The sequence below is a fragment of the Pecten maximus genome, chromosome 6 (genome assembly GCF_902652985.1).
Source record: "Pecten maximus chromosome 6, xPecMax1.1, whole genome shotgun sequence".
NCBI classification, from domain to species: domain Eukaryota; kingdom Metazoa; phylum Mollusca; class Bivalvia; order Pectinida; family Pectinidae; genus Pecten; species Pecten maximus.
This window is the reverse complement of record NC_047020.1, coordinates 37741574-37811060: the sequence shown is the minus strand read 5'-3', so window position 1 is coordinate 37811060 and position 69487 is coordinate 37741574. Positions and strand designations below refer to the sequence as shown.

General features: G+C 34.6%; 2 protein-coding genes across 2 annotated transcripts in view; one reads left to right on the top strand and one right to left on the bottom strand.

Moving 5' to 3' along the window:
• Positions 1-16633: 16633 nt before the first annotated feature.
• On the bottom strand, positions 16634-41547 carry LOC117329695 (putative polypeptide N-acetylgalactosaminyltransferase 10). The gene is made up of 13 exons (XM_033887771.1): positions 41455-41547; positions 39966-40179; positions 30978-31056; positions 29556-29700; positions 28960-29126; positions 27967-28155; positions 27095-27272; positions 26442-26559; positions 26053-26163; positions 23248-23469; positions 22240-22347; positions 21493-21636; positions 16634-20589 (listed from the first exon to the last, which is right to left on the bottom strand). Exons 2-13 carry the CDS (start codon positions 40143-40145, stop codon positions 20425-20427), a joined length of 1806 nt encoding a protein of 601 aa, XP_033743662.1. The 5' UTR covers positions 40146-40179; positions 41455-41547; the 3' UTR covers positions 16634-20424.
• Positions 41548-67469: 25922 nt separating this feature from the next.
• LOC117329694 overlaps positions 67470-69487 on the top strand; it is a 4666-nt gene continuing 2648 nt past the window's right edge. Inside the window, 2 exon segments of the mRNA XM_033887770.1 lie at positions 67470-67586; positions 69301-69487. The exon segment at positions 69301-69487 is cut by the window's right edge and continues 843 nt beyond it. The gene's annotated coding sequence lies outside the window, so the exon portion shown is untranslated.

The window sequence follows — 69487 nt, the reverse complement described above, 5'->3', positions numbered from 1 at the left end:
GTTTTTTCCCTGATAAAATGTATTTTTCAGAAATATTGACGAATAGCAAATACGATTTGAACAATCAACCTGTGAATATTTGATATCAGAGAATGAAATAATACAAATTCCAGGTACAGCAAATATAATGTTTATATTCTTAATCGGTATGGCATATGATATGATATAACGTACATGCTCACTAAATAAAACAGGTACTGAAACATAATTTGTATGTTAGACACTGTTCACAATATAGATACTGAAACATAATCTGTATGTTAGACTCTCTACACAATACAGATACTGAAACATAATTTGTATGTTAAACACTGTACACAATATAGATACTGAAACATAATCTGTATGTTAGACTCTCTACACAATACAGATACTGAAACATAATTTGTATGTTAAACACTGTACACAATATAGATACTGAAACATAATCTGTATGTTGACTCTCTACACAATACAGATACTGAAACATAATCTGTATGTTAGACTCTCTACACAATACAGATACTGAAACATAATCTGTATGCTAGACCCTCGACACAATACAGATACTAAAATATAATCTGTATGTTAGACTCTCTACACAATATAGATACTGAAACACAATCTGTATGTTAGACTCTCTACACAATATCGATACTGAAACATAATCTGTATGTTAGACTCTCTAAATAATACAGTTACTGAAACATAATCTGTATGTTAGACTCTCTACACAATACAGATACTGAAACATAATCTGTATGTTAGACCCTCTACACAATATAGTTACTGAAACATAATCTGTATGTTAGACTCTCTACACAATACAGACACTGAAACATAATCTGTATGTTAGACTCTCTACACAATATAGATACTGAAACATAATCTGTATGTTAGACACTCTACACAATATAGATACTAAAACATAATATGTATGTTAGACTCTCTAAATAATACACTTACTGAAACATAATCTGTATGCTAGACTCTCTACACAATACAGATACTGAAACATAATCTGTATGTTAGACCCTCTACACAATACACATACTGAAACATAATCTGTACGTTAGACTCTCTACACAATACAGATACTGAAACATAATCTGTATGTTAGACTCTCTACACAATACAGATACTGAAACATAATCTGTATGTTAGTCTCTCTACACAATATAGACACTGAAACATAATCTGTATGTTAGACTCTCTACACAATACAGATACTGAAACATAATCTGTATGTTAGACTCTCAACAATACAGATACTGAAACATAATCTGTATGTTAGACTCTCTACACAATATAGATACTGAAACATAATCTGTATGTTAGACTCTCTGCACAATATACATGTAGTTACTGAAACATAATCTGTATGTTAGACTCTCTACACAATACAGATACTGAAACATAATCTGTATGTTAGACACTGTACACAATATAGATACTGAAACATAATCTGTATGTTAGACTCTCTACACAATAAAGATACTGAAACATAATCTGTATGTTAGACTATCTACACAATATCGATACTGAAACATAATCTGTATGTTAGACTCTCTACACAATACAGACACTGAAACATAATCTGTATGTTAGACTCTCAACAATACAGATACTGAAACATAATCTGTATGTTAGACTCTCTACACAATATAGATACTGAAACATAATCTGTATGTTAGACTCTCTACACAATATAGATACTGAAATATAATCTGTATGTTAGACTCTCTACACAATACAGACACTGAAACATAATCTGTTTGTTAGACCCTCTACACAATACACATACTGAAACATAATCTGTTTGTTAGACTCTCTACACAATACACATACTGAAACATAATACATGTATGTATGTTAGACTCTCTACACAATATAGATACTGAAACATAATCTGTATGTTAGACTCTCTACACAATATAGATACTGAAACATAATCTGTATGTTAGACTCTCTACACAATACAGATACTGAAACATAATCTGTATGTTAGACACTCTACACAATATAGATACTGAAACATAATCTGTATGTTAGACTCTACACAATACAGATACTGAAACATAATCTGTATGTTAGACTCTACACAATACAGACACTGAAACATAATCTGTATGTTAGACTCTCTACACAATATAGATACTGAAACATAATTTGTATGTTAGACTCTCTACACAATACAGATACTGAAACATAATCTGTATGTTAGACTCTCTATACAATAAAGATACTGAAACATAATCTGTATGTTAGACTCTCTACACAATACAGATACTGAAACATAATCTGTATGTTAGACTCTCTACACAATACAGATACTGAAACATAATCTGTATGTTAGACTCTCTACACAATACAGATACTGAAACATAATCTGTATGTTAGACTCTCTACACAATATAGACACTGAAACATAATCTGTATGTTAGACTCTCTACACAATATAGATACTGAAACATAATCTGTATGTTAGACCCTCTACACAATACAGACACTGAAACATAATCTGTATGTTAGACTCTCTACACAATATAGACACTGAAACATAATCTATATGTTAGACTCTCTACACAATACAGACACTGAAACATAATCTGTATGTTAGACTCTCTACACAATATAGACACTGAAACATAATTTGTATGTTAGACTCTCTACACAATACAGATACTGAAACATTATCTGTATGTTAGAAACCCTACACAATACAGATACTGAAACATAATCTGTATGTTAGACTCTCTACACAATACAGATACTGAAACATAATCTGTATGTTAGACTCTCTATACAATATAGATACTGAAACATAATCTGTATGTTAGACTCTCTACACAATACAGATACTGAAACATAATCTGTATGTTAGACTCTCTACACAATACAGACACCGAAACATAATTTGTATGTTAGACTCTCTACACAATATAGATACTGAAACATAATCTGTATGTTAGACTCTCTACACAATATAGATACTGAAACATAATCTGTATGTTAGACACTACACAATACAGACACTGAAACATAATCTGTATGTTAGACCCTCTACACAATATAGATACTGAAACATAATCTGTATGTTAGACTCTCTACACAATATAGATACTGAAACATAATATGTATGTTAGACTCTCTACACAATACAGATACTGAAACATAATCTGTATGTTAGACCCTCTACACAACATAGATACTGAAACATAATCTGTACGTTAGACTCTCTAAACAATATGGATACTGAAACATAATCTGTATGTTAGACTCTCTACACAATATCGATACTGAAACATAATCTGTATGTTAGACTCTACACAATACAGATACTGAAACATAATCTGTATGTTAGACTATCTACACAATACAGACACTGAAACATAACCTGTATGTTAGACTCTCTACACAATACAGTTACTGAAACATAATCTGTATGTTAGACTCTCTACACAATACAGATACTGAAACATAATCTGTATGTTAGACCCTCTACACAATATAGATACTGAAACATAATCTGTATGTTAGACTCTCTACACAATACAGACACTGAAACATAATCTGTATGTTAGACTCTCTACACAATACAGACACTGAAACATAATCTGTATGTTAGACCCTCTACACAATATAGATACTGAAACATAATCTGTATGTTAGACCCTCTACACAATATAGATACTGAAACATAATCTGTATGTTAGTCTCTCTACACAATACAGATACTGAAACATAACCTGTCTGTGAAACTCCCTAAGCAATACCGATACTGAAACTTCTGTGCATAAACAAAAGCAATTCTCATTCAACTTGATTCTTTTTGTACTACTGATTTGTCCTTTTATGAAATAAACCCACATTTTGATTATTCAGTTACATTTTGCATTTGCTTAATTATTGCATCCGAAACCATGTATATATTGGGTTAAGATAAATTATCAGTATACAGTTTGAATCAATGATATAAATGAACACTGAATGTTTAAAGTGTCATTCAGCGGGTTTAGCCCAATACAACAGAACGCATTTGTCTCAGTACATGTGTTGTGCCCAACTCTTCATAACAAACTGGTGTTTGTCATGAAAAATTGCTCTGTCAGATACGGTCGATTTAATTGCAAAGAACTTATGTAAGGACGATTTAATGTAGTGAAATACGTGTATTTCAGAAATCAACACCTGTAATCTACTTCGTGCTCGCTGACATCCGGAAATTCGGTCGTGTTGGGTCAAAACCCCTTGTATCAATACGCAATGTAAGTCGTGACCCTAGAATCCCGAGACAATTTATAACTCTGTCATACTGAAAGTGTAGTATTAGTTCCTTACGTACATACATACGTATATAATGTAAGTTGTTTCAGGTACAATGCATGATATTAGGACTGAACCCGATTTGCCCGTGTTACGGCACCAGTTAGCAACTGGGTGGTCTGACAGCTCCTACGTGGCTATCACTTGAAAGCAAAGGTTAATATAACCGTGCATTACATTGATATGTTAGTATCCCTATAAGAATCAATTATCGTGATTTATAAGGACAAATCAGATAGATAAAAATATCACTACGCGTGGAGGAAAATATGTCTTACAAAAAACCTCAACGATAAAGTAGTTCCTTTCAACACTTGGGTTAATTTAAGTATACGAAGTATTTGACAGGTTTAACTTTGAAATAAAATGTTTCTTGTTTTATAAATGTTGCCGTTAAATGTTTTACCTAACGGCTGATAGGGTAGGGATAAGGATACTTCAGAGTTATTGAGTTGTCTGTAGACGTATCGGGTTTCAAAACTTTGAAAAATTGATTACAAAAATTGACACTTGAATTGAGAAAAATATGCCATTCGAATCCTTTTCATTATAAAAGCATATCCATGGGTCTTAATCCTAGCGATACCATCGTCTAGTCAGACAGTTGTATATATCTACTATAGCCTGTTTGGAAATGTACAATTATCACTGGTTGAGGCCAGGGAGTATTGCTGTATAACATTCAATATTTCCTTTACAACGTGACAAAATACACTCCTGGGGGCATGTGCATTGCATTTATTAGTAGACATGTAACGCACGTGCATATATATATATATATATATATACTGAATATACGTATTTTAATTTTAGTTTGATATACCAGAAAGACTTTTAAATATCTTGTAATTGAAACTAAATTAAAATGCATGAGAAGAGAGACATGCACAACTGATTTCTTCAATTTCAATTTATATGTGTTAGCCTATGTGTAAAGTGTTCACCAGAAACACTGTCTATCTTGTTGTATATTATGTAAAAGACGTGGGAAGGGTTTCAAGTATCAATATCACCTAATGATGAAATGATATTACAACTAGTTTTAAAAACTCATTAAACTTCATTATCTAAAGGACGTGATATTATTTTTTTTAAACTTCTTGAATAAAATAAGACATCATTTCTGGCGGTGAACTACATCTACATAATACCAAATGATGGTGTGATATATAGCCTAGACCACTTCATATGATGGATCGAGTATTAATTGTTTCGATATGAGTATGCATCGTGAAACATAAGACAAATCGCTTTTACTTCAATTTACAAATAATACAAACATGTAGGATTGTAATTGGAATTTGATTTAGCGTTAAACTAATGACTTTTTGACTTTGCTATGTAATTTTGACATATCTGTTTTTAAGTCTAACATCGCAGTCGTTTTCCAACTTTGCGCAGGAACTCATAACCGTCTGGTGCGTCTCTGCTGTCTCTGTCTGTCTCTATTTGTCTTTGTCTGTCTCTCTGTTTTTCTCTGTTTGTGTGTCTATCTCTGTCTTATCTGTCCGTCCGTCCGTCTGATTCTCTGTCTCTCTGTAGGTATCTCTGTCGGTCTCTCTGTCTCTCTGGCTGTCTCTCTGTCGGTCTCTCTGTCTCTGTCTGTCTCTCTGTCTGTCCGTCCGTCTGACTCTGTCTATCTGTCTGTCTCTCTGTCTCTTTGTCTGACTCTCTGTCGGTCTCTCTGTCCATCCGTCTGACTCTCTGTCTCTCTGTCTGACTCTCTGTGTCTCTATCGATCTTTCTATCTGTCCGTCCGTCTGACTCTTTGTCGGTATTTCTGTCTCTCTGTCTGTCTCTCTATCTCTATGTCTGTATTCCATAAATGAATAAAGAAAAGAAAGAAAAACAGTCAATATACATATACACGAGGGCAGAGAAAATGTGTAAAATACTACCAGGTTATCATATTAACCTGAATACAGGAAAGATAGAAAAACGGGTCAATATACATATACACGAGGGCAGAGAAAATGTGTAAAATACTACCAGGTTATCATATTAACCTGAATACAGGAAAGATAGAAAAACGGGTCAATATACATATACACGAGGGCAGAGAAAATGTGTAAAATACTACCAGGTTATCATATTAACCTGAATACAGGAAAGATAGAAAAACGGGTCAATATACATATACACGAGGACAGAGAAAATGTGTAAAATACTACCAGGTTATCATATTAACCTGAATACAGGAAAGATAGAAAAACGGGTCAATATACTTATACACGAGGACAGAGAAAATGTGTAAAGTACCACGGTATCATATTAAGATGAATACAGGAAAGATAGAAAAACGGGTTAATATTTCAAAGACATTTACTTAATCCATATATTAATCGAATAAACGGAATTATGGTAAGTATTTCAATCAAACTACAGGAAACAGAGAAAGAAAGAGAAAAACAGAAACCATGCGGTATTTTAATTGGACAATTACATATTATATAAATATGAAAAAAATAAAAAGGTGTCCATACCTCAAAGTCATCAACGCATTTTGAATACCTGCTGTTTGAAACAAAATAAACGATGAAAATATTAGGTATAACGACTTCAATATAAATAAAAATATAATATAAATATTCTATGTACAAGAGGAAAAAAAGAAAATGTGTACTTCAAGCATCATAAGTGAGAAATGAAATCAAAGCAACGTAAAAAAGTATATCAATCTAGATACTACAGAAAATTGTTAATATTTGAAAGTCGTATAAGAATCAGTCTAACAAAAATGACGGACATATATATGTCATTGATGATAAATTGGTTGCCGACGTTTGTTATGTTGGAAGTGGTGGCTTGCGGTAAGGAACCTGACCACACATTGGGTGTGTGTTCAAATGGAGTGGCTCTAATAGACCTCATTCGGAAATACAAGTCAAACATCTATGTGATAAGAAACTCAATATCAATCTATACATCTCACTGGTCCTGAGTTTCCCATTTATCACTACATAAGTAAACAGTACAAATCTATCCCATCTGTTCACACTCACGCATCTATCCCCTGCTCCCACCGTCAATCTTTTGAAACTTAAAACTATTTATTAAAAATTACAAACATTAAAAAACACATTTTTCTTCCATGATTTTATTTCAAACTCTCATTAATTTTTTTTAGGTCGTGCAGTGTCCGGACCCACTGGTATCTACCGTACAATCTTAATGTTCTTATTAATGTTCCAAGTAGCGAGTAAAATGAAAACCAGGGGAATAAATGTGATGCTTATGACTCCTAATACGGCAGCACAAAAAGGTACATGTGAGGTGTCAGTTAACTTGTAGGCGAAGCTGGAATCATTAACGATCCCATCCATGAATAAAACATGTAAAAACACCTTCTCGCTACTACTTACAAGTGTTGTAGCGACGTATCGGGGAAGAAAACACGCCATCCTTCCATCTAGGGGTCAATGGAGGTCACTAAATACTCCCCTCCGATTTTTTTATTTTTTTTTTAGTTATATAGGATACAAATTTATTTGAATAGATTTGATAAGAGAAAGAGATATTATTCCCTTTTCAGGTTTGTAACTTATTAAAAAACAATTATAAAAAGAAAGAAAAATAGATTTTCAAACTTAAAAAAAAAACATTATTAGGTTACTCAATAAGGAGGTCATTTTTTGCAGTAATAAAACTTAAAGAAAAAGTTATTTTGAAATCGTGAAAGGCTTTATGAATATACTGTATATAAGTATACTGAATAGTGAATTAAGCATCGACACACAATGACAAATCTGTCTCAACAGTCAACAGGAACATGTAAAACACCAAAACAAAGAACAGTAAATACACCTAATCTATAGAAAAAAAACCAGCAACAAAAACATAGGATAGACCAAAATAAAAGGAAGAAACCTCGTATGTAATGCAAATAAGTATAAACTTCTATTTGTAACAGTACCATTTCTTGCATATTGTGTAGCATATATATGTATAAATAAGTAGTGTTTTTTTTCAATTAGTAAGAAATGGTCAAAAATAAAATATTCAGTTGGAACTTGTGATCAATAACGTTTTACCAGATATACCATAATAATTTTATCTATTTGTAAAAGTGTTTAAGAAGTACAAAAAATGAATGTACAGTAATACTTATCATTGGTTTGGCTTAACAATTCATTGGTTCACAGCGTTTAGTACTTACAGCGTAGCAGTAATGTTGTTTACACTTATCTGTATAAGTTCTAAAAAAAATGTAGGGGAAGGGAGTTAACTCCGGATTTTAACCAATTACAATTAGTAAGTGTACAAAATACTTAATAAATAAATAGATAAATGAATAAATAAATAAGTGAATAAATAGATGAATAAAAATATAAAAAGAAATAATTGAGGAAAGATGGAAATGATTCCGTGATCATGTAAAAAAAATAATGAACATAATATGTAGTCATTGGTAAATTACTCCACTAAAACGTTTTGCATTTTACCTTTTTTTTTTATACTTTACCAAGAGACCTATATATACTAGTATATAGGTCTCTGCTTTACCTTACCTTTACTTTTACCTTAAAGTGAAATTGAATAATGAATACATGAATTTCCATGTATATTTCTTTATAGAGGAACGCTTCAAATATCAAGATGTCAGTTTATTATAAAGCCATATGATCATGTACAATTCTTTACATTAACCTTCAGTCGGCTTCTTACTCTTTGTGCATAGCTGTAAAATATGGTAATAGAAATATATTTTTTTTATATGTCGTCACAATTCTGGACATTTAAAAACAAATCCTTATAGTTTTCTTCATATTACACTCTTCATGAAAAATTAAGTAGGACATTGGTGCAGAGCCAAAACCATAATGAATTGTAATCATGTCACTTTCAGGAAAATGCTGCTTTTAAAAGCCATCTATAATCTGTTGAAAATGAGAAAAAAGATAGTCATGTAATATACCAAAATGTTTGTCTGGGCATGCACTTTTCGTATGTTTTGTCGAAAAAACATCTTTTAAAACAAGTCAACAGCAATGGCTTGTTACATACTTACAATTGACCGAGATACTTCTATTAAGTTGTACCATAGTAGTGATCTTTATAGGTGTGTAAAATATTACTGGATTTGCCATTTAGATCGTCATTAAGTTTCCACCTATGGTCGTAAATTATTACATATTTATACCTATACTGGCATGTGTCCGAAGAAAACAATAGCTGAACAGACACATTATCACAATATGTATTTAGTATCAGTTTCGACATACAACCAGACGTGCATGATATACTAAGACAATGATGGGAAATTCCTCGATGATGCACTTATCCAAGTGTTAGGAGTATTGTAAGGTGTTTTAGTGGACTAGAGTAACATTCGGTAAAAAGCTAGGTATTTAAGCAGTATACCAAATATCTTGTCCATGTATGCACTCCTCTTTTCCAGCTTCATTCATAGTATATTTACCATAAAAATGACAATTTATCACATAACTATTATAACCTCATCAAATGATAACGAAATAGTCTTAATGCTGTTACAGCTCTTAAATCAATAACGTTGATGGATATTTTGGTCTTTACATTTCCCTGGGTTGACCTGGTCTTTACATTTCCCTGGGTTGACCTGGTCTTTACATTTCCCTGGGTTGACCTGGTCTTTACATTTCCCTGGGTTGAAGGGAGATATAATTGGGACAAAAAAATTGCCGTTCTTATGACCTCCAGTTTTGTAGAGATCTGAGATATCAACATTGATATGGTCTCTGATCAGTTTCTATTTGACGCTACGTTAAGTTCTAACTTGATCCAATGTTGGATCAGCGTCAAGTTTTCTTTATTAAAGTCAAAACTGAGGTTCGTGAGTTGGTAGTTTGTTTGATATTTTCTTTATTGAAGTCAAAAGTGACGTTCGTGAGTTGGTTGTTTGTTTGATATTTTCTTTATTAAAGTGAAAACCGAGATTCGTGAGTTGGTTGTTTGTTCGATATTTTCTTTATTAAAGTCAAGTTGGTTGTTTGTTCGATATTTTCTGTATTAAAGGCAAAACTGAGGTTCGTCAGTTGGTTGTTTATTCGATATTTTCTTTCTTGAAGTCAAAACCGAGATTAGTGAGTTGGTTGTTTGTTCGATATTTTCTTTATTAAAGTCAAATTGTTCGATATTTTCTTTATTTAAGTCAATACAGAGATTTGTGAGTTGGTTGTTTGTTCGATATTTTCTTTATTAAAGTCAAATTGTTCGATATTTTCTTTATTTAAGTCAATACAGAGATTTGTGAGTTGGTCGTTTGTTTGATAATTTCTGCATTAAAGGCAAAAGCGAGATTCGTGAGTTTGTCTTTTTGTTGTCTTTTCTCTCCTTTTACCGATACGTATCCCCACTACAGTTGATTAAACCAAACCTAGATTTCGCATTGGACTCGTATCCTTACTCGACTGTCTGTTGTTACTAATGTCAAACTACTAGTATCCTCATGAAATCATCACATCCTGTCTCATTTGATAAATCACCCCTCCAATAGTTTGCATCTGTTTAGCCCCATATGGATTTTCTCGATTTCTAATTTTTGGAAACTTTTTACGAGTGAAAAATATCAAAATTTTAGCCACACGTGTGAAATATCCCCAATGCATTTCAGTCTCATCGTACTGAAGACACTGTTAAATATCATCTATTCATTAGGCTGCCTTTTGTGTAATTCTTGACAAGGTAATGATCAGTTGAATTGGATATTCGTTTTTTCTGCTATTGCCACCTTGGGTATTATAATATTCGTCTGTCATTTGGCCGTGTACAAATTACATACTTAATCACCCTCACGGCTTGCTATACTCAAAAGGTTACGAAATCAGAATTTAAAATGTAACAACTATGTAATGTTTTTATACTGTAAATCACTAAAATTTCGCGAACTTACCTCTTCAGAAATTTTTGCGAATTCATGATTGAGAACGCTGATATAGAAATAAGTTAATTCGCGAATGATGAGCTATTAGAGCGATAGACTCTACAAGGTTCCTTTATCGGGAACCAATAGCTTGGTCGCAATCCCAAGGTGGTATTTTCGTACAATAATCGCGGTTAACTCTCCGCGCGTATAACGCCAAAATAAATCCTACGCGAAATATAAGTGGTTAAAGTATTACAAAATCATAACAAATATTACAATTTACTTGTGGCAGTCATGTGTACAGGCGTATTTACGTACGTACGTACGGATACAGATCAGCTTGGGACAAATGACACAAGAGACGAATTGTGTAAAAAGAGACATCTTTATTTAAATTTCCCCTGTTCCCCTGTCTTTTGTATGCTCTATATCTCTTATATGTAGACTAAAACTAAACATAACAAACTCACATACCCACCATTCTCAGCTTCAAACGAATGTTAAATTTTCACTTAACTTTCAACATAATGCTCAACATGATTTGAACTTCACAAACATGTTTTGTGTCGTCGATACAAAATTAATTGAGACACATGTAAAAATTGGACCATAATGAGCCATAATGTTAAATTCATTAAAAAATTTCTTAGTTAATTAAATAAATTGCTACTGACAGTGTTTCCTGTTAAAAATCAACAACAAAATGTGAAAACATAACAAATTAATGAGATAAATTAAGAAACACGTTCTTGTAAGTAATAATTTTCAATATTAGTCTACCCAAGCGGTAGTAACTGTGAAATACTTGTCATGGAAACTCAAATTTGATGAAATAACACGATAGAAGTTTAGAGTATGTATACGAAGTCAGCCTGTTCTTAACCAAGTTTTTTTCTTCGTAATGATATATATTATGTTTCAGATGCCTTTAATTACATTGTATATACAATTACTGAAATTAATTATTACTTTAATTTGCTTAATTACATAACTAAGACGTTTTTTTGCTTACATTTGTGGTTCCGGTACCTTTATCACAACAATCTACTATAGTATATACATTTCTGTATACTTTCACTACTGTTTTAGATCTACCCAAATCCACAGGTTTAAATGTATAATATCTTTTCGATAGCTCAGATGTCTTTATAAATTTCCTTGTACATTTATTTCTATATATTTCCCTACCATTTCAGAACTTTAACTGTACCCTAAAATCATGTACCCTAATCCACAGAATCTTCAGAACTTTTAACTGTACCCTACAATCCTGTACCCTAATCCAAAGAATCTGCTCACAATTTTGTGACGTTAAGATATAAAATTTATAACAATTTAACTATGTAAAATAACTGTACTTATAGCTTCTTATGGTATCAAAAATTCAAATCACGAACTCTTTATTTGATCACTGCCAAACAAAGCAGCAACCCATGTCAAGTTGTTATTTAGAAACAAATTTCAATAAACATTTTTTTAGACATTTATTACACAAATGATATACATAAATTTGTTTTAGTATGTACCTGAATGGAAACGTACAAGGGTTTTCAGTTTAATTTATTAATCTCTACAAGCAGTAATGTGAATTTATAGCCATCCTCGATTACTTAATATTCTGATGAAATACCCAATAAATATGTAAAATAGGGTGATTATGAAGACAAGCATGTAAATAAAATTATCAAGTAAGATTCACTTTTAATATGTTTGCTGGCGTTTAGATTTATGTTTAAATAAAAAAAAATGAAAGGCATAAGCATAAAATACCTGTTGAAAAGAAAGTAAATGTTATTTGAAACTGATTCGTTGTAAATGTGTTGTTCAGTATAGAGTTGTTGTCCCAGTACATTTGTACTGTTACTCCGCCGTATTCTTCATCCTTCAAACAATACCAATGACACCACATTCATGCGACGTCCATTTATATGTTTTCTACATCAGATATCACAAATATATCATGAAAATTTTGAAATACCTTAAAAATACACCCTCTGGAATGTAAATATCACATACATTGCGTATATACATAATTAAGTAGCAATTCAAGTCAACACACATACACCAAAACATACCTCACTCATAAATCCTTAAACAGGCACAAACTCTATTTTTGTGAGATTAAATCGCTTTCACATATTACATCTAACTGTGGACTGGTGATGATATGTCTACCCATGCTTCCTCTTGTGATTCAGTAGCTGATGTCAGTATTGAAAGCAATACTGTTGTATTGGTAGTTACAACTATACTCCAGTGATATTTACACACATAAATAGAGTACACATACTGGAAATGATTAACTACACCACTGAACGTGACACCAATACTAGTACTGGTGGATGTCACCTTCTCCAGTAAAAATGACACCAAAACTGATTGTTAACAACTTCACCAGTGAAAGTGACATCAATACTCGTGGTTTTCTCCAGTGAAAGTGACACCAATACCGGTGGTTATTACCTTCTTCAGTGAAAATGACACCAATACTGGTTGTTAACAAAATCACCAGTGAAAGTGACATCAATACACGTGGTTATTGACTTCACCAGTGAAAGTGACGCCAATATTCGTGGTAATTACCTTCACTAGTGAAAGTCACACCAATACACGTGGTTATTGACTTCACCAGTGAAAGTGACATCAATACTGGTTCTTAACAAATTAACCAGTGTAAGTGACACCAATACACGTGGTTATTGACTTCCACCAGTGAAAGTGACATCAATACTGGTTCTTAACAAATTAACCAGTGAAAGTAATACCAATACACGTGGTTACTGACTTCACCAGTGAAAGTGACACCAATACATGTTGCTATCGCCCTTTCCAGTGAAAGTGACATGAAAACTTGTGGTTATTACCTTCTTCAGTGAAAGTGACACGAAAACTTGTGGTTATTACCTTCTTCAGTGAAAGTGACACGAAAACTTGTGGTTATTACCTTCTTCAGTGAAAGTGACACCTTAATACACGTGGTTATTGACTTCCCTAGTGAAAGTGATGCCAATATTCGTGTTAATTACCTTCACTAGTGAAAGTGACACCAATACTCGTGGTTTTCTTCAGTGAAAATGACACCAATACTGGTTGTTAACAAATTCAACAGTGAAAGTGACACCAATACACATGGTTATTGACTTCACCAGTGAAAGTGACATCAATACTGGTTCTTAACAAATTAACCAGTGAAAGTAATACCAATACACGTGGTTACTGACTTCACCAGTGAAAGTGACACCAATACATGTTGCTATCGCCCTTTCCAGTGAAAGTGACACAAAAACTTGTGGTTATTACCTTCTTCAGTGAAAGTGACACCTTAATACACGTGGTTATTGACTTCACCAGTGAAAGTAACGCCAATATTCGTGGAAATTACCTTCACTAGTGAAAGTGACACCAATACTCGTGGTTTTCTCCAGTGAAAATGACACCAATACTGTTAGTTATCAATTCTGCCTACATAAAATCATTCATATATTCTTTAATTTCACCAGCATACAATTTCACCAGAAGATGTGAAGTTAACAACTTCATCAGAGGCAATGTTACCAATGAAAATGACACAAATATCCTACAAGTGAAAATGACACATATATTAGTTGTCGTTAATTAGAGGTCGTCTTTTTTATGTACAAATCTTTTAATATTTCTTTTCTCAGAACTTACAAAACAATTAAAATTATATATAAATATAAGATAAATATATTATTTTATGAGCAAAGCATGTCTATTTAATTACTGTCAGGCTTGGGTTTTAGAATGATAAATTCTATAAGCCATGGTTATATTTCAAAACACTAATAATTATACATTCAAGATAACTAAAATATGTATACAAACACACATTTTGAACACCTTATTAATAATCTAAAGAAATTCTACTTTATCAAATAAGAAATTTCTTCATGAATGTCAAGTGATCATGAATGATATTCATAACAATGAATTATAAGTGACTAATGGAAATGCAGTCATAACAGTTAATAATTTAATTGAAATGAAACCTCATACCACACAAAAATTAGTTTGCTAATTAAACTAAAATCACTTTAAGCGAGGTTTGATTACAATACAGGGAATTATAGACTAGATCAAACACATGTCCATGAAAATTTTCAATGTCTCTCATTCAATCATTCCACATTTTTTCTATTTTTGTTTTCAATATATAGTAAAAATAATATATATGTTGCATAGAATAATGTTTTGGAAGAATATTTAAAAGCAGATAATTAAGAAAACTGAAATAAACTTTTTTCATCATGAATTTTACAGCTAGTATTATGATTTCATTTCATCATTTTCTTTTACAGAATACACGTTTGTTCATATAAATATAAGTCCCCTGTACACAGTACATTTCAGTAGTTTACAGTAGTTTCTAAAATGAAATAATTTGAAATGAGTACCGGGCAGTGTATTCTCTAAAATGTAATATCAGCCTGAATGTCCCTTGAGTACACCTCCGGCAGATTTTGGATATATAATTGTAGTTGTAGGCCAGATCATTATGTCCAAAATGCCTGTCTGTCTGCTCAAACGGCCCAAGTTATCTGGGCTAAGCAATATCAACTCCATCTTAAATCTTCAAAAATTACATTTCAAAATTTTCAGTTCAAATTTTGGATTTCTAAGAGATTCATTTTACAATATGCAATGTACAAATCAAGCCTCTAATATTACAAGGTTTTACACTGTCTAACACATTTCATAGGAGTATATATAAACCTAAATATATGTTACAAGCACATACCCATTGAAACAGATATATAAAGCAACTTACTTTTTTGTGTGATGAATATTTAAAAAAAAAAATGAAAAAAAAAAAAAAATTAATATGTATCAAATGAAATATTGTGAATAATGAGTTCTTTAAAACATACACATTAATTTTCAGCGGTACTTTTATTTTAGCGGTTTTAGCTAAATCATGATTGTGCTTACTGCCAATTCTTTATACTGTTTCAACATCACTTAAATTTGAGTCCGACAAAATAAGAATACTTACAGTAATACCTTAACTGGTAGAAATAATACTAGCATCTGTAAAACTATCAATTGTACCATAATGTGTTCCAAATACACTGATTGAATACTGGAGTCTCACCTAAATTGTGTCTTATTTCAACACAATACAATGTACCTTCACAGCAAAAGAAACCTAGACATTTTAACGAGTTGTAATTAAACAGGACATTGTTTTTTAAAATAGTGAATTCACATGATCAATTTCCTAACTAGGTTTCCTGCACCGATCTGATTCGACAATGACAATATAAACACTCACTAAACGAGAAGGAGGTAAGTTGTATTAAAATGAACACACTGTTGAATAAGTTTTCTATAATGTGTTATCATAGGCTTGGCACAAATTCCTTATCTAGTCCCATGATATAGGCCGAGGATGGGGAATTTATTTCATATCCCTGTGTATTTGATATAGCCAGAGGGTAGGGAATTATTTTATATCCCTGTGAATGTGATTTACAGATTATTTTATGTACATTTTTTTGTATTCAAATTCTTCACCACACAGCTATATCTACAGATAGAACATGATTTGTACATTATGTTAGGGCTATTCCGTTAAAATATCTACCTGACCCCTGGACTCCACAAAAAATCACTTCTATCCATGGTGGGATTGCCTTCCTATTATTTCTATGCAATTTATTAAATAAATTCTATAGGTGGTACCCCTTAACCAAACCTGGAGTCCTGGGGTGGGGTAGACATTTTACTGGAAAAGTCCTATGTACATATACAGGATTTGTTATCAAATCAAATCTGTAATTCTATTAGTTTTATGGTGTGTTTACCTGCTTCATTTTTAAATTAAGGTGTACGATGTATGAGGTAGGTATAACAAATATGTTTAAAGACTGATGTTAATTTGAAAAAGAACTATGAGGCTTAAAGCTGCACCCAAAGAGATCTAGTACATTTTTGAGTCTGAAACACAACGGAGTTATCTCCCTTGTAATCAATGTCACCCGCAGTAACCTGTTGTGTGTTGAAATCGGAAATTGCTTACAAAGTACACACATTGACATTCATCAAAGCTGATAAGCAAACAATGAAATGAATGAACATATGCATAAGTAGGAATACTGTTACAGTATTTTTATAAACCAGGGTCATATTTATGATTTTTTTTTAATGGGTTTTTGTGTTAGGTGGTTTAATATGTTTCAAGATGTTTTAGTTTCTGAATAAGACATTTACTTTAACTTAATATGAATTTCATAGACTGAGATACAGAGTAAATACACTTACATTAAATTGAAAATGTAATTCCAAATCAAGTATTAATACATTGCATTTCATATATATATTGTATAAAGGATTAGAATGCCATATTACCCTAAATAACCTAATAATAATCAAACCAACTGAATTATCGCAATTTCAAATATATTATAAAGATTGACATAAAACCTTAATTATAACATAATCATCAAACTGTCTAGTGTACCTCCAAAGTATGTACAACTATCTGCATGTAAAGTATGTGTTAAAGTCATGCAGCTATATATTGTATACACAAAGAATTATGTATCCTAAATCCATTATGTACATGCTAATGTATTTCATGTACATTGTATATTATACATTGTATACATGTCTTAAAGGTATTTCATGTATAATATACATTATATACATATCACAAAGGTATTGAATGTATAATATCCATTGTATACATGTTATAAAGGTGTTTCATGTATAATTTACATTGTAAACATGGTAAGGTTATTTCATGTATAATACACATTGTTGTAATAGGATTTTACTTTGTTATCCATTCATGTAGACGATACAGGAAATGCCATTACAAACTAAACAAAAGTTGTGTTAACAAACAGTGCACTGTGTTTTATGGAAAGATCAAATATTCAATAATGTACTTGTAGACAAATTTTTCTATCACTAATCGGCACCAACCTACAGTATATTAACAACTATGGAGTCTGTTGAATCAGCTTTATTTTTAGTTTGATCAAAAGAAATTTAATCTAAATAAGAGTTTCTTTTTTTTTTAGTTTTTAAATTTGAAATATTTTGCCAAATTATTTATGTCCAATCACAGACTAAAATTATCAAACTTGAATGATTACTTAATCTTTAATTTCCAAAGCATTTAGTTTAAACATATTGTAAAAAAATAATCACCACCATATGATGGTCAATTCTCCTATATGAGTATTCATCATATATGGCGCGGTGGTAATATGCTTGTCTTTCATCTAGGCGACTCCAGGGGTTTGATTCCCCAATCGGATGTGAAGAGGTATGAGGTCACCTGCCAGGTTTTACCCAGGTTCTCTGGTTTCCTCCCAAACTAAGACCCCTCGCAGGCTTCCATCTCCGCCAACAAGTGTGATTAGTATAAGTTGTATTGACTTTTTATGCAGTTGTTGTAAAATGAATAATTAAGTTTACATAATTTTATACATCTTACAAGAATAAGAGCTGATAATATACAATGAACTATCATTATTGGCAATGAAATAGCTGTAGGTGTTTTCTAATACAATAGCATAAAGAATATGGAAATTTAAACACACTTGATTTTGAGACTTTAGTTAATGTCTTTATGCAGATCTTCATTTTCTCTGAAATGCTAAATTTTAAGTTACTGTCCCCTCTTTTTGTGTGTGTAGGTTCAATTTTGAGGATTAAAAGCATTTCAAGAATTACTATTGATGAAAAATGGGAAATTAATGAGATACTTTGATTAAGTGATTCCATCAGCTAAGGTCCTTTTACTCTATGTATCAAGTGTATCATTCACTAAATGCAACTTACACACTATGAAAAATTCATGAAACAACCACTAACACTCGAGAAAGTCAATCATTAGAGATAGGCTAAATCAATTCGTCTAAATTAATTACCCTATATTTAAATAAACAGAGCAGACAGAAAAAAAATGTATTTCAACAACAAATGGGACTTTCAGATAAAACTTACGACAAAGAAAAAAAAAAAGAATTTAGTTAACACTTGACATACCTTAACTTGTAATAAATAAACAACAATTTGGCTTTTTGTTGAAAAGCATAAAATTATGTACAGCAAGAGGTTTCAATTACATACAATTCGTGAATTAAATACCACAAAGGTTGATAATATACACATTTACATTAAGTCATTAAGTACGTCAATATCAACCTTAAACACGATAGAAGTGCACAAAAATAAATATTTGGTATATGTTAATATGTACTATAATATATATGTGTACTGTACCACAGAGACAACAGGCTGATTCAAAAATAGATATGAACTTTCTTACATTGCGTGATAATATAAGGTTATGTATGAAAAGTTATTTTAAAAATATGGTTTTCTTATAATGTGAAGATTTATCAGGGCACAATGTCCATTATAATCCATATAAATGACTGCATTCATTTTAAAAACCATAAATCGTACAAGAGAGAACTTAAAGTCTGTGAAAAAAAAGATTATTATCTGTTAAAGATAATAAAATTGGTGTTTAATAATCTATAATCCTATTTTTTACGAGTCGAGCATGAATAAGGAAGAAAATCACTTTGCCTAGTATTTTAAGTAATGGGATTAATCAATAAAAAATCATTGGTATGAAAGAGTGCTGCTCCAATTAAGACCAAAATGAAAAATTTACATCGCAGATTTTTTGTGACTTGAACTTTATTTTGCTGTTTTCTTAAAACTCAAATTTGGAGTGTTTTTTCTAACCAATTTTAATCAATATATTTTTTTTCAATCATTTTAACAAGAACATTACGACATCACAACACATTGTGATCACATATCACAATGGATTAAGAGATCACTCCTTGCTATCAAATGTGAGACCAATCTCCTTATGGTTAGCATTTTGCGTAAAGGATACCAAACAAATTTATGCATTGAATATGTACTCAAATTCAATAACCAGAATTTCTTCCCATTTTGCTGAGGAAAATTTATCAATTCCTTAATAACTAGTTTTCTCTTAAGTATCAAGATTTTTAGACTGATCAATTTCAAGTTTACGTCAAAATGTTATTTTGCTAAGATCAATTTTCATTTTTGTTTTTTTACAAGACACTGTTATTTGTTAATATAACAATGGATACTAACTCTGACAAATAAGGGAATATCTGTGCACTACAAATGAATCAATTATGATATTTAATCAGCATAAATAAACACTTAGTCTAGTCCCTGTGAATCTGTTGTCAGCAGAGTCAGGCACATTTGATAGCACCACACCAGGTGGCGCTGTTTGTTGTCCGTCTTTATGCAGCTTTCCATTCCGTTCTAACTGCCGTTTCATTAACAGTCTCTACTTTCCACTGTTGGGTTTTTAAGTTTTTATCACAGGGATTTGTGAAAAGTTCATGACTGCCTGGATCACAGTCCAAACACTGATTACTAATTACATGGTAAATTTGTGAAGTATCCTGAAAAATAAATAAAAAAGTTTTTAAATTAAAACAAAAATATATTCTTTTTATGGCTTACAACAGGCAACACCATGTACATTTCAGTCACTTAAAAGCTAAAAATAACAGATATGGACAGGACCAGTTTTTGTACATACTAGCTAGGTAGCAACCTTAATATACACAAAGGATATTGTCAAACTTAATGAATGGTTTCACGACTATGAAATTCAATGTAAATATTGATATTTTTTTTTGTATTAACATATTTTATTTTATTTTTCAAGTTTTTCAGCAAAGTATAATACAAAAATATAACACATACACTCGCACTTCAAATCATAATTACATCACATATATGATATCATCATCATCATCATTTTCATGCTATACATTCATTTACACACGCTAATTTATAATTATTTCACATAGTGACCAAAATCACTATCGTCATCACACCTATACATACATAATTAAGTCATCATCATCAGTAGATATTGATACATCTGTTGTAGGATGAGTGAAATTTCAAAGGAAAACCATTTAATATGCAATTTATTCCATTTTTCAAATTGGAAAATAGAAAAAGCATGGGAGCAGAATGTTTGATGTCATATTTTAAGACATTATACTGTAACATTGACAAGACAGCACTATCCCTTACAATAAGTTACTAACATATTAATTATAACTTTGTTTCTTTTGAGAAATAGAAAATTCTGTGACCTTTCTAATTTAATAATTAACTCTCTAGTTGTTCATCATCATTAAGAGTACTTCACAAGCTTGAATAAATATTATGATGCCGGATCAATGTGACTAAACATAATTGTGAAAAAAGGTCACTAAAAAGAGTTAATCAATAAAATATCAGAGACATATTTACTGTACTGGTCTAGATCCCCTTAAAGTTGTACTTACCATATTATATTTAAATCTTTGATTGCCTCCCATCCCATGGCAATTAAAAAGAATGACAGGAGATTTTTTGATAGACTGGGAGACATCAAAGCAAACACTCCGCTTCCCTGGACGTATATCTTTATGCCAGGAAAATTGGAATTCCTGAAGTAAATAGGAAACAAACAAAAATTAAAAGTTAAAATCAATAACTATAAAATTAGAAGAAATTAATTTCTAATTATGAAATATTTCATTGAAACGTCATCACATCATTGATAAAAGATACATGGAAATAGTAAGAACCATAAGAGTATTTAACTTTCAATATTTAATACAATCTTTTTAATATCATTAAAGGGAATGTACAGAAACACATTGTCACAAATTGAGAGGAATGTCACAAATTGAGAGGAATACTACACTTGCATCACTTATGTGTTAAGTTATCAAATCAAAGTAGCTAATAACCTATTTTACTGTTTTCCAATTTTCAAAATTATTATTAATGATTTATCTTTGAACAAAACTTAAATTTTGATGAACAAAATCCTACTTTTACAGTAGATTTTTTCGCAAAATTGAGACTTCGGATAACTGAGATTTCGCAAAATTGAGATTTTCGCAAAATTGCAATTTTTTTGATAAGTTGAAAAATTGATTTTATTTCAGAATCTGTGAACCTTACACTTAATATATACATACATATACATTTTTTGGCAAGCACTTGAGATTCTATCCTGTAACGGCCAGATTACTGAAGCATACCTGTTCTCCACCTCCCTTGCCATCCTTGAGGCAAGGCTCCAGTTGAAACCTCTCATTCTGACCCTTGTATCGTGTATCTATACATAGATTGGCCTCCACATTTCTTATCTGTCGGAACAAATCATACATTCATAACATCATGATTTGTGAACTAACTTTTGTTATAATGAAAACTTACAATTAGGTTTTTCAGGAAGATTCAATATTACCAGCCTATAGCTACTAACTTCAAAACCATCATTAACTTAAAAAAAAAAAAGTGTTGCTGAAAATTGAGAATCAGTAATCTTAAGATGTGAATTTCAGAGTTAGGATTAATCTTATTTTGTGTGACAGAAGCTGACAAAATGCAAAACAGAATACTGAGGGTAAAATTTAGTATGTTTATATACAGTTGTGAAGATTGTAGAATATAATTTCTACCACAATACCCTGTGTTATTCAACTCTCAGACCATCAGTTAATCATTAAAGCTGTTGATTAACAATCTGTTTATACCACACGTGGTATAAACTCTGTACACATTTTGATTGGCTAACACAGTGATCTTTGACCCAAGCTGCAATTGTTATTGACGTCATCAATAATCTAATGACGTCACATCACCGGGTCCCGGACGTCACCGGTACACTTTATTTGCATACGCGAAATTATACTTGTCCACGTTTCCCTTTGATTCAAGCCGATATTATTGTGGTAGAAACAGGTCACACAACTCGAAATTGTTGGATATGGAATTTATTTCACACGAGTAAGTTATTTTTTTAAAGTTACAAAAGACACGAGCTTTAGCGAGTGTTTTTTGCAACTTTTAAAAAATAACTTACGAGTGTGAAATAAATTCCATATCCAACAACCACTCGTTGTGTAACCTCTATATCATAGACAAGTAACAAATTCTTTGTGTACATTCTTTGTTTATCGGACATAAGATTACAGAATATCATTGAGGAGTAACAGAGTCTGTGTGTACATTCTACTGTATACTATAATACTAGACAAACATACCTCTCCCTTGGCAAATGGAGGAGGTTCCACTGGTGGGTAAAACTTGGGTAGATCAAAAGCTACTTCCTTCATAAACCATTTGAATGGTTTACAGTTGAGCTTTGTACGGATGGCTTTCTGAGCTGTTATATCGCCTGGGTCAATGTTTCTGTAGTGGGGGCGGTGATTGTACAGGTATTCTGCATATTCGTCCATCCACACCTCAGCAACTCGCCGATAATTCTAAAATGATGTCAAACAGACATTTAACTTATGACTACATTTATTTTAAGGTATTATGTATTATGTAGCTACAATTTGGTGGCTTAATCAAATTAGTGTAAAATCTTGCCAACTGGGCTTCATCAAATTAGCTTAGAACACCAACAGACTGATAAATTAACACAGCCCACTCTCATGCCAACAAGGCAAAGTAAAGAAAGTTCCAGTTGTTTATTAAATTTGAGTCTTCTGACACATCAGTTTCATGTACATACATCAGATTCCTGGTTCAAAATTTCTGGCAAAGTTTTGCTTTAAAAACGAACTAAGGGACATAACTCTGTAAGCATTGATGCATCAAATAGCACTACAGGGGAACTAACAGATGAAGTACAATGTGAACATACTTACCAACCCGAAGAAAATGCTAAGATAAGATCATAAGGTTGTATACAAACCTGAAGTGCCCTACAGTAGTACTGTTGTGGATTAAGAGACAGAAGACAAACCTATAGTCTAGCCCCTCCCTGGATTACTGTCAGACCAAGTAGAAACCCTTCATTCCCTTTAGTTTTGGTGGAGGACTGACAGATGGAGTACAAACCTATAGTCCCCTCCAGTAGTACTGATGGGGGACTGACAGATGGAGTACAAACCTATAGTCCCCTCCAGTAGTACTGGTGGGGGACTGACAGATGGAGTACAAACCTATAGTCTCCTCCAGTAGTACTGGTGGGGGACTGACAGATGGAGTACAAACCTATAGTCTCCTCCAGTAGTACTGGTGGGGGACTGACAGATGGAGTACAAACCTATAGTCCCCTCCAGTAGTACTGGTGGGGGACTGACAGATGGAGTACAACCTATAGTCCCCTCCAGTAGTACTGATGGGGGACTGACAGATGGAGTACAAACCTATAGTCCCCTCCAGTAGTACTGGTGGAGGACTGACAGATGGAGTACAAACCTATAGTCTCCTCCAGTAGTACTGGTGGAGGACTGACAGATGGAGTACAAACCTAAAGTCTCCTCCAGTAGTACTGGTGGGGGACTGACAGATGGAGTACAAACCTATAGTCCTCTCCAGTAGTACTGATGGGGGACTGACAGATGGAGTACAAACCTATAGTCCCCTCCAGTAGTACTGTTGGGGGACTGACAGATGAAGTACAAACCTATAGTCCCCTCCAGTAGTACTGATGGGTGACTGACAGATGGAGTACAAACCTATAGTCCCCTCCAGTAGTACTGGTGGGGGACTGACAGATGGAGTACAAACCTATAGTCTCCTCCAGTAGTACTGGTGGAGGACTGACAGATGGAGTACAAACCTATAGTCCCCTCCAGTAGTTCTGGTGGGGGACGGACAGATGGAGTACAAACCTAGTCCCCTCCAGTAGTACTGGTGGGGGACTGACAGATGGAGTACAAACCTATAGTCTCCTCCAGTAGTACTGGTGGAGGACTGACAGATGGAGTACAAACCTATAGTCCCCTCCAGTAGTACTGGTGGGGGACTGACAGATGGAGTACAAACCTATAGTCCCCTCCAGTAGTACTGATGGGGGACTGACAGATGGAGTACAAACCTATAGTCCCCTCCAGTAGTACTGGTGGGGGACTGACAGATGGAGTACAAACCTATAGTCTCCTCCAGTAGTACTGGTGGGGGACTGACAGATGGAGTACAAACCTATAGTCCTCTCCAGTAGTACTGGTGGGGGACTGACAGATGGAGTACAAACCTATAGTCTCCTCCAGTAGTACTGGTGGAGGACTGACAGATGGAGTACAAACCTATAGTCCCCTCCAGTAGTTCTGGTGGGGGACGGACAGATGGAGTACAAACCTAGTCCCCTCCAGTAGTACTGGTGGGGGACTGACAGATGGAGTACAAACCTATAGTCCCCTCCAGTAGTACTGGTGGGGGACTGACAGATGGAGTACAAACCTATAGTCTCCTCCAGTAGTACTGGTGGAGGACTGACAGATGGAGTACAAACCTATTGTCCCCTCCAGTAGTACTGGTGGGGGACTGACAGATGGAGTACAAACCTATAGTCCCCTCCAGTAGTACTGATGGGGGACTGACAGATGGAGTACAAACCTATAGTCCCCTCCAGTAGTACTGGTGGGGGACTGACAGATGGAGTACAAACCTATAGTCTCCTCCAGTAGTACTGGTGGAGGACTGACAGATGGAGTACAAACCCAAAGTCCCTCCAGTAGTACTGGTGGGGGACTGACAGATGGAGTACAAACCTATAGTCCCCTCCAGTAGTACTGGTGGGGGACTGACAGATGGAGTACAAACCTATAGTCCCCTCCAGTAGTACTGGTGGGGGACTGACAGATGGAGTACAAACCTATAGTCCCCTCCAGTAGTACTGGTGGGGGACTGACAGATGGAGTACAAACCTATAGTCCCCTCCCGTAGTACTGGTGGAGGACTGACAGATGGAGTACAAACCTATAGTCCCCTCCCGTAGTACTGGTGGAGGACTGACAGATGGAGTCCCTCCAGTAAGTATTGTTGACGTGGGGAACAATGAGGACATCAACACTCAAACTTTTCATGTCTATATATAGAGACCACTGGCTTACCCTGCCCACAAAATCTCCCACACCAGGGTTCGGGAATGGCGCAAACTTCCTGTAGATGTGCCCGATTCTCGAGCAAGGAGCGTCCACCATTTTACCACCACACTGCCACAGCTGACAAGCAGAGAAATGACAATTACAATTTTTGTTGACATATAACACCAAATGAGGCTATGACTGCAACAAATTAGGGAGTTTCTTGTTTTGTTTTACTGAATTAAAAATGTTAAATATAAATATTCTTGAAGTCTTAATGTCAAATTACATGTATGACAAAATCCCTGTTTTGTTTACCTTGTTGCCACAGATTCAGGTAAAAAGGACTTTATTTCAAACAATAGTTTATGATTTTTAGCATCCTTATGGGTTTATAGTTCACATTTTAACTTTACCTTAAATGACAATTCATACTGTTCGCCTCCCCAGATATCCAGACCAGGGTCATAACCTCCCAGTTCCCAAAACCATTTGGTACTTATAGCAAACAGCCCTCCAGCCATTACAGGACTACTGCAAATTGAAAACCATAGGTATGTGTAAGTATTTTTGTTGAACTTTACAATCATGTAAAATAGGTATTTTAGGTTTTGTGGTTTTACCGGTCTCTGTTAGATATAAATTTATCTTATAATAACTGTCTAATTAGCAACATTTGGTTTTTTTTTCATAAAAAACCTTTAAATTCGAAACCTTTGACTGTATGATGATTTACTGATTTTGGTAATCACATCAAAGTATATTGACATACATGAAATACACGAAGTAGTTGGTCTAACAATCATAATGAGTCTAAATTCTGATTCAAGGGGCCTATATCGCTTGCTCAGTTATCATATACCAGCTTTTTCTACATTATTTTCTAGAAAATGAAATATCATAACAAGCAGGATCCGCTGTACTACCAAATATACAGTATGTTCCATTGATCAACCAATCAATCAAATGATTATGCCACATAATTCAACATAAAGAATATTTCTGTTTCCCCCAAAACATCTACACACTTGGAGATTGCCTATAGAGTAAGACAACCAATATTTCTTACTTGAATGGCTCAGCAGGATGTTTGAGGTCCTCAGGTAGAAGAGGCAGACGCTTATAGAAAAATTCCCAGTCAAAAGCCCCTCGAGCACCCTCGTCCTGGGCACGATACGCAAAGGTTTCAAAGTCAATGACATCAATAAAAGGGCAGACAACTGTCTTATAGTCCTCGGCTATGGGCTCTGTAATATAAAAGTTTGGTTTGCATGAGTTACCTCCCTTATTGTGAGATGATATTAATTAACAGACAATTAGTCTATAGATCTAATTAATTTACAGTTACTGTAATCAAATTCACTGTTTAATGATGGAACATTACCTACTGAAGTATAAATGAAATGATAAGAAATCAAATTGAATTTATATAAAGTAATTAATTCTTCAGCAGCATTTGCCTGTAGTCAAATTTGTGGTTTACATGCACAGCAGGTTTCAATCCTATATTGCATTCAGCCTGGAGTCAACCTGGTGCTTTACATGCACAGCAGGTTCCAATCCTATATTGCATTCAGCCTGGAGTCAACCTGATGGTTTACATGCACAGCAGGTTTCAATCCTATATTGCATTCAGCCTGGAGTCAACCTGATGGTTTACATGCACAGCAGGTTCCAATCCTATATTGCATTCAGCCTGGAGTCAACCTGGTAATTTATATGCACAGCAGGTTTCATTTCTATACTGTATTTATCCGAAAGTCCCCTCCACTAGTGTGAAGGTTTAGTCTAAACATTTCCTTCAAGGGGCTTTCTTGTGAACCCTTGTTAGCTTACTATTTCAAAATTGATGATTCTGCAAAAATGAAGAAGAGGTCTTATTGTAGGCAGGGGTTTATTTACTAATTTCATGGCAGATCTAGACTGGTCTACAATTATTACCAAGGAGTGGTGGAAGCCAGTTGATGTTAGCCTCTACATGGGAGTCGAGGAAGATGAGGACCTGCCCTGTGGCTGCCTTTGCTCCCATGAGACGAGTTCGGATAAGACCCTCTCTTTGCTTTGCCCTTACCACACGTACATTGTCAAAGTGTTCCTTCAAATAATCATCCAATGGCTTCCCACAATGTGCTGTTAAAAAAGAAAATATTTTCTGTCAGAATATTTACAATATTTCATTTGAAGATCCAAAATGAAAGTTACTAAAATACAAAAATCAATTTTTTTCTTATTTCATTCTCTTTAGTCCTAATTAAACGACAATTGGACAATCCAATTTACTACTAAGATTTAACAATTAAACACTACATTGTATTTTTTGCCGCTATAAATGTAATCTTGGTGACAGATAAATAGAATGGTGTGTGTTATAATTAGGGCGCTATGAATATTTAAATATCGCCCAAATTGCAATTTACTGTGACAATAAATATAATCTAACAAGCGTTTAATTGTTATATTTACATTAACAAAAGATTATGTTCATCTCTGCCTTTCTTAGATAAATAGGTCCTTTATTTTCTCCCAAGTGCCTTGTTATGACGATGATCAACATAGGACAAAGATGACATCATAGTAACACAGTTGCTTTCAATCAGAATCCTCAATGAGTTTGATTTACTTGCAAGGCATTTCTGTGACATTGATGAAAATGGAGTAACAATCACATCATGTGATCCAGACTGCATTTATGGGCTCATAGATGCAGCCTAGATTAAAGTTGAGGTAATGGGAGACACAGCCCAGATTTACATTGAGGTAATGGGAGACTGCAGCGTCAAATGTATATATAATCCTGTATATATAATTGTCAGATCCAACTGAAGTAAAATACAATATCTGAAATTATTCACTTTATAACAAAATAAATGACACATTCTTTTAATTACCATAATTTGATATAACAGCATGTTTCCTTTTGATATCATAACCTACCTTTGTTACTGAAGTCGTCGGCTAGAATGATTTCGTGAACCATGCCTTTGGGAGCTCTGTTTAGTACACTGTAACACAGTCTTAACAGCGTGGTCCAATGCTCGTTGTGGAATGGAACAATCACACTAGCATTGGGTAGGTTGTTCAGGTATTTTTTAGTTTTACAGCTGTGAGGCAAAAACAGAATATTATTTCCTGAATTTTTGTTTAGAAGAAGTTATTTGTACACAATTTTACCTATAGAAAATGATCTACTGAATACAAAATGAAATTTCTCCAATTTTGGGTCAAGGTTTTTCCCAAGAATCAATTAATATCTAGAAAAAGACTCAATAACCAACTGCAAAATGTAATTTTCACTAGACTAGTTTTAATAATAACCATCAGAAAACAATTTAGTCTTACTAGAAATTTATTGGTTCATGTTCAGAAAATAACTGAATATCTGGAAACAATCTAGATCTGTTAACTCATGATGTGCTTCCTATTGAAAAACTCTGAAAGTCATTTCAAAACTATTAAGTACTATAATGATTTTAATCTATTTCAAAATCAAAATATCAATGAAGTACTGTTTAACTGTAGCAATGACCTACTCTTGATGACGAATGTCCTTGAGTGACCTCTGTAGGGAAATTTTATCACTGGCAAAGGCATTGAACCCATTGACCTTGTATAGGTCATTTTTTTGTTTCTCTTCCTCTGGCGACAGAATTACTGCTTGTCCCTGTTCACCTGGACCTGTACAAACATATTGCAATTTTTGATATCTTAATATATAAAATGTTTAAACAGTCTGACTTTAGCAAATGCAGAAATTACGTTCAGATATATATATAATTAATATCTTAAAGATTCTAGAGGGAGAAATGCACTTTATATAATGTACTCAGTCTGTATCAACCTGCATATAATTGTATATAAGTATATAATTGTATGAGGCAACTTTAAATGTGTATAGAAGACCCCTGTAGATTAAGGAGTTATGTTAACTCCAGAAATGTATTGATATATAAGGCACTCATTATAATTTAAATGACACATTTTTTCAATGCAAACACCATAATGGTATTACATTCATGAAATAGCTGTACTGTAGCCTTAATTGCAACGAAAGAATGTGTATTTTCAGTTAATCATATATATATACAATTCATAATGTTTTGTGAAATGCTTCAAATTTTTTACATGCAAGATTTTGTAACCAGCTGATCCCCACATTTGCAGGTACCGATATGTACAAACATGTTATATACATTGTACATGATTATATAATACACGCACAAGATGTACAACAATTTTCTAGCAGTTATTTTCTTAGCCATCTGATATAGTCAGTATGATCCCAATATTATACACTCAGTAGTTATGTGTGCAATATGTAGTACCTCCGGGGATTACAGCTTATCTTATCTCATCCAGCTCTGAGAAGTTGGAGAACCGATTATTTCTAAACAAAGTGATAAGATCAGATGGTATTTTCATGTTAGAGACCCGTGGCAAATAAATAAACAGTGAAGACGTGACAATCCCCTTATATACATAACAGTCAGCCTAGGTTCAATTGTCTGGTCTTGTGTACTATAATACGTCCTACGTACATGTACAGAAGCCATACGAGACACAGGAAGATTTATTCAGTCATATATGTCTTGAAAAAGTAACAAGCAATGAAGGCTCCCTTAAATGTTTAGTTCTCAGAGAGTTATATGTTCGCCGATATATATTAAGGGCTGCTGCAGTGACTACTGTATTTCAGATACAAGTCTATAACAGTTAAATCCTCACTTATACACTGTTATTGATTAACAATGACTTGTATGCTTAAAGCAACATTAAAAACTAACTACAGCGACAAGCTTTCAATTCAAAAGAAAAAGAGAAAAAATAAATAAAAGAATTCTTTTATTGAAAACTTGACACTCCCATGTTTGATAACCAGCACTTAGAACATGTATATGTTTGTTTATAACTGGTCTCCATCTTTACTAACGTTAGATTTGTTTTATATATCTCACCTTTCCTCTCTTCTTCTTCAGCAATCTGTTTGTAGTTATGCCAGTCGATTTTCTGAAGTGGAGCATCTGCAGGCGGCAGCTGTTATCAAAGCAAACAATTTATACTGACGTATCATAAACAAAAGGTTTATTATTCCACAAACACTTCCTTTTGTAATACGTATATTGACAAGGTACAGATGTACAAATGTAGCAACAAAAGCAACAGCAAGAAAACACATTATGTGCAAACAAAATGTATAAAGAAGGACTTCACAAAAAAAAAGAAGTTTATAAATGTTTTTTAAAAAAAGGTTTGAAAGGCTCAAAATATTATTTGTCTATAAAATTGATAAAAATATATGCACGTCAAGCACAAAAAATTCAACGCAGAAACTTATGATCATCTCTGGGCCAATGTATATGATATGTGTAAACATGTTACACAGTTTGTATTTCATAACTCTAGTCCAACAGTGGCCTCTGTTATACCACAGGGGCTTGGCACGATTTTCCAAATGATAGTCTATATATATATATGGACTATCATTTGGAAAATCGTGCCAAGCCCCTGTGTGTTATACTTCAATGTTAACTTCAATAAGAATTCCACCAAACTATATATTTCAGGGTACATGTGGTGTCTGGCTTGTTGAATTGGATGTTGATAAAATTCAACCATCTTTTTATCAACATTTAATCAGCTCCAAAATAATTTTTTTAACTAATAAAATTTCATTAGTTTATGGGCTAAATATGATACATGATAATGATTTATAGAATGGGGTTTCATGCAGGTTTAACATTAACATTTTATATTTAACTCATGATTTACAAAAATGCTACTTTTTAAGTTTAAAACTATATGCAGATTCATTGGAATACTAAAGAAAATGAATTAAAGGTTTTAACACATTTGACCCCTTCAGTGACCTTGAAAAGAAAGCAATAGAGTGATTTAAAGGAGCAAACTTGATAGCATTTCATCTCGGATACCTTGACTGGCCAAATATCAGTGAAGCACCCTGTGTCTTCAAAACTTGAGAAGAAAATTCTCAAAGGAATTTGAACTATTTGACCCCTAGCTATGACCACTGCAATAGGTCAAGGTCATTTAAATCAGGACACTTTATAGCACACTGTAACTGGTATAATATGTACCAACAAGCCAAGCATCAGTACCTTGGGTCTCCTAGAACTTAAGAAGATCCACAACAGGATTTTTCCTATTTAACCCCATGACCTTGAAAATATGCCAAGGTCAATTACATTTGTGTGTGAGGAAAACTTATATGTGACAGTCTGTCCTAGAAAACCATGTCTGGAAATATGAGGATGCCTCTTGGCTTTTACTGGAACTTGAGAAGAAGATTCTGGAAGGATTACAGTAAACACATTTAACCACTGTGAATTTGAAAGTAGGTCAAGGTCATAATTAATACTTGGTCACCCAGTATACTATTGGCCCTATATCATGACACTGGGTATCTTGATTAATAAGAGAAGATGTTTAAATATGTTCACACACTAGACCCCTAGCCTGTTACCTTGAATGTATAGGTTATTCATTCCATCTCAGCATGCTTCTGGCCAAATATCATGACCCTGGGCCTCATGATTATTGAGAAGAAGTATTTCAAACAGAAAAGTTGCCACAGGATGGACAATGACAGATGCCACTCTATGGCATTATAAGCTTACTTGCCCCTTGGCTAATGAATACTAACTACCGAAAGCAACTTCAAAATTAAATAACTTTATCAATGGTTAACAACACAAAATACATAACTGACGTACAAAGTATACTACTTAACATAAAACTTTATAAACTATAGATTTGTTCAGTTATAATCTTCATTCAATTGATCTTGCTTAAGAAAGGTAACAGGTCTTGCATTGGTAACTATATATATGTGTATAATATATCATACAAGTCGGATCAAATTGTTGCAATCTGTTACCATATACTATAATTCTGATCAAGATTACAGTTATAAACTGACATTGATATATGTGTTATAGATCATGATGACATTTAGAATCTAATGTAGTGTAGACTTTCCTATTCATTTGAAATGGGAGATCTGGAGTCATACATTATATATATATGTACACTGGGTAAACTGGACATTTTTGTGCTGCAGACTTGAAATAAAATCATACAACTGTACCAATAAAAGTATCCATTTTATTTTAGGGTATTATTCAGAAGGGAGGCATATAGGGACCCTTTATCCATCCCTGCAGACAACTAGTGTTAACTGGCTCTATCCCTCTTTTTAATGTTTGTAATATCTAAATGTAATGTTTATTAATTACTTAACTTTTGTACTCTAACTTATATTATTAAGATGACTTTAAATAAAAATTTTTTTTTTTTATAAAACCCTGCAATTACCACGTGTACATGCATATAAGTGTTATAAGTATATGCATGACGTAGTGATGTAGTTAAAATATAATTGGTTTTCAAATATTCAAAGCAATTATGATTCCAATGAAGGTGTGCCTCATGTATCACTGTCTGCTAGTATAGGACACACCAGGACTTGATACAAACTCCCTAAATCCATGGCCCATGTGTACATGTCATATAGACTGCTTAAAGTTCTGAGAATGTGCCAAATTCCCATGGACTACTGCATGCAGTATAGCTCATTTATAACCAATTAAAAATCCTAGACCAGGAATTATAACAAGAGGCCCAATGGGCCTGTATCGCTCACCTGGCTCTACAGCAACTTTGAAGTTGATTGAGGTCATTTCTAAAGATACTATGTTGATAACCTCTTTTTTCAAATATCATTGTAAGCTAGTTTTATTCATATTGAAAATTTTCTAGTCCTTCATTCCAGCATTCTATTGGCCTAATATCAGGTCTTGGAGGCTCTTGGCTATCGCAAAATTATTGTTTACAGATTAAAGCCGAATTCACCCCCGTGACCTTGAATGTAGGTCAAGGTCATTTATTTGAACAAAATTGGTAGCCCTTCACCCCAGCATGCTACAGGCCCAATATCAAGTCCCTGGGCCTCTTGGTTATTGAGAAGAAGTCGTTTGAAGATTATAGCCTATTTGACTCATATGACATTGAATGAAGGTCAAGGTCATTTATTTGAACAAAATTGGTAGCCCTTCACCCCAGCATGCTACAGGCCCAATATCAAGTCCCTGGGCCTCTTGGTTATTGAGAAGAAGTCGTTTGAAAATTATAGCCTATTTGACCCATGCGACCTTGAATGAAGGTCAAGGTCATTTATTTGAACAAACTTTGTAGCCCTTCACCCCAGCATGCTACAGGCCCAATATCAAGTCCCTGGGCCTCTTGGTTATTGAGAAGAAGTTGTTTGAAGATTATAGCCTATTTGACTCATATGACCTTGAATGAAGGTCAAGGTCATGTATTTGAACAAACTTTGTAGCCCTTCACCCCAGCATGCTTCACCCCTAATATCAAGTCCCTGGGCCTCTTGGTTATTGAGAAGAAGTCGTTTGAAGATTATAGCCTATTTGACCCATGTGACCTTGAATGAAGGTCAAGGTCATTTATTTGAACAAACTTTGTAGCCTTTCACCCCAGCATGCTACATGCCCAATATTAAGTCACTGGGCCTCTTGGTTATTGAGAAGAAGTCGTTTGAAGATTATAGCCTATTTGACCCATGTGACCTTGAATGAAGGTCAAGGTCATTTATTTGTACAAACTTTGTAGCCCTTCACCCCAGCATGCTACAGGCCTAATATCAAGTCCCTGGGCCTCTTGGTTATTGAGAAGAAGTCGTTTGAAGATTATAGCCTATTTGATCCATGTGACCTTGAATGAAGGTCAATGTCATTTATTTGAACAAACTTTGTAGCCCTTCACCCCAGCATGCTACAGGCCCAATATCAAGTCCCTGGGCCTTTTGGTTATTGAAAAGAAGTTGTTTGAAGATTATAGCCTATTTGACCCATGTGACCTTGAATGAAGGCCAAGGTCATTTATTTGAACAAACTTTGTAGCCCTTCACCCCAGCATGCTACATGCCCAATATCAAGTCCCTGGGCCTTTTGGTTATTGAGAAGAAGTTGTTTGAATGAAAAAGTTGACGCCGGACGGCCGGCCGGACGGACGGACCGACGGACGACGGACGCCGCACCACGGCATAAGCTCACTTGCCCTTAGGGCAGGTGAGCTAATAAGATCAAAAGACATCAGCAACAATTGAACAAATTTCAAGTAGAAGTGGAGATGCTTTAGAAACAGGTAGAGCTAGACGACCGTATCTAGATGCAGGTTAAACTGTATTGTAAAATTAACACAATATATCATGTTCAACCTATGCTTAACTATTTCTTACAATTTTCAATAAATCAACTGAACCAAATAACACGAAGTAAATACATAAATGACCCTGCTGCCACTTGATACCTTGAACTCGAAACATGATTTGGTGAGGATTGCATCAGAAGTTTCTGAGATTAGCTAGTTACTTTGCATCGGGAAGGGACAGGACGGGATGGGACGGGACAGGACGGGTTGGAACGGACATGCATGGGTAACACTATATGCTCCCCATTTCGTGGTGGAAGCATAAAGATATCTGTACCTTCATTGTATACAGCAGTTTTAACAGAACAGACAAAAGTTCACACAGGTATGTTATATATGTATGTACACAGTACAGCAATGGATATTAGTGAAATGGTATGTGTTTGTTGACTGTAAATATGTATGTACACAGTACAGCGATAGATTTAGTGAAATGGTATGTGTTTGTTGACTGTAAATATGTATGTACACAGTACAGCGATGGATTTAGTGAAATGGTATGTGTTTGTTGACTGTAAATAAAAGGTGACCAGTTAACAAAAGCTCGCGATCGACTGTAATGTAAATTATGTATACAACTACAGCTACTATTGTCAAATCTTTCCAATATCAGATCAATTTTAATATGTTTCATCAGCATGTGCAACAAAACTTTATTATACATTTGTACTACATGTACTGCCAACATTTAAAAATAAATTCTTTGTTATACTGCCAACATTTAAAAATAAATCTTTGTTATACTGCAACCATTTAAAAATAAATCTTTGTTATACTGCCAATATCTAACAGTAAAACCTTGTTACACTGATGCCATTTAACAGTAAAACCTTACTATAATGTCACCATTTAACAGTAAAACCTTGTTACACTGCCGCCAGGTAACAGTAAAACCTTATAACTATAATGTCACCATTTAACATTAAACCTTGATATAATGTCACCATTTAACAGTAAAACCTTACTAAAATGTCACCATTTAACAGTAAAACCTTGTTACACTGACGCCATTTACCAGTAAAACCTTACTATAATGTCACCATTTAACAGTAAAACCTTGTTACACTGCCGCCAGGTAACAGTAAAACCTTATAACTATAATGTCACCATTTAACAGTAAAACCTTGTTACACTGCCGCCAGGTAACAGTAAAACCTTATAACTATAATGTCACCATTTAACAGTAAACCTTGTTATAATGTCACCATTTAACAGTCCGCCACCACTAACAGTAAAACATACTGTCATCAGAATTCATGTACTGTGCATTGTATAAAAAAAAATATATATTATTATAGCAGTCTATCAAAATTGATTCAGACATACCAAAACTCTTTCATGGTTCACACTAAAACATCAGAGCGGAGTTAGAGATCATGTTTTAATGATCTGGGCCCAGTTGTTCAAAAGGTGATTATAGGCTAATCACATTTTAACAACATTTTTCAAATCCTGATAAAATAATTTCTGGTCGAACTAGGTTAACAAAACTTTATGAAATTCTGTAATTATTAATTCTCTTTCAACTGGCATAGTTTAAAGATGATATACTCACGGGTTTTGCAACAAATGAGAAATGAAATTTTCACTAATCAAGTGATTAAATATAAGCTAATCACCTTTTGAACAACTGGGCCCAGATTACTTAAATTTTCCATTAAAACAGAAGCTAATTGTACAATCTGATCTATAATATAACCTCATTATATTGAACCAATAGTTAACAAAAACATTAAACAAATAATCATACAGTTTTGTATTTCTAATTTAAGTGGGGAAAACCTTTAGATGATTATGAGTTTACATTAAGCACTTAAAATGCAGATTACAGGAAGTTGAGGCTAATGGGAATTTCCTTTAAGTCTTCATTTGTGGTGGGGTGTCCCCGGGCGATATGTCCCTATATATACAGGCCTAGCCACCAAATACATGTATTTTCGTTATTTCTTACATTAAATTTATTCAGCATACACTTCATAATTTAATGCAAAATTATAATTCAATGTAAATGATCTATAATAAGGTATAATGTATTCAAACATAAAACTGAATTTATAAGTAACAGAATTTGACACACTCAATTAATCAAATATACGTTATTTGTCATACGGTAGATGTGGAATTTATATCAAACTTTCTATTGTATTGAGAATGTTACAGTTCATTTAATTTAACCTTGAATTCAATAATTACATCAATCACTTTTATAGGGCAGAGTGAAAGACAACAACTGATACAAAATCAAGAATTGTAGACTCTAAATCACAACCTTTCAACAAATCAGAGGCTTTTATTTTGTCAATAGAGGTCAGGTTAGTATATAAATAGAAAAACTTCAAAGGTACACCTAAACTCTCAAAACTTTTACCTATCAATTTCCAGATTAATGATCAGACAATGGCTAAAGTTTGACTAATTTAACCGACATATATTGTTGATATAAAAGAGGCAGGCCTCTGTTTTATCGCCATGAAAATTTTATGTGAAATGTACCAGAGATATATGAAGAACTTCCTGTGAATTAGAAATAGCAATTGTAATCTTCGACTATCAGCCATTTCGTTTTCTGGACAAGACTTAAAACAAATAAGTTAAACTATAGGGATCAGTACAGGGCTTTTTTTTCACTACTTTGGGAATGGGGTCTATGGCTCTGAGATTGGGAAAAAATGCGTGGCAACAGGTAAATTGGGAAAAATGGACCTAATGGTAAAAATACCAAGTAGACACAAATATGGATCTATGCTATATTTATTTAGACTCTAGAGCATTATCTCCCTTTATCAGGCCAGAATAACCAATAAAACGTAGACAGGACGGCACCATCCGGATTTTTAAAGACATAATTTTTTTATAGATCATTCGATTGGGAATTTTAACTGGTCAGATTGGAGAAAATATCCAATTTTGTCGTAGGGAATGGGGCCGAATTTCGGCCCCAAATCAGCCCCAAAAAAAGCCTTGCAGTATATGTACTTCTTGAGAAATAACGATAATCAACGGTCAAATTCAAAATGAAAGATGGCCACTCGAATACAGGGTGATTTGAATAGCCCAACATCTGATGATGGTGGGTTAACAATGGATGGTTGCAATTGGATGATGCCATAATACTTAAATGTCTAATTTTGACATGCATATAAAAACTAAACTACTTTTCATCAGAATGACAAACATAAACTAGAAAATGTCTGTAAGACATAAATGACCCTGCTGCCACTTGACACCCCAAAAAAAGTTTGATGAGGATCACATCAGCAGTTCCTGAGATGAGCTAGTTAAATTGAAATAGTAGTATCAATCTTAATGTTACTGCTTTATCAATGTCAAAGCTGATGTTATCTCAAAGTCAGTCCAGACGCAAAAAAAAACTTCAGAGATATTTGGGTATTTAAGGTAAACAATTACATTTTGTATATAACTTTTACTGTCAGAAGTGAATTTTTACTTTACATAAGCAGAGCCTTCAATTTAAAGTTATTACAATTTAAGATAATAAAGTTTGACTGTTTAAAAGAAAAGCTAAATGAGCTTCAAGTGAACTTTCGGGCAGCAGGACGGCATACACACATCCCATGTCAAAGTGACAAATGTATACATGATATTTCAACAAAATGCATTAAAATTTGAATATATGCAAATGTAAAAGGAAGAATTCTCCAATCAAAACACAATTAAGAAACCACAACTTAATTTCACAATGATAAAAGCCTACCAATTGTCAAACAGAACTGTCAAAAATGAGAGAAAAGATCTATGATTTGACTTGAGCAAAGCTTAAGATTAATTGTAAGATGTTGGGGAAAAAAGGGCAGCAACTCTTTTAAAATCATCAAATGAAACCCTGATAAAGAAAAGAAAATCCCAAATAATTATAATAAAGCATGTACCAAGTTTAGATTTAAACAGGTCAGAACTTGTGTCTAGATAAAAAAATGTTTAAATGGACAAACAATGTCATATACCAAAATGATATCCCATGGAAACTTGACAGACACATAAAAATGTGGCATATATATGCTAATTTACACATTTAATTGTTCTAGAAAATTTTCAAATAACAGGAATGTGCCAGCTGTTTTCTTTAAGATGTCTTTTCACACGATTTTTGAACTGAATGTTGCCGCAATGACATCATTATATACCTTAAACAGGCTGATATGCCAGGAAATAACAAGGTTGTAAAACAAATTGTCTACTTGGATCAAATGTCATTATAATTACAGAGCCAGTCTTGTTGAAGAGGATAACACTTCCTAATTAAAAACTAAAATTTGTTGCATGGACCCAATATAATTTCTTTAGTCTTTATTTCTGAATGACAATGAAAATCTATAGGTAAAGATTTAATTTACAACCCATGATATATGTATAACAAGTTACTAAGTTAGTATAAAAATGTGTCAGCTTGAAACCCCAATCTCCAACTGTTATTTAAAACTATGTTTATTAAAAAAAAAGAAAAAAAAAGAGAAAAAAAACTACAAATGTACAAAAAAAAAAAAAAAAAAAAAAGTATCTGCCAGATGTGGCCATGTGTAATTTTTAATTACAGTAACTTATATTTTACATACCTATCTAAATCCCTAAAACATGAATGCATGCATTAACAAGGGTTTCCCTTAGGACATACATAACGGTTCAATACGATAATGATTATATATACATTGTATAGGGCTATATAAGTCTTGACTAACCTCATTGGGATGTTTAGATCCATCAGATTTAGCAGACATTCCATTGCCTGCATGTACAAACTCCTCGGTGAGGCTTCTCTTGCTGCCACCAAGCAGGTGTTTGAGTAGCATTGGCCCAGCCAACACAAATACGACTGCCACCACCAGAAGTTTGAGGATGGTGACAGAATTACGCCTCATGTTGGCACTTCAACTGCCTGATCTAAGCTAGAACCTGAAAGTAAATGATCATGATAAGTATATTAAAGTTGAAAGAAGTGAAAGACATTAATAGTACATATTTAATTTAACTATTTTTGTTTTGATGTAATAGCTGAAGTTTTAATCATCAATCTCTCTCAAGAGGTAAAGTGAAATATATGTATGCCTTCCATTTCATGATCAATTTTAATTTGCCAAGGATATCGATGTCACATTGATCCCTTATAATGCAGCAGTACATACCTTTATTTCTATATGTAATATGACAGTCATATTAATATGAAAACAAAGACAATTTCCTTTACCAAAATTGAAATCTTTGCAGTAAAGCATTACACAGTCACATTCATAATTTTGTTGTATTAAAACCGGAAACAGATACTACAATGTATTAAGATATAGATAATTGCCAATTAATGCTTGATCCCCATTTGATTAGACGACTCCTTTTTTAACTCAAAATTTAGATGAAAACAGGTCAGAAATGTTTCTTTATTATTCAAATTCGTAACTTTTAGATTGGAAATTTGAAGAAAAAGAAGTTGGCAATAACGGCATTGTGACAAATGATTATAATTCAAACTTGTGCAAAGTTAGTCTGGGTACACAATATTTTTAATGGCAAAATATGTGTAAATATGATATTCTCCCTACTGTCTTCATGAACGGAATATGGTCATTTAATCTTTATATACAAAATGAATGGAATATCCAATCCATTCGCTAATTAAATCAAACGAAAGAACTAATCAACGTCAAAATCAGACTTCTGGAGATTGATTTAAAAAGAAACTTCTGGCCTGTGAACAATTAATTAATACTTCTATGAGTCAGTAAATAAGAATTATATGTATGCTGAGCTATAGTATTATGTGTTGAATTGTATTATTGATTACACACATACAACAAACTACATTCTGTATGCACAGCCTCTGTACCTGACAGATGAAATACATTAATTAGCTCTACAATGTACAATGCACACAAGTTCACGAGCCTGGCGATGTGAGCAAATTATTATAAGTTGGCGATATCACACTCCTATGCTGAATCACGGAAATATTTTACATCTAAATCAAGGTAGCGATGACACGCGTCATACGTAAACAATGTCATTCTTTATCAATCGGCGTTACAGGTAAAGCCAACGGGAGCCTGAAGACGTGTGTGCTTACCTGAGATCGAAAACATTACTCACATACAGCTATTAACATGCACCATGGAAAAGTCTAACCTATTGATTCACTGTAGATTATTAAATTGAACATATACAGTCGCCCATATTTACCCGTTCTCACACAGATGCACTGCAATCGTCAAGTGTTTCTCTTAACTCACTTCCACGTCTTCACAAGGCTGCCATTTTAACGTGACCTCGAGGTCAACCTCGTTTTGAGATATAGGGAGAAATCATTATCTTGATATGAAGTCGTCTGCTAAAAGGCATATCGGATTGCTATAAAACGATTTATTCTCTTCTTACTTACAATATTTAATTCACAATCATATCTACATTATACACTGATATTTTAAACGTGTTCAAAATAAAAAGTCGCAAAACTATAATATAAGGTCCTAAGATTACATAAAACAAAGATGTTTCTACATGCAAGTAGGGTAATATATTACAGACAATTTTCCTTTCACAGTCCTTTCAATATTGTGTGCATTATGTTGCACGGCATAAATGTTTTCGTACCCTCAATACTTATCCATGATTTAAACTAATTTAGAGACTAAACATAAAAATGAGTTAAAATGGTGGCGTACTGTAATTTGTACAAATCATTTCAAAGTCTGTTAGGTCTGCAGATTATCATTATCCAGTGGTGTCTTGTCATAATACTCATTGGCACTTCTTTAAACTCTCCAAAACGATCTACTGTAGCCCTAAAGTATATCTGGCTTTAGCTAGGATTTGAGGAGAAGAAGAAGAAGAAAGAAGAAGAAGAAGAAGAAGAAGAAGAAGAAGAAGAAGAAGAAGAAGAAGAAGAAGAAGAAGAAGAAGAAGAAAATGAAAAAGAAGAAAACATGCATGATTGGTTGAAACTTACATACATGTAGGTATTCCCCTATTCGAATGTATCTTATATGACTGTAGAAATGCGATATGAGTCTTTCCTTTTATATCACTTTTTATATAAAGAAAACGCCGTGTCACTCACCTTATTTAATTCATGTGTATCATATATGATATATATATTTCTCCTGTTTTCGATAGCGATTCAGGTGCATTCCATTTTCAAAATTGATGATTCCGTAATTCAAACCAGCATTTTTAATCCCTCACCCACTACACGCAGAATCTTCCGAAGTGCATGCAAATCCTTACATGACAGGTGCTCGTGCACACAATGTGGCTTGATGACTTGCCTTGCTCGAGCTACTGTTCGTTACTGGTATCGATTTAAATACACAGTACACGGAAACACATTTCACCCAGCCATTCGGAATCACAAATCGGGTGAATCTCAGAACAGTTAAGGTTACATAACATCATGTTGTTGAAAGATTACCTGTATTTGAAATATAAATGGAAAACACATTATCAAGCCAGACGTTCTTTGGTTACATTGGAAGTCTTCCAATGGAATTAAATTGATTCACTTCACAATTACTAAAATGGTTCTGAGGGGTCAAAGGAGAAAAACCGCATGCCAGACTTTGTTCAGGACATGCAGTTTTAATGCCACGCCTTTCTTATGTTGATTAAATAGGGTTTGTTGCATGGTGGGCACTTAAAATTCATTCTAAGACATAAAAAGACGAAACAACGTTTCATAGTTTAAGGGAGCCATGATTATTATACTTCCTGATTGGCGATAGTGACGACGGTGTGTCGTCAAATTAATTAGTCGCGCGTGTCAACGACAATAAAACGTGACTTCACATATTAAGGAAGCGTATATAAAAAAAATCACACAAGTAATTTATTCAATGTTTTCTAATGACAAAATATATCTAATTTACAAGTAAACTTGATATATACATGCATATAATTAGGGCTAAATTTATAATTTGGAAATTATCATAATACCGTATCTACACCTAAGCGTCCCTGTCCGGATAGTTCTAAACTTTCTATATTGACATTACTTTAAAAACCGGGCATTTGTGATGAATATTTATTAGTTGATCACAGTCTGCATTGTTGTATATACAATGGATACACATTTATTACGGATTCTTCTTTTTATTATTATTTTACCCCGAAAACTACACAGACCTGCCATGTTGGCACATATTAAATTTTAACGGCAGTATTAAAATCTCTGACACGTGTGTGTGCGTGCTCTTTCCTTATAAACCTACTATCAGCAATACCTAATCTCCGTCATTATCATGCTAAATACTCTACTGGTATACGGAGTTTTGATGTGCATTGGTGTTATAGATGGAAGCTATAAATTTTAATGTTATAGATTTTTTAATGCGTACACTGTATACTTATCTATGCACGAACTGACGCTGACGTGTATACCTGATGTTACGTTGTTCGGAAATATTAAAGTAACAGAGTGATATGCTAAGAGCCAAACGTGTTGAAACCCAGAAAGGTGACAGTTGAGCAGAAGTTTTCATTTTGTTCTTTAGGGCGGCCTTGTCTATGACACATGGACCTGGGAATGTGTTACAGTCTATGTGTAATAAGACCTTCCTAATTAGTGAGTATAGTACATTTTCAGAAGGGATGGGGTGGGGCCAGTGGTGTGTTTGTGTGGGGGTGGTGTGGGTGGGGGATGCCATCATGGGGGGGGGGGGGGGGGGGGGGCTAGACTATATATATGCTGTAACCACTTTTCAGGTGCATGACATAATGAGCTCCGGGGGTGTCATTTTACCGAATTTCGGATATTAATCTAACCCATAACGTCTTTGGTCCCTGGTGTCTTAATGTGTGCGAGATGCATGCGTGTAATGAGTGCGTGTGTGGCTGTATGCTTGATGCCGAATTCATAGTGCTACCCCACTGCAGCATACTAAGACACCCAGTCATCATTCACATACTAATTCATACTGACAACGAGTCGTCGCACTCCCAAGATGGTTAGCGGTTTTTAAGTGTCAGTACACGTTAGGCAAATGTTACATAGTTTAATTTAATTGAGCTAGCAGATCGGCTATATGTGTGGAGTAGATATAGTGACAATACTGACATTAAAATCTTGATGCCGAGTCAGTCAGTAATAAGGTGTATTAATATTGGAAAAAAGTACTATATTTTTGCATGGGCAGCCATATCACGTACATATTTACCAAGGTAAGCAATAACCTATTTCGTATGGTTGGTTATGAACATTCAAATGTAACAGTTTGATGTAATTGAGCTAGCAGATAGGCTATGGGTGTTAACCGTTCAGTTTTTTAGCAACAAGTTTGAAATAATCATGTCTGCATATCATACCAATTCATACAGTTATATTTTATACAAAAAGTTGCATTAGTTAATTGATTATCTTATTGAATAAAATATCATGGAAGGCAATCAAAATAAACACTTCAGTTTATTCAATAAACAGTAAACACGCTTCGAGATGAAAAAAGATGATTAAGTTAGTGCACATGTGTCGATCTCTATACCAATGGCTAGATATTGTCGAAGTGATTGAGAAAGCGAAAGCGCCTTTGGGATGAAACGTCCGGTTCCGGTGAAAGTGCTTTCCTTACTGCGGTCCGTGCACCAGTTCAATAAATGATATATGTTGAATATCATATCTGGAGAAATACTAACTTTGCCACCGCTGGGTTGCCTACCTGCATTAAAAAATGCTGACTGACTCTATACTGGAGTGTAAACTGTCTTTTCTTTGTTGTCGACATACTGACTGACTCAATACAGAGTGTAAACTGTCTTTTCTTTGTTGTCGACATGCTGACTGACTCTATACTTTTGTTGTCGACATACTGTCTGACTCTATACTGGAGTGTAAACTGTCTTTCTTTGTTGTCGACATACTGACTGACTCTATACTGGAGTGTAAACTGTCTTTCTTTGTTGTCGACATACTGACTGACTCTATACTGGAGTGTAAACTGTCTTTTCTTTGTTGTCGACATGGTGACTGACTCTATACTGGAGTGTTAACTGTCTTTTCTTTGTTGTCGACATACTGACTGACTCTATACTGGAGTGTAAACTGTCTTTCTTTGTTGTCGACATACTGACTGACTCTATACTGGAGTGTAAACTGTCTTTCTTTGTTGTCGACATACTGACTGACTCTATACTGGAGTGTAAACTGTCTTTTCTTTGTTGTCGACATACTGACTGACTCTATACTGGAGTGTAAACTGTCCTTTCTTCTGTTGTCGACATGCTGATTGACTATATACTGGAGTGTAAACTATCTTTCTTCTGTTGTCGACATGCTGATTGACTATATACTGGAGTGTAAACTATCTTTCTTCTGTTGTCGACATGCTGATTGACTATATACTGGAGTGTAAACTGTCTTTCTTTGTTGTCGACATACTGACTGACTCTATACTGGAGTGTAAACTGTCTTTCTTTGTTGTCGACATACTGACTGACTCTATACTGGAGTGTAAACTGTCTTTTCTTTGTTGTCGACATACTGACTGACTCTATACTGGAGTGTAAACTGTCCTTTCTTCTGTTGTCGACATGCTGATTGACTATATACTGGAGTGTAAACTATCTTTCTTCTGTTGTCGACATGCTGATTGACTATATACTGGAGTGTAAACTATCTTTCTTCTGTTGTCGACATGCTGATTGACTATATACTGGAGTGTAAACTGTCTTTTCTTTGTTGTCGACATGCTGATTGACTATATACTGGAGTGTAAACTGTCTTTCTTTGTTGTCGACATACTGACTGACTCTATACTGGAGTGTAAACTGTCTTTTCTTTGTTGTCGACATGGTGACTGACTCTATACTGGAGTGTTAACTGTCTTTTCTTTGTTGTCGACATACTGACTGACTCTATACTGGAGTGTAAACTGTCTTTCTTTGTTGTCGACATACTGACTGACTCTATACTGGAGTGTAAACTGTCTTTCTTTGTTGTCGACATACTGACTGACTCTATACTGGAGTGTAAACTGTCTTTTCTTTGTTGTCGACATACTGACTGACTCTATACTGGAGTGTAAACTGTCCTTTCTTCTGTTGTCGACATGCTGATTGACTATATACTGGAGTGTAAACTATCTTTCTTCTGTTGTCGACATGCTGATTGACTATATACTGGAGTGTAAACTATCTTTCTTCTGTTGTCGACATGCTGATTGACTATATACTGGAGTGTAAACTGTCTTTTCTTTGTTGTCGACATGCTGATTGACTATATACTGGAGTGTTAACTGTCTTTTCTTTGTTGTCGACATACTGACTGACTCTATACTTGAGTGTAAACTGTCCTTTCTTTGTTGTCGACATGGTGACTGACTCTATACTTGAGTGTAAACTGTCCTTTCTTTGTTGTCGACATGGTGACTGACTCTATACTTGAGTGTGAACTGTCTTTTCTTTGTTGTCGACATACTGACTGACTCTATACTGGAGTGTAAACTGTCTTTTCTTTGTTGTCGACATACTGACTGACTCTATACTGGAGTGTAAACTGTCTTTCTTTTGTTGTCGACATACTGACTGACTCTATACTGGAGTGTAAACTGTCTTTCTTTTGTTGTCGACATACTGACTGACTCTATACAGGAGTGAAACTGTCTTTCTTTTGTTGTCGACATACTGACTGACTCTATACTGGAGTGTAAACTGTCTTTTCTTTGTTGTCGACATGCTGTCTGACTCTATACTGGAGTGTAAACTGTCTTTTCTTTGTTGTCGACATACTGACTGACTCTATACTGGAGTGTAAACTGTCTTTCTTTTGTTGTCGACATACTGACTGACTCTATACTGGAGTGTAAACTATCTTTCTTTTGTTGTCGACATACTGACTGACTCTATACTGGAGTTAAACTGTCTTTTCTTTGTTGTCGACATATTGACTGACTCTATACTGGAGTGTAAACTGTCTTTCTTTTGTTGTCGACATACTGACTGACTCTATACTGGAGTAAAGGTGTCTTTTCTTTGTTGTCGACATGGTGACTGACTCTATACTGGAGTGTTAACTGTCTTTTCTTTGTTGTCGACATACTGACTGACTCTATACTGGAGTGTAAACTGTCTTTTCTTTGTTGTCGACATGGTGACTGACTCTATACTGGAGTGTAAACCGTCTTTTCTTTGTTGTCGACATGGTGACTGACTCTATACTGGAGTGTAGTCTTTCTTTTGTTGTCGAGATGCTGACTGACTCTATACTGGAGTGTAGTCTTTCTTTTGTTGTCGGCATGCTGACTGACTCTATACTGGAGTGTAGTCTTTCTTTTGTTGTCGAGATGCTGACTTATGATAGATAAGGAAACAGCATACTTAAACATAACTTAGTATAATGTAGAGGAAACATCCACCACACAGTGATGCAAGGGACTAGAAGTGTTCAAAGGGTGTGTGTATGTGCTCTTTACACCAAACGTGTCTAAACAAATGTGAGGATATATTTGTATGTGCTATATTAATAAAAATGGCCCTAACAAATGTGAGTTAGGGTGTGTGTGAGTGTGTCGGTGTGTTATGTGCATCAAGATCGCCAAAAAAATGTGAGGGCGTGTGAGGTTGTATTTGTGTGTTGTTAACATCAAAACGGTCTTTAAGTAATTGTCAGTATGTTGAAGGGGAGATGCATTACTTATTGAAACTTTACTCAATCTACTTAAGGAAAAACGAATATTGTAAGGGATATCCGGAAGTCAACAAAACTCTATATGACATATTGATAAAAAAACAGTTAATAATCAAAACAATAACGGTTAGACTGATGTCAAATTTTATTCGATGGCGTTTGGCGTCCATAGCTACCTGAAAATAACTTTCGATTCTTCTATTCACAGAACTAAGAACACAGCTTGTTTTACGAAAGCGTGATATTTCAACGACATTCCATGTTACTTTATGTATTCCCCAGAGAGCGGTTCTCGGTCCAATGCTATTCCTTATCTTTATCAACGATCTGTTGGGAAACATTAAATTCAGTTCACTGCGCCATTTTGCTAACCAAACATGATGTTAACACATTCCAGTGTAGCAACCAGATATAATTACTGCTGGTGAATAAAGAACAAATATCAACGAGCCCCTATTGAGATACAACGGGCTCCCAACCAGATATAATCAGTTCTATCCAAATACAAGCTCTCATTCAGATAACATGAGCCCCGATCCAGATACAGCGAGCTTCAACCCAGAAACAGTGAATTCCAATCCAGATACAACGGACTCAAATCCAGATACAACGATCTACCATCCAGAAAAAGTTCATTCTTCTTCTTCTTCTTCGTACAACCTCCGTCAAAAATGACGATTACGGTCAGTTTGTAGGTTGGATGCTGTTAAAAAAGTGAGGGAATTTAGTTACAGTGAGAGGGGTTTTTTTTATTATTTTTTTTTTAGTGGAAACTATAAGATAAAAACATGAGGGTGTGTTTACGGTGTATGCTTGAGATCATCAAGGGCTGCATTGTGTATATGTGCCTTGAAGATCTCTAGTGTAGTGCATTGTACTGCTGCCACATATCCAGATAAAACGTGCTCTCACCATCCAGATACAATCAGTTCCATCCAAATGCAAGCTCTCCTCCAGATACCATGAGCTTCCGTACAGATTCAATGAGTTCCCATGCATATACAACGAGGTCCCATACATAAACTGTTTATTCCCATCCAGATACAATGAGCTTCCATCCAAATACAATGAGCTCCAATCCAGATAATGAGTTCCTCCAACCCAGATAAAACGTGCTTCAATCCAGATACAATGAGTTACCATCCATGAAACTGCGCTGTACTGAGCAACCCCCCTCCAAATATAAAATATATATTCAAAGTATCAACTTGATGGCTTATAGTGACTCGGCGTCACCAAAGTTTCATGTACGATATTCATAAATTATATAGATTGATGACTAGTAAAGCTAACAAGTCTCTGTGATGCCGCCGTCGAAACCTGAAAACAAATTCGTCTGTGATACAAAACCTACTGGAATATTAGCTCACGTGGGACTCTTATAACGAAAATCAAACTACGTTACAAATTGAATAAAAAGATACAGCGGCGTGTCTGAAGAAGATATAACAACACCAGTTCAGTAACTTATATGAATAAAACACTTCACTTACTTTCATTCCAAACACAAAAATTATTCTTCAGATTTTTCAAGTTCTAGTTCAAGCAGTGCATCATCAGCTAGCTAGTTATCCAACAAACATTGATCAACACCAGACACAAGAATATGATTAAAGTGACACAGTCCATATGTAGTAAAATGAATTAAGACAGAAAAAGACACACGAAAAATATTTTTCTTCCCCTATCATCATGCCATTGAACCATCTCTTAGTACAGCTACATGCACGCATCGGCTGGTACAAAGGTCTCCTTCAAATTAGCTGTAATTGTTTCCAATTTTTCATCACATTTCTATTGCTCTATCTTGCAAATGCTGAAAAAATATATGCACATTGATAAAAAAACAACAAAACAAAACAAAAAAAACTAGTAAGCAAAAAAAAAAAACAAAAAAACACAAACACACAAAACAATTAAAAAGACTTCGCTCTTGAAAAGTACACAAAACACAATGAAACAAAACCAAAACCAAAAAGTCAACGTTAAAAAGGAAGAAAAATATGCGAGACGCACAAGTAAAGAGGAAACAACAATGACACAACAAAACTGCTTTAAAAGATCAAGATCTTGACATAATGAATATATACGTGTATTATACTATTTATCATAACGCAGTAAAATCCAAAATGATCACGATAGGTACTCGAATAGCTACATGTAGTAGATATCCTATCTAATCGACTATAAGTAACGGTGAGATTCAGGCCCTTGGATAATATTGAATTCCAATACAAAAATAAATCAAAACCATCTTGAACCTTCTCTCCTTACCCGACACCGGCACCAAATTAATCAAATTACAGAGAATACTTAGAAATGCTGTAAATCTCATTTAGTAGTTGAATATTGTGTTTAAGCCCCGATATTTCTTATCGTTATATTTCCATAGTCAATCAATAGTCGATGCGGTAAATGACAATGTCATTCCTCTAATGGCAACATCTTTGCAATATTATGCGTGTTTTAAGAAATTTTCTTAAACTGATGACATTTTTTCACAAAACATCTTTTTAGGGGATCATGCACTGTAAGTTTACTTGTATGGTATGTGAAAAAAACACAAAAACAAAAAACAAAAAAACACACACACACAAAACAAAAAAGAAAAAAGAAAATTATGCCCTTTTGAATATCTTTGAAAATATGTTCTTTTGTTGACGACCCTTCCTGGAACTTCCTGGAAATGGGTTATATTATAAAGAAGTTGCCTTTGTCACTGAGAAATTAATAAACTTGTAAGAACATTGTGTGCGTGTTCAATCGCAAGCACAAAAACTGTACAAAAATCGGAAAACTGAAATGTCATTCCCTTGGTCTTTACTTTGGTAATATTGCCAAGTACTAAAGGTGGACTATCACTCCTTCAATGAAATCAGGCAGAAATAAAAAGGAAAATTTCTTCTCTGACAGTAAGCGGGTCTCTGGTGCATTTGGATCAATAAAAAATAGAAAATAGACACCAACAAAATAAATAAATGAAATAGATAAATAGATAAATAAATATGTTAAACAATATGACAGACACCCATGTAAAATGTGCGTGTGTCTGTATTCTATCACAGACCTCATAGAAACCACACAAACAAAAATCAGAAGCAATTGTGTTCGATTCAGATTACAATACGAAATTAAGATAATTTATTTCATTATCCTTTGCATAACTTTGAAATCTTTTCTTTTTCTGACTCTATTGCTAAAGGAAACTAACGTTACATATTATCACAATGAAATGGGAAATTATACAGACAGAACGAAAATAAATCTTTAGTGAGCGCATACAGGTATTTAATCACTTTACCAGGTCAATGAGTTAGGAAGCTATACTGAGATAAAATAAATACTTTAAATATTATCATGTGTCAAGATTAGTCTGAAGACTGTCAATCATTTCAGGAAACCACATTCACGTAAATATCTATCTCCCAAGACGACGCCATTTATGTAATTAAACTATCACAGACGTTGTGATATGTATAGTAAAGTCTGGGTTTCCCCGTTTTAACTATGTTTTTGTTATATATTTAGATGTCAACCAGCAATCTATAAATACACACGATTTATATGTCACGTATGATCCTAAACATTCATGTCTCACTTCATTCATTGGAGTCTTATGAACATATTATAAAAAAAAATCAGCATTTTTTTCGAAACACCAATAAAAAGATACATCTTCCTATTAGGTCTTTTACTACGGAAGTATAGAGGGGACATCTTTTATCTCGTGCGCACGACATAAAATTTATTTTTCCTCAATAATTATGTCGTGCGCACGAGATAGTTATGTCGTGCGCACGACTTAATATTTATTTTTCCTCAATAATTATGTGGTGCGCACGACTTAATTTTTTCCCCTCAATAATTATGTCGTGCGCTCGGCATAATTATGTCGTGAGCACGAGATAGTTATGTCGTGCGCACGAATTAATATTTATTTTTCCTCAATAATTTATTAATAATTAATTCCTCAGTAATTAATTCGTGCGCACGACATACTAAGTCGTGCGCACGACATAATTATCTCGTGCTCACGACATAATTATGCCGTGCGCACGACATAACTATTGAGGAAAAATAAATTTTATGTCGTGCGCACGAGATAAAAAAATGTTTCCACATGTCCCCTCTATACTTCCGTATTTTACAGACCATGTACATTTTTTTTACATTAAAACGCAGATATATATCACAATATATACAAGCTAGGATCTTGTACACGTAGGATTATATTCATTATTCGCCATACTGTACAGTTGTTAATTTTCGCGAAGATTTAAATTTCGCTTTATTCATGGCCATAAATACGCAGCGAATATTTAAACACTGCAGAATGTGTACTATTGGGTGTTGTGCAAAATCTATGCCCGCAAATTATTTCTGCCTGGGAAACCGAGAAATATTAGCTCCGTAAAATTTAACAACTGTACAACATGTTGTTTCTATCATTAAATTCAAAGTATGCATTTAATGTGATATTGAACATTCCATTATCAAATTGTATACTGATAGACTATCTACATGTATTTCATTGCCGGAAACGTGTTAATTACCACTAGAGAGATATGCCAAGGATATACATGCATAACCTATTTTAGGAACCCACACGAAATAAAATGGTGTTTATATAATTATGTCAAGAAAATCCTATATGCTTAGCACAGACTCCAGTTTAGAAAATCAGCTATGACATTTCTATAAATATTCTCCAGGTTGGAAAGTATGGCTTATGTAAGGATTTTGTTCACAACAAATGAATATACGTGATATTTCGATGACCAGTACGTTATGTACACTGTCTCCTTTGTCAGACAAATGACCAGGTCAGCGTGTGTACACTGTCATCTTCATCAGACAAACGTCCAGGATAGCGTGTGTGCACTCCTTTGAGTTCAGCAATGAAATGTAGTCTCTATGAGCACGTTTGTTGGGATCTTGACTTCTGTCATATATAATTTGATTTAGCCAGTCAATTCAGAAACCATATTTGTCAATGTCACCTTGACTGGCCATTAAATATGATCTATAAAACTCTTTTATTCCTGAAGTCATTATCTTTGTAATAGACATCAGTATAGTTAACAAGAAATGTCAAGCTAATTTCCTGATTATCAATTCTGGAAAGTTTTCCCTATCGGAGTCCATCAGAGTGTGGTTGAGAGTTATAATATGTTTGATCCAATTTAAAGGTCGAAATCCAATTGGTATAAAATGGTAATATTTCTAATAATATGATATTAATATCATAACTGTAGATATTGGATAACTTTTATTCACTTAGATACTTTCGTGAACTTACCTTTTCAGACATATTCGCGAGTACATGATTTCGCGATCGTTGATCTAGAAATGACTCTAAACTCGCGACGAAGAGCTATTAGAGTCATGAGCTCTGCAAGACCCCTTTATCGGTACACTATCCGATAGGTTGGTGACCAAGAAAAGGCGTTTCATACACATAATCGCGAAGGTTTTGAATTAGCGATAGACTCACCTCCCGTATTAAAACGAAAATAATTCCACGCGAAATATAAGCGATTTACAGTATCTGTTATACCCTACCATGTGGGCAAAGGTTTTATACTGTTTTGATATAGAAAAAAATAACGTTGTAACCCTCATTGTTCTGTTAATAACATTATACAAGCTGTCTTATTACGTCTGTACTCAGTGTAGTTCATAAGGTTCATAAGCAGTACACCCTATCCATATACAAAGAATGGCCCATTATAAGTCTATAGTCACACATATGTCGTATATCGTACACAATATGGTATCTATTTATGACAGTCTCTCTGTAACAAACTTCGGACGCTAGGGGATGAAATTGATTTCTCTCAGACATCCAGTCCACACTCGGTCAGCCGACGGGTTTAACAGCATCCAAAGGAAAGCAAATGGTAAGGATAATTACAGTCTTCTAGGGCGAACATCAGACATGGGGAGAATGCCAACGGATAAAAGGAGTTCTGCTAATGCGCCCTTTGCCTGAGAAAGGTTTTTATGAATTATTCAACGCATCGCGTGTTCAGCTTCCATAACCAAGATCGTAAAATTTTGATGTACAATATGTACATGTACTTCTCGAGGTCATACCTACTAACGAAGACGGGAAACTCGGAGACTTGGCAGAAGTTCCTTACATGCGTTTAAGATATTTGAATTGAGAAAGATGTCAAACGGAGTTTCTTTGGACACATTCTGTATAGGACGGCGATGTCGTCAATGATAACATCACTTACAGAAACTATAAAGGATCTTTACCATTTAAGTATTTCCATACGATATTTTCCAAAGGTTAGGTGTATATACTTGTACAAGGTGATAAAATACCGATATTTTAGTCTGAGACTACTTCCATATCTAATCTCCAGAGAAACACCAAATTACTCGGTAACTTTTATGATGAAATACAAAATATTCCACATCACCACAAAAAATAGTGCCAACTGGAATCGCAGACGATCCATTTCATTTGAGCGTACTTGGTTTTTTAAGAGCCCAATGCAGAAGTATTCTATCGTATTTGCTTAATATAAAATCCCTGTCGTCTTTGCTTGAAGCTGCCAATATGACGTCTTGATGTACGCCGGCGATATTGATTTTCGTTTCATAATCATTTCATAATGTCACATACTGATAAAATAAGGTAACATGTAAGGCATACGAAATAGGTCTACCGAAATGTTCTGTTCCAACATTCACATGTCAGTTTACTTAAATATACTGACAGTGTACAGTGTTAAAGAGGATTAAATAGACTGTTTCTTGAAAGAAAGATCAATAAATAACTTCACTAAGCATCAGTCCATGAAAATAAGGGTAACCTATCTTTGAACATGATACACACAGCGTATACACTAGTCAGAAATTGTACAGAATGATACCAAAAGTATAGAAATATATTTAATAACACGTAAAACTAACAAATGAAAAACAACAGCGACGTAAACATTATTTACTTTAGAACAACTGCGAAATAAGTAATATCAACTCATATTAATCACGCTGGTTGGCCCGGATGGGAGCGCGTGAGAGGTCATACTGTGGGAGGAATCCGGAATACCCGGGGTAAACCCACGTGGTCGGGCAGGTGACCCCATACCTATTCACGTCCGATAGGGTTTGGTTTGGTTTATTTTGTTTAACGTCATATCAACAGCCAGGGTCATTTAAGGATGTGTATGGTTTTGGAGGTGGAGGAAAGCCAAAGAACCCGGAGAAAAATCATCGGCCTACGGTCAGTACCAGGCAACTGCCCCACGTGGATCGAACTCCGGCCGCCTAAGTGAAAGGCAAATGTGTTACCATTGTGCCACTCGACCACCCAACAGCTACCGTATATAAAACATCATAGATAAATATATTATATATATGACAAATAATTATAGAGATTGAGCAGTGTAAGTTTTGCTCTGGATGCGATTAATTATTATTACATTATTCACTTTATATTCAAAAGATAAAAACAGAGCTCATAACTTTTGTAGGGTGGTAATAACCTAAAATATGTAACTTTTGGAGGGTGGTAATAAGCTAAAGTATGTAACTTTTGGAGGGTGGTGATAGCCTTATGTTAATAGTCTAAAGTATATAACTTTTGTATTGAATAGAATATACAACAGCCTATTCTTATTTCTAATCGATCACAATGACTCTTTGTCGAAGATGTAGTGTTTTTAAGTATTAGCAAATGGATAATCGAAAATTATACATGTGTAAAGGACAGCTCCATTGCACATTAATGACGTTTTCATTTTGTATAACCTAAAATGTGTGTCTGTATTGGAATATCATAGAAATGTATGAAACCGATAAATAAAGTGATGTATTATTCCATATAAGATACACAAACAAAACTAAATTTATATTCATGCAATTTACTTGAACAAGTCAAAAATGTTTTTATTGTTATTTAAAAAAAAAAAAAAAATTTGAATTCATTAACATTTATTATCATTTATTTTATCTTTATGAAATTATTTCATTTTTTGACCTAAGAATAACGTGTCTTTATCAAGTAACCTTCTAAACATGATCACCGAATACTGATGTTAAGACAGTCGACAACGTTTTATAATATGGCGTGGTACAACTGTGTGGATGATGGTAGGGAAACACGATGCTGTATTATCGCTAGACTGTCCCCTGTCTCTAGAATATTAAAATTATCAATTAAATTGAGCATTATGATTTTGGTCCCTAGGATATGTCTGATTCTACCTATGTTTCAAACTAGGGGTAGATAATCTAGTATTTGAATTTAGCTTGGCAAGCCTTAACAAAATAACCTAGGGTCCGGTGGCCAGTCTATTCTATCACTGCAAATGTTCCTTTGAGAATCATAAGAAAGGTGGAGCGAGAAAGCTCCTCATGCTAGCAAACCACCGTTGCTGAAATACTTCTCCAACTGGAAACACAAATGTGTATTTCCTTTCCCTGAGATAGAATAGCTCAATAGCTAGTGACGACAATGAACGGGGATTTGCTGGCGTGTAGCTTCCCCCAAATATCATGTTCGCAGTAATCAACGTTGATGAGTCTTTACATCACGAACCAATTATCAGAAGATAATGAGGACACAGCAAGTATCCGCACAAGGGTTTTCATACGCTGCGCCGCGTTAACTGTTACAACGGAAGTTGCTTTAAGTGTAATGCATGGCATTTGCATGTTTTTATTGTTTTAAACATTTTTATAGCGCAGATAAGTTGATATATTTATATTATCGTTTATCGTACCTGAATCGAAGAAATAAATGTTGTGTAGCACCTGTCGTATCGTAATAGAAAAGAACATATTCTATCACAACAGCTTACAATCTGATAGATAAGTTCTGGATCACCTTGTTTTATTCTCCTGGACTTTTTCACGAGTCTTCTTACAAATCTACATACATAATGTATATTTTCTTAATGTGTTGCCGTCGTTTAATCGTTTATTTCCGTTATGTCGGTATATTCTTTGTTGTTTGAATATTTGTATGGTAAATCATTATCTGTGTCTGAAATATTGGTCAAGTAGTCATGCGATTCGCTCCATTGTAAGCCTATAAACTGACACAATGGTATAGCGTAAAATAGCTGGTTACAACTAAGGAAAGGAAAATGGAAATGGGGATCAGGTATCGATAACCGGTGTTTTTTTTATCAATTGTTAGCGTTTCGCTAGGTTATTGTAAACTGCATCTAACACGAGAAAATATAATTGCTTTTTTAAGTCGACATATCTAAAAAGCCATATATGCATTAGATCATTATGTATTCTTTTGTATGTAAATTTTGCTAATGACGCAGAATTCAATCAATATCCAGGAAAACGCTTTATATATTCACAGAATTCCATTACAAAGTTGATTAAAATCGTGCATTATAACACGTAAACATGTCCATGATCTAAAATCTACCCAATATCTGTTCTGAAGCTGAAATGAGCATTCTTTTTATAAAAAATGTTATAATGGTAAAACGTCGTATGAAGCTCAACGAACTGGGGTCTATTTTTTGCACGTGTATGCCCACACGAGATCCACAAATGTACAGAAATCTAGAGTAATTCGAACACTTTCTAATAACATGGAAAAAAATTAAATTGCGCAGTGTCTTTTATCCGTATGGCATGTCATCCTGACCAAATAATCGTTGAAATGCATAAAAGTTAAGAAGAACAAAATAGAAGATTTTCAAAAAAGGAGAATAAGACACCTTGTTGCTGAAGGAAAAATAATTTCTGCTTCATATATAAAACAACAATGTAAATCTAAAACTAATCTGAAAAAAGGTAATATGACATCTGAAAAATAAGACCAGGGTAGTGTCGACATAATACGTTCAAGATAATGAGCTAATGGAACTCCTGTTCTCATGGAATAGAGTATCTTATCGGGGTGATCAATGAAGCAGAGGTCGCTTTACATCCAGAACGACAATTCTTATCCTCATTGTAACTTCTCTAGGGACTTCGTATATATATATCACTTTTACCTAAAGGTTGGTACTTCCTTGTTATCCACACACTGGACATTTAAACACATACCTTGATATTTAAAGACAACACCGGGGGAGTAATCACTAATTAGAAAATACGCAACAAGGATGTTTAATACGTCGGTAGGGTTTTTTTTCTTGTTTTTTTTTTTTTTGGTTTCCCCCCTTTTTTAACGGTATAACTAAGCATTCTCTTGGAAAAGGATATAAATACATGTCTTTCACTAGCATTTTCTATAGAAACTTAACTTTTTTTTTAAAAATTAACTGTGTTCGATTTATAAAGGTTTAAACGCCCCTTTTTTGCGAACTCCTCCAAGATAACGGATAATTTAAAATATCACCCAGTTAGGAACGAAACAGTCCGTTATATTGTCATCGTTTGGCTTGTACAGTTTTTACATGTATTTCATAATTAATTTTCGATGCTACTCATATCACACTAGTGTATTTTGTATACATGTAATACGAAATGAATGATGGTCATATATTTCAACATCCATTCTAATTACTCCTGTGACCACATGCCTCTGACTAAGTGCTCATCTTTCGACCTTAGCCAGAATACAGTACAGGGAAAGTGCATTAGTTTAATTGGCTTTAGTTATGCCAGAACGGAACGGAAGTGAAGTTTACTGGAATTGTTTACAAGAAGCACAGTGTTACGAGAAAAAACAGGTAATATAATTATCAAGCATTAAACCCCTAAAAGATAAAATATGGCTTCCAGGCAAATTTTGGTAAATGCTAATGTGACAGCTCGACTCTGTTTCACAGGAAAAACCGTAGTGAAGATTCAGCATATTCAACACTGGAAAGTCAGTACAGATATCGCAGCGGAAGGTAAGACATTCTAGATTTCATTTCACACAACAAAATTATGCCGATAGTGAACATTCAGCACGTGATCGTCAAAGAGCCTTATGATGTATCATAGAGGGAGGCCAAACAGGTTTCATTTAACACAACAAAGTCTAACATACATGTATATCGAAGAATTTACACAGGAAAAGCAAACAACCCGTATATGTAGCACAAAGGGTCAAACAGTTAGTATTTTTTTTTTTTTTTTTTTTTAAATTTCAGACAGGAAAAATAGAGCTAGGGAAAATATCATACAGAGAAATGAAGCAGTGAATGTATAACAAAGGTGAGTCAAACAGTTTAGATTTCAGTCAGAAAAGACAGATAGTTTAGATTTCAAAGAAAAACAGCCAGTTTGGAGGAATTTAGAAATGAAAGTTGAGAAGTGAATATTTCATTCATATAAGAAAGCAGATAGTGTAGATTTCATACGGGATAGTCTGTGTAAGATTTTACACGGGGAAGTATTTGTACATGTAGGTTTCATACAGGAGCGCCGAAAATACAGATATCTATATCAAAATGAGGAAGTTATTTGTACTGCAACTCTTGTTTACCGTATATATCGTATTGGCAGCAATCGAAACCATACACATGTATATGCATACGGCCATCCACGTTTAATATGTTCTTTGTAGTTTGTTTGCTTTAAAACTCAATATTGTTGACAAAGTGGTAATGTACTTTCCCTTCTCATGGGCGTATCTTCCATCTTCTCATCCAGGCAACAAGAGTGATTGATATAAGTGATATAACTTATTTCGCAATTGTTGTAAAAAAAAAAAAAAAAAAAAAAAACAAAAAAAAAACAGACAAGGCATATAGGAATGTATTAGACAATTAAATGATAATAGCAGAAACGTATGTGGTAGGTCGATAGCTTAATTTGTCTAGGTTTGCCGTCGGATAATACTTAACAGTTAGCTCCCCAAACGGCTCTGTTACGGAAATGAAATATAGGTGATAGATTAATTACTAACTTTAATGTTTGTAGAGAAACGGACTTTTACGGTATTCGCAAAAGAACTCGATAAGCGATATCAATATCTCTTTTTTGGAACAATTGAGAAAAATATGATGCATTAAGACTTGTTTGATTCGGCCTTGCATTCTCGCAAAAGTCAAACTCATAGGTGTCGAAACGGGACTGGGGAAGAAAGGACAGCAAAGATCCCAAGTACTTCAATGAGAAGTACATTACCTTGCAATACAAGATAAACAATCGCCTTCAATGATGACGTCTTCATCGAAATTAATGCTATCTGAGCCAGGTCCAGGATTTTAGTTTAGTACGAAAAGCTGGATGACCTCAACTATTGCATAAATGGACAGAACTTTTTTTCAATTCAAAAGCTGGATAATGCCGATTCTTGGGTTATTGGACATAATCGCTACCAAAGCCAGTTCTCTCTGAGCATGGTCCGTTCAGTTTCTTTTGAATTCAATAGCTTGACAACATCCATTCTTGGTACTGTGAAACTTCGATGGCAAACAAATCTATAGCTATACGCAGTAAGCAAAGATGGCCTATCTAAAAGTATGGCAATTTGATCCAGAAAGACAAACGTAAATATTTTACTATACTTCATGGTCGTTCAGTAAGGACTCGGTAATGGTATCAATGTTCCAAAGAAGGAAGACAAATATAAAGTATATTTTCCATTGCATACAATTTTCGTGTTTAAACAACTCTGAACATCCCCGAGATTCAGATTGACTTACAATGTCCTTTTATGATGGTATATGAGAGAAAAACATTTTATAATGTAACTCCGTTGAAGTAGAATCTTGCAACACCTAACTGGAGTTTGTCACTTAAAAAGATTTTATCTTTCAGGAAGTTAAATAAACTACGATACTTATCTACTGTAGCCCAAATACATGGACAACACGACGAGGAAACACTAACAGTTAAACACAACCGTAGATCCTACTTCAAATCGATATAAATAGAATGAAATAAATAATGTGCAGGGTATGAAAAATATATAGGCAAAATTACAGAGAGGAACTTGAAATACAAGAATAATCGGAGAATGTTTTACGGGGCGGTAAGCATCTTCAGCTTTAACAGCGTCACACACCATGTAAATCTAGATAAAATCAATACAATTCAATGTTTAACATGGGAACCAGGCCTCGCTGTTCCATCAAAGTTCCCAAATCATCATGAAACATTATTTGATTTAAGGAAAATAACACAGGTATCAGTTTCCTTAGATTCTGTTTTCTCTATGGATAATTAAGTAAAGAAATATTTTTAGGTATAGTAACGTTGAATGAACTGGGGGCTATGTACATGTACATGCAGATGGAACCATCAGGTTTATCAACAAGCATTGAACACATCTAGCTTAATATCGCACGGAGGAAGAGAATATGTGTTGTGAACGCAGAGGAGCTCATGGGTCGGTCAAAGGCACTGATTTCCCTGGAGAAGGATTCACCAGCAAACAAGAAATTAAGGTTCATATGTTAAACATATTTCCAATCAATGGAACAATTAGTAGAAAAAGCAATATTAGACTATTTGAAGAGTTCCAAAATTGCATTACGTAACGTTCTTATTATAAGAACCAGTGTCCTCGCACTCATTACATCAACTGTGTTATGGAATTTCTGTTACACAGCAGGCCGTCGTATCGCTCTTATTTCGGAGAGCCGGCTGTTGATAAAAATCATTAATTTGAATATTTCTAGACCAGACATCATTTGATATTGATACTGAAGTTTATCAATATGTAGGAAACGCAATTCAGTTTGCCAGACGTAAAATGGGTAAAACAAGACAAAATTAGTCATTGAAACAGTAATCTAGCTCAGACTGTTTCAGCCTGAAGGCATCCTGTTTTATTGACTATTTTGGCATCAGCGTACGATCTAAGCTGTAGTTTTGGAAGGCATGTATACTATTGTTCACCGGTATTGATTTCTATAGTAATTACGAGCTTGTAACATCATGAAAACTAAAAGCACGACAAGAAAAGTTTGCTATCTCTGAAATGTACGAACAGGCATCGCAGTTCACCAAGGCAGCACGAAATCAGTGAAGGAAACACTCCAAGAAAAACTGTCTTCGCCAAAGATCATAGATTTACGTGATATTTGGTTAAATTCACTGTGGTCCCATCTGTCGACCACGATCACATTTCGTCCAATGAATTATCGGGCAATTACACATTTTCTCATGAAAAATCCTCATGGTCGAATCATGCAGCTATTTTGTAAAATTAAATTTGGTCGCTTTGATACCGGGTTCATTTAGGGCCAAGATATCGCGATTGATTACCCTCATTTTTGACATATCACGCTTAATTTCTGCAAACGGGACATCAGTACAAAATATGTTTTATCTATGCGTTGTATACTTTTGGATATATACGGTTCGACCAATGAATTTTCTAATAACAATTTCAACAATTTGAAATGATGGTAATGCAGGTAGGTATAATTTAGGAGTAAGGACCTTTTCATATACTACGGGGTTTTGCCATTTAATCAAAAGGTTTACATTTTATTGAACTTTAGTAAACTACTGTGTCTTACAGGAAGTGTGTGTAGCGGGACATCGAACCCCGACACAGGTAATATTTACAAGTGCAGACGAATATGAATGTCAGTATCATGCTAAATGCCTTTCATTTCAATCCTTTTTGCATAATATAACATTATCAGATGTACTTCCAATAAGAAGTATACGGATACTTATTTGAATTTTGTCCTTATTCATAAACTGAAACATGAAACATATTTTTGTCTTAACTCCTACAATGCGAAATGGCATGAGTAACAACCCCAATCGTACAAAGTGTTTGCGTAGACAAACTATTTTTCTCTCCAATCTTTCGTGTTTGTTCGCCTGACTGAACATGAACGTGAGATTTGGTATGGTTATCCTCGATATCATTGTTTATAGATGGGTATAAAAACCAACACCAAGCAATGAATATATAAGTAAACTCAAATCATATAATGGCGCTAGAAAACTGGCAAACGGTGTTTTATCTTCAGTGACCCAAAAACAGTTTAGCCCTTGTCTGTCCAACGCAAGCAAATGCGTTAATCATTTCTGACAGGATGTTCGTATTCTACTGCCATCAATACCCCGATTTCAGGAAATCAATCGGTGAGGGAAGACGGCATGCGGTTTCAAATGGCCTTAATATTGACCAACAATAGAAGGGAAAGGGAAGAAATCTTGGAAAAAACACAAATGGAGTAGACATCAAGTTCGAGTTCAACCAGAAATATTTCTTCAGGATACAGATAAAGTCGGATTATTACGTCTCAAAATGTATATAGAAATGATTAGCATTTTAGTTCTAGTTGTTGTTGTCAGTGTCTGCATACATTTCCTCTGGGCCACAGGGTCACGGTAAATATGTCTGAGACATAGTCAACCCGCCTTTCGTCCTGTCATACTGACTGAGGTCGAGGATTTGCATAGTTATTATGACATGTGTGGTTTAATCTATTTCGTTTTTATCGCATTATCGCGATAAAATGTGACAAAATCGTAAGCTAATACTTAATCAACACTGAGTGAGTGTTAAAAATACATTAGGGAAGATTGATATTGTATGTGTAGAGCGTTTGTGAATTTCTCTGATCTTCATGCATCCATATGAAACCATGTCTTGGTTGTTAATTAACAACCGGTCAATCGGCCTGTTCTGCTCTGATGCATACCAATTGGAACCTGATTGAAGCGTAACTCATAAAGGCATTTTATGCGTTCGTATTACAAAGACTGTATCTAAGATATGAATACAGTCAAAAGAGATAATCAGTCTGTACTTGAGCGGTTCACTGAAATGAAAATATAATATTTATATATATAAATGATTAACTATTCATGTAATATCATTCAAGCACATTATAGGGCGATGCAGGTTGCTTTTATTCTAACGTAACTAGAATCATTATCGATATATATGATTTCGAGTCCAATAAGACGTTTTCTCACGGTGCGTCTTTGGGATTTGTGAACACTTGCAATCCGTGAAAGAATAACAACTAATACACAAGGAATAAAACTTAATACAACATTGTTGCAGCGTCAAAAGTTGACGTTGCACAGACATTTGACATAAAACGTTCTCACAACGTTGTAGGGAAGTCCCGGACATTGTGACCTGAATATGACGTTTCCTGGACGTTCTCCGAACACTATGTACTATGAACACTATGTACGTTTCATTTAAAATCCGTATGTGTGCACCTCTTATTGAAAGGACTCGTATAACTGTTCAACACACAATGACTCGTCTCTATGCTGGTATTTGCACCAAGGAACACAGAATTTTAGTTTTAATCTATTAGTAAAAAGATAGATTTTGGACGCGCCATAAGATGCTAAAATCTATATGCTCGAGAAGTTCATTTGTTATTTAACGTCAGAAGTCTCTTGTTCCCCTAGAGAGCAATGGGATGGTATGCGGTAGAGATTTGAATCGTGACTTCAATATCCATGAAGAAATAATAAGCAGACAAATTATGTGCTTTTGGTTGCTTTAATACTAATAAACTCCAGATATTAATTTCAAGGTCAAAAATTACAAATACAACGTCACAGAATTTAGGGTCGACATCAATCTTATTATTTTACCGTATTGTTTATGAAATCATGAAAACCGAATATATTTCTATCGGAAATAGATAGTATAATGATAGCACAATGGTATGTGTATCAAGATGTCTTGTGACTACGGGAACAACAGAGAATACTGACATAATGACAAAATCGCAATTCTAACTCAAAATGTATAAAACGAGATCAGAATATGATCAGCATGTAGAGCTTTGAAAAAGTACAAAAAAGAACCAGATGTTTCGGAAGAGTAAACGTCTTCTGCTTCATCTACGACACCTGCCACAAATCTAGTTGAAGTGCGTGTTAAGTCACATTCTCGAAATGAGAACTACGGTTGTGACATCGGAACCACTATCAGTGTTTAAACAAGCACCGCATTCATCTGAATTTATATTGTACAAGGAAATAGGATATTTCAAAATGTGATCATGAATTCGACAATAAAACCTTCCCATGGTCTTCCCCAACCTGTGATTACAGTATATACAAGATTACAAACTTCCACAAGTTATAGATAATCAACTAATCGGCAAAATGCAACATTGAACCAAGTGAGGTTGCACTATATAGTCAGAATCAATTTTGCGGTATCACAAGGAGACAACACGAATACACATCTACCACACGCATGTGTGAAACATGTTTCACATGAATGGTTTGATCAGTGGAGCGTAGCACTGCAAACAAAGGTAACCGTTAGACCGTTTGAAAATGCAACACGAACATCCTGATACAGTTCTTCGAAAAAAGGAGAAGAAGATATGATGAAGTATCATGTCAAAGTTCATATAAAACTCAGATGGATGGGATATTATAGTCCTTTCGTACCCGTTAAAGAGGATGTCAAAAGTTTATGTCGGTCAGTTTGGGTTTTGCGTGATGTGGTCAACAGCTATCGTCATTGAAGGACAGCACGAGATGCATGCTTGTGGTGGATGTGTTTGTGATTTGGAAGGATGTGGTATATTCATGTTGTCTCCTTGTGATGGCGCGAAACTGTTGCCGACTTTATAGTGCTACCTCACTGCCGAGGACACTCAACATGACATCACATTCGGTTACGTTATACTGACCAAAAGCGAACCAGTCGTCCCAGTTGTCGAATTGTAAAGAAATTAAAATGATCTGTTGTGTGCCTTGGAATACTTAATGCCATCTATCTTTTCTATTCTTACTTAAATACTTCTTTTTCGGCAGTGGAGCGCGACTGGACAGTCAAAGGGACCGCGGTGGCTGAGTGGTGAAGGTGTCCCGACACATTATCACTAGCCCTTCTATCTCTGAGGTGCGAGTTCGAAACCTACATGGAGCAATTGCCAGGTACTGACTGTAGGCCAGTGGTTTTTCTCCGGGTTCTCCGGCTTTCCTCCACCTCCAAAACCTGACACGTCCTTAAATGACCCTTGGTGTTAATAGGACGTTAAACAAAATAAACCAAACCAAAAGCGACTGGTCAAACCACTGACCGGACGGAATGTCACCATAATCGATTGGTTTATAATTCGATGTTAACCAAACAATTCCACTATCCATCAGACATATCTTCAAGTCAATTTAGTGACCACTTGAACATGATCATGTAGTGGTCCCTGCCTTTGTGGACACGGCTTTCACTTACACACAAAGCAAACAAATACTAACCTATCTTGCCTGTGTTTGATGACACACCACCTAGGGGTTATAATGTTTATTGCCAAATTTCTCACAGACTTGACGCGTTTGTCCGCAGGTATGTTATATATGTACGACAGATGGAAAATTGTGCCATTAATTAAATTATAAAGTGTGCATTTCGCCTGGAGCTGTAGAAAATTCTAGCACGAATACCGACAAAGCCCGTCTTAAGGACACGCGTGGGTTGTGGCCTAACTTCTATGTTACATGCATGTATATATGATTGTCTTTGCCTGTAGGGCACGGGTCATGTGTATCTGATAAAAGTATCTCGGTGAAGATTGTTATCTACTTGTACCGACAAACTGGTCAGCATTATGACCTCGATGTCGGTGATGCATTTTTCGACACAACAGCGCCAGCGGTACGTATGAACATTGTTATCGGTTACGTAATCTTGACGCTTTTTAAGTCGATATGTTATCCTAAGTAGGCGTGACAATTTCCTTAATGATAGTAGACCATGTTATCAAGTATCCAATATATGTACAGCACGTTGACCCAAAGCAGTTAAGTTTTTTCTCTTTTTTTTTTTCTTTCTTTTTTCAGTATTTCTTTAGACTGACAAATTATGCACATCGCGATAAAATTATAATTCCATGTTTTGTCGTTTCTGACTATCTCCATTTTCGGAACTGTCTCAAATTAATCTAGGCCCCTTTGCCTACAGTTACATCCCAAGGATCGCTCAACGCCCTTGCTTGGTCACACCCTACCCCGCGGCTACTCAGGGTCCTCGACACAATGAATTTAAGTCCTTGATCAAATATCCACTTGTAGTATCATGATCTCAATGTTCAAGATGTATCTCGCGTTTGATTTCCATGGCTATCATTAAAGATATTTCTATATGTAAGTATATATACTTTTTATTTCTTATATATGAACTTATGACCTGTTGGCTTACTGACCCTTGTCCGAGTCGCCCTCTATATTCATACTTGTGAATGGAAGGGTTTTCTATACACATATGTACTCATATAAAAACGTTTACCTTATATTGGAACTACATGTACCTGTAGACCGATATACACAAGTTAGAAGGTAAGTCAATTTTCTGAATGTTGATTTCAAATGGGTACAATTACAGAAGAAAGTGCAAGGGTGGAAGAAATGAGTTATTCTACATACATGTACACACATATATGTATATGCATTAGTGTGCATATGTACACAATGTAGACTTCCATGTGTATTGTTAACGACTGGGGCGTTCTCTCGCCCACTTGGTGGCGCTATATATGCACCACTGTGAGAGATGAGTGACATCAGGCGCCACCAGGCACGTCAATGATATGTAATAGTGTTAATTCTAATGGATACGCTCAACAGGTAATGTACCAGGTATGAAAAGGACAAGTGTTGCAGTCACGACAAACTCTTACACACGTTGGCGTTCGTCCCAGGCATCGTAAAATACATTACTGGTATATATACGTGCTAGAATAGTGGGAGGCTAGGGGAATTAAATGTAGAGGAAGTTATTTATTTATCTAATCTTATTTTTTTTAATTTATTAAACTAGTTCATGCCCTTTGACCTTTCAGCTGACAAGGAGAGAAAATATACGGTGCATATACAGGTAAAATATCTATTTAATTTGGAGAGTGGGAGGGGTTTTGGAGAGAGGGAACAGATTTGGATAGTGAGGGGAGGTGGTTGTCCAGGGTATGTAGGTGTGAGAGAAAGTAAGAATAATGTGGGAGGGCTTTAAAAGGTTGTGGATTCAGAAAAGTGGGGAGGAGCTATATAGGAGGGATGGGTGTGGGAGATTTGAAAAGAATGAACAGGTTTAGAGAGTGACAAACAGGTCTACTGGGACAGGTACAACTTACTTCCTTGTTTATATAGATAAAGACTAATAAGGAAGATATATACTTAACACGTTTTGTAGTTATTTATTATAGGTATAATATCTTAAGATATTGTCTTAGAAAGAAATTTTCTCATTTTCCGGTATATTACAATAATCATTTATTCTTATTTTGATATCAGAAATCTAAACAATGGATATATGTTATTGAATACATAATTATCACTGCACCTGGATGTCGACTGGTGTTAATTTCCACGTCCTAAAGTATGTGTATACGTAACGTGTACATGTATAAACTCGGTTATTGTGTATTGGGTGTATTACCTGTGAAGCCTTTCTCTGGTAACAAAAGCAAATTCGAGTACATTATTAAAAATTCAGCCGCCAGGTATTGTTTGTGAGGTCTGGATCACGGTATTATATCTCGACCTTCACACTGGTCTTAAAATCATATGTTAAGTCGCCATACCCTTCTCTAACCGTAAACAATGGTTTTAACATGTATACACGCGCAGAGAGAAACACGTGTATATATATAGAAGGTCATATTTGTAAATAGCACGGGATTTAGATCTGTGTTGACAGCATACATGAGTAGTTAGACTAGTCATTTCAACACATATTCAACACAGGCACATGCTAACCAGACTTTTGTTTTCATTTTGAGTTAACAATTTCATATAATACCATAACCATTTAATACACAACAGAGGTGTTTATATCAACACATAATTTGATGTTTTAAATGCACGTGGGTTCATCTCAGCATTCTGCTAAAGACATCTTAATTAATGAAGTCGAAGCATTACTAAATTTAAATAGAAAATATAATTCATAATTATGGATATTATTAAAATCAGTACAATATCCCATGTAGACCAATATGACAATCCCCAAAGACGTGTAATTTCGGTGATCCATCTGCAAAGCTGAAGAGTATTCCTTTTAAAATTCAAATATCGATTGAAATTGCTGTAAAGCCGATGCTGCTTCAAATAGTTTCAGTCTAATAGCACAATAAACTTGCACAGCCGACGGGCTTTTAAGAAGTTCAAATGAGCGACTTCAGATTCTCACATATATAGGTGATCTTGTTCTGGGATCAAGATATTGATTATCGATAAGATATTGATAAAATATTGAACTGTTGATGAGGCGCAATATAATTCCATAATAAATTTCATTATTGAATAAATTACACCAATATAATTATATTTCTCTGCAAGGGTTATAAGACTTACAAAATAAACGTATGACCTATCTTCGTATTTTTAGAACGGTATTTCTATGGATTTTTGGACGCCGTGCTTACTTAGGCACTTCTCCTATACGTCAGGGTCGATAACTCGGCGAGTACAGCTATTGATAAGGGACAGACATTTGTAAGACATTTATCTTGTACGTCAAGATAGATTGTATTGCCTTACAGATGATATTGATCAAGTTTGATACTAACAAATTGCCACAATTTCTATTACAGGGCGAGATAATTCACTACAGCATTTTCTCTCTTGATTACAACACACGTATGACCTTGCCCGTGCTGTGTGGAGAATTAGAGGCAGTGAAGGACGCTGGCGCTAGTTATAACTACGACCACCAACCACACGGTGAAATGGTCCAGCACGCGCCTGTTTGACAATAATAGCCTCAGGTTGACCTTACAG

Coding starts and splice junctions, on each gene's coding strand:
- LOC117329695 (XM_033887771.1), bottom strand. CDS start 40,145: ATGAGGCGTAATTCTGTCACCATCCTCAAACTTCTGGTGGTGGCAGTC. Junction 31,057..39,965: donor GATCTAAACATCCCAATGAG/GTTAGTCAAGAC, acceptor CTTTGATAACAG/CTGCCGCCTGCAGATGCTCC. Junction 29,701..30,977: donor TGAAGAAGAAGAGAGGAAAG/GTGAGATATATA, acceptor ATGTTTGTACAG/GTCCAGGTGAACAGGGACAA.